The sequence below is a fragment of the Hyperoodon ampullatus genome (genome assembly GCF_949752795.1).
Source record: "Hyperoodon ampullatus genome assembly, chromosome: 9".
In the NCBI taxonomy this organism is placed as follows: Eukaryota; Metazoa; Chordata; class Mammalia; order Artiodactyla; family Ziphiidae; genus Hyperoodon; species Hyperoodon ampullatus.
In genome coordinates this window covers 105,980,906-106,052,654 of record NC_136922.1, presented here as the reverse complement: position 1 = coordinate 106,052,654, position 71,749 = coordinate 105,980,906, and the positions used below count along the sequence as shown (strand labels likewise).

The 71,749-nt window shown below is 47.8% G+C and overlaps 1 pseudogene across 1 annotated transcript; it reads left to right on the top strand.

Moving 5' to 3' along the window:
* Positions 1 to 36,298: 36,298 nt before the first annotated feature.
* On the top strand, positions 36,299 to 70,047 carry LOC307058452 (epithelial cell adhesion molecule-like; annotated as a pseudogene). Its single transcript has 4 exons — positions 36,299 to 37,460; positions 42,604 to 42,765; positions 68,582 to 68,767; positions 70,007 to 70,047. The product of its transcript is annotated as an epithelial cell adhesion molecule-like (transcript).
* Positions 70,048 to 71,749: the final 1,702 nt, after the last annotated feature.

Here is a 71,749-nt window from a genome sequence, read left to right as displayed (position 1 = left end):
AAGGGATAAGGGTCAGGAAGCCCCCGTGTAACCCCCACCCTACACCGCCCTACTTGGAGGTGGGACCATTCCCAGCTCAGGGAGGCAAGAGGCCCAGCAGGTGAGGCGCTGCGGTCAAAGCCTTTCTGCATGATAGGGCTCCCCAGGCCTGAGCTGGGGAAGGACCTGGGGATGGTGGCAGGCTTTGGGAAGAGAAGTGACTTCACCTTCTCCAGAGCCCATTTCCCTGCTGTTGGCAGAACCGGAACTCAACCAGGTCCCCAGACTCACAAGAGGAGATGAGCCTGTCTAACTGGCATGTTCTGGGCAACTTTGTCTGACACCACAGGGTGTCACAGGGAACTGTTACCGGATTCAGCCTGGAAAGACAACCTGGAAATAGTGGTTTTGGGAAAAAGTACAGACAAAAGAACCACCACCCAGCCAGCAGCAATCTGTGGGTCCTTGTATGAGCAAAGGGCCTCCACTTCCTCATCTATAAAATGGGTGGGTTGACCAATGACAGTCTCTCTGTGTCGTTTCTGTCCTTCCTGACGTCTCCTCCAGGGAGGGATGTCGTCCTGGAGCCATGGGCAGGCTGTTTTGTCGCCTGAGCATGAGGGGAGCCCTGAGTTAGAATCTGCTGTCAACACTGAAGGGAGCTGAAGGGACGTGAAGGGCTGTCAGTCTGGCTGCCACCCTACCCCAGTCTCATCGGGTGGCCGGCAACAAAGATCAAAGGGCATTCATGTATTTAATTTTTTCTAGACCACAGTTTCCTCTGCTCTAGCTCAATCAACTAAGTGAAAATGGACTAAGAATATCAGATGTCGTGTCCTCCTTCTTGCAAACCGCTTTCCTGCATGAGAAAGAAGTAGGCTGTGTATTTGGAACCATGAAAGATGAGTCAGTGTCTGCCTCCTGACGCTGTAAACACTCTCAGATTAAAGTGGTCCAGGTCGCAGACAGTGGGAAATGCCGTGCTGATTTCACCAAGAGGCAGGGCCGGTGCCAGATCAAAATGGTCTGCATTGGCTCCCACACCCAACCCATCAGCACCATTAGGACAGGAGACTAGCATCGCAGCATCACTGCGCCAGCGGGGGGCTGGGGCTTCAGCTCCACCCAGAGCTGGAGCTGGAGCCCAACGTGAGTCCACGACCTCTCAGGGCCACAGTGTCTCACTTGTAAATGGCGGTAAACATAACAATAATGATGCCGACGGCTACTATTATAGTGTTATTGTGAGAGTCTGTGCAATAGTGTGTGGGAAGCACTTAGCACACCACCTGGGGGTTACATCCCTTTTGTCATTTCTTGGTTTGTGTTTTTAAATCTTCTCCCTTTTTCTTTGATTAGGAATTAACCAGCTTTTTAATTTACTCGTAAATCCAGCTACTACACTGTTTTATAACTCATTTTTTTCTGTTATCCTTATTGATCCTTCTTCTGCTTTGCTTCAGTTTTTTTTTTTTTTTTTTTTTTTTTTTTTTTTTTTGGCCACACCACTCGGCATGCGGGATCTTAGTTCCCCAACCAGGGATCGAACCTGTGCCCCCTGCAGTGGACGTGTGGAGTCTTAACCACTGGACCACCAGGGAAGTCCCTGCTTCAGTTTATTTTATCTCTCTTTTTCCAACTTTTTGAGTGAGATGATGCATATATATAATTTCTTTTTTACCGATGTAAATATTTAAGTCTATGAATATGCTTTAGTTATAGTCCATAAATTTCATCTAGTATTTTCCCTGTTGTTTCCCAGAAATTCTATAATTTCTCTTTGTATTTCCTTCTGATTCAAAAGTTGATTAATAGGGAATTATAAAATTTCTAGGTGAAGGCCTTTTTTGGTTTTGTGATTTTTGTCAACCTCTAGTTGTATTTCACTATAATTAGAAACATTTTCTGCATTGTTTCTCCTCTTTGAAATTAATTGAAATTTTGGCCTATAAATTTGCCAGTTTTTGTGAATAATGGTAAAAGTTGGGAAACTATGATAGACTCTTTTCCTCCTCTTAAATTCTTTAAAATATATGTGAATGTTGAAAGCAAGATTATAACATCTTCTGGGTTTATTAACTCTGGAGATGTGACACATCTGACAACTGAAACATAGCAGGGGAGGAGAAAGGGAACAATATGGTTGTGAGGCTTCGGCAGTTAACTTGAGATGGTGAAATAGTACCTGTAAGTAGATGTGAGATGTTAGGTAAGCATGCTGTAATCCCTAGAGCAACTGCTAATAGCAAAAAGATATAACCAGAAAGACAATAGATCATCTAAAATGGAATACTAAAAAAAAGTCAAGTAACTCAAAGGAGGCAGGAAAAGTGGATCACAGCCAAAGTGAACAAACAAAGTCTCCTATAAATTCTGTGTTTCTGCCTATTTTCCTTGTATCTTCTGTAATTGCTGCTTCTTGAAAGTCTTACAATAATATTTAGGGTATTAATATTCACAACCGCTACATCTTTTTTGTAAATCATAATGCTAAAGGTCTCAAAGTGCCTTTGCTTTACCTCACTGCATGTGTTTTGGCTGCAAAACTACCTTGTTCCACATTAAGGCTGAGACCTCAGCCTTTTTGTGGGTGGGTATGCCTTTGCCTATACTTCGATTTTTTTCTGTTTAAATACCTGGGTGAATTTTGGGTGAATCTCTTGACTAGAACCACGGAGCTGGATTTGCTTCTCGATCGTGCAGCCAGCCTCCACAAAGGCCCCGGAGCCCCCTTCTCGTGGTCTTCATCCCCTGTGGGATTTCCTTGTGCAGCAGCCAGTGTATGGAATGTGGGGAGGCCGATGGAAGTGACAAAGTCTGATTTTCTTTCCCTTATCTTTTGTCTGGACGCCTAGAGGAGTTTCCCTTTGTATTTGGGCACATATTCCACTGGGGACAGCTCCCTCTACCCGCAGCCCGTGGCGTCCAGCCCCTCCTGGGGCTCCGGCCAAAGCGAGAAGAAGGCGGATTTGGAAAAAACACCTGGTTTCCAAACCCAGCTCTGCTATTACTAGAAGTCACGTGGCCCCTCTGAACGCCACGTGTAGAAATGGGTTTAATTGTACCTCTGGCCCCCCCTTATCCACTGGCTTTAGGCTTAGATCAGACAAGAAAGTGCAGGTGACCTGCGGTGTACAGCACGTGCCAGAGTCCCGTGTTGCTGTGTGCACACAGCTGCGTCTGCACTCCCCCCTGGACTTGCCGCTGCACTGGCCGTTCTGCGGGTGAGGGGTCAGGAGAGCTGCCCCGGGGGCTTGGCTGGGGCGACGGGGGTACTCTGCTTGCAAACACAGGACTTCGCACTTGTCCCTGCACATGTCCACCTTAGGGGCCTTCCTCTATTTTAGGTATCTCTCCAGGCTTTGTTCAGTTTGACAGTTTCATTAACTTCGCCACCGCATCTTCGTCCAGGTGACTGATAAAGTTCTGGGCCCAGGACAGAGTTCCGAGCAGCAGGGCCTTCAATCTGGGTTGACAGCCATCACTTACCTGAGCTGATTATTCCTACTTGGGTTGCAGTGATTCAACCAACACAAGCGTCTGATTAAATCTGGTACCTTCTGCGTCGACCTGCCAGCCGGTCTTGCCGGTTCACTCCCGTAAGTGAGACGCTCACTGAGTGTGTAGCCCGGAGCTTAATTAAGGCCTGATTGTAGTGTCTGCTCCCAGGGGTGTATGTGGTTCACTGTGTTAACAGCAGGTAAGCACCTGCACCCGGCGTTCTTGGCCTTGGCACTGAAGACCGGGGCTGGATGGTCACGGGAGGACCCAGTGGCTCCCTGGCCTCCACCCACCAGGCGCGAGCAGCGCCCTCCCTCCTCCAGTCGGGACAATCCAGAGTGTCCCCAGGGACACAAAACTGCCTGGCTTGGGGACCGCCGGCCTGCCCAGTGCTGGCTCGGGGCAGGTGCCGTGGGTCGGCCCCTGTCGCGGTGATCTCATGCGGCCCAGTACTCCTCCCCCTGGTCTTCTGAGTAGTACCGTGATGCTCCTGCTTCCACGCTGTCCACCGGGCTTCGTGGCTCACCAGACATCTTGCTGCATTCAAGCTGCAGCCTCCATGGTGCTGCCCGGTCTGCTGAGCCGCTGGCCCCATGGCAGGGAAGCAGGGGCACCCCGGCTTGCTTCACCCTCACCCGCGACAGTGCGGGACGGACGTGGGAGCAAAGACAGACAGCTTGGCTCTGGAACTCCACCTCTGGGTCATATTTGCTTCTCCAGGGAAGATGGAGTGGCCCTCCAGACCGTTTCCGGCTGAGAAAACCGGGCAGAGCAGCTGGCCTCTCTGAAGGTCGGCTTGCACACCTTTAAGAACCTTGGAGGGGTCCACACCACCTTCCTCACAGGTGCTGGGGCCAAATCGGGTCAGCTGGTCACTTGTGAAATCGTAAAGCTGCTGTGTGGACGAGGACGCTCCACTCTGTGGCCTGGGAGTTAATTCTAAAAAGGGAGCCCAGACTTTCTGATCACGGACAGCCTTGCTCTGCAGGGACTTAGGTTTCCTGGGGCATCTGAGGCGGACGAGGTTCAATCAGGCCCAAACTGGGTTCAGTACGACCAAGCTCCTTGTGAGCCAGGGACACTGTGATTAACGAGCTCCGTGCTCATTCCTCTGTGGAGCGGCAAAGCCCGCCCGCCCCGGGAGCTCTGGGGTGGGGGTCCCGGGGCAGATGGGAGGGAGCGAGGCTGGGGGAAGGGGGGTGGGGAGCATTGCCTCTTGCCTCCTTCACCCCACAGCTCAGAGCTCACCGCCCTGACGTCTGTCAGTCTGTATCCTTGTTCAGTTGTCGAAGATTTTCTGTGGACGCGGTATCACTGCAGCATCTTTTTTTATTTCCTTCTCCGGAAATTAATAACATTTGTATATTAAAAGAAAAAACCTGAAAGAACATAATTGTACGTATTTGCTAATCTTCCCTCTGGACTTAGACCTTGTTCAGTGCATCTGTGTCCTTCAAGGGTCCTGGGCTCTTAAAACTTGGCCCGTGGCTTCAGAGTTGAGGTCGGTCTGCCGGCTGGAAGGCCGTAGGAGGGCACGGCATGATGGCTGGTGGGCCTGCCTGCAGTCACAGAGCAGCCACACGGAACCCTCTGGGAGAATCTTTACCCCCTTCTGTGGAGAGTGAGATCTATCTCCCACCCCCTGTGTCCGGGCTGGCCCTGTAAACCTGCTCTGGGGTGGGAGGGATGCTGTGTAACTTCTTCCTTCAGTGACACGGGATCCCCTCTTGGAGACCAGCACCTGGATGAAGTCTGGCCACCCTGAGACCACCATGCTGGGAGGGAGTACAAGCTAGCCCCAGGGAGAGAGGGAGTGTCCAACCAGCCCCCCATGGTTCCAGCTCACGCAGCTGAGATCCCAGACACTGAGTGAGCATATTAGTGTCCTGTGGCTGCCATAACATACAGCCACAGACAAGGCTCCAGTGTGAAGTCGAAAAGATGTGCTGCCCCATTTGCCTTGTTGCTGAGCTGAGATCCACAGTCATCCGGGGCTGTACCTGAATTTGACTTGCACTTACACTCTGTGACATTACATGTTAATTTATGGATTTTTTTAATCAGTAGAGATGCAAATGATTTCTGTTTGGTGGAAAAGACGACCCAAAGGCTGCAGTTCTATTTCCCTGCAGGACAGTGGTCACCTTTGCCTCTGACTTAGAAGAAACTTCAGGCCCACCGCATGGCATAAAACCCTGTTCTCCGCTGCTCATTGAACCAGCTTTACCATTTTGCTGGCTCCCAGGCTGAGTTCAACAAATCTTTGGCAAGTGTTCATCCCATATTTGTATGAAAGTCTTATTTTTAACTTTTTAAGATTATACTTGGCCATGTGGACTGGCTCAGGTTGTTAACTGAATCCAGAGAGAAAACTGATCCCTGAGGTGAGCTTGAGCTTAATGTCTGAGAATATTATGGCCACATTATCATGGGAAGGGATAACCAGCCGACAGGGACGTGTAGATGAGGAGGCAGGAAAACGGAAAAAACTTTTCATCCAGAAGGATAAACACTACCAGGAGAGACAGGTAACATTTACAGGTCCACGGAGAGCGGCCGAGAGGGGAACCTAAGCTCGTCCCCAGATGGGAGAAGCATAAACGTCTCGTGGGCGAGAAGAAGCTGCTAAAGAGGGAAGAAAAAGCAAGTCTTTCTCAAGCAGCACCAGGAGTTGGAGGACATCTGATGGATGCTGTTGCTGGATGCAGTTGTGACAGAACTGGTTATGGGGGATGCAGCCCCTGACTTTAGGGAGTGTGTGATCTAGCTGGGCCCGTGGACGCAGCACCCCAAACTTAAACCATACAAAACATGTTTCAGGAACCAGGTGAACTGTTTTGAGCCAGTGGTGCAGGCAGCTGGAGCTCAGAATTCAGAGAAGGAGGTGACAGTGGGGGCTCGGGGTCTCAGGAGGCCTTCCTTCAGGAGGAGAAATGGAGCTGGTCTCTACGGAGCAGAATTCAGAAAGGTAGAGCAGGGTGGGGACCAGAGGACATCCCCCAGGGGGCCCTAACCCAGGGCTGACATTCCAAACCCTCAAGGATGCCTAGGCAGGGGAAGCACCAGCCAACCAGAAAGAACTCATCTACAGCCTGAGGCATCCAGCGTTAGCTCTTCATTTCCTGGATGTCGGGGTGGTTTGATGGTGAATTTTATGTGTCAACTTGTCTGGGCCACAGTACGCAGATAATTGGTTAAACGCCAGTCCAGATGTTGCTGTGAAGGTCTATTTTAGATGAGATTAACATTTAAATCAATACATTCTGAGTAAAGCAGATTGCTCTCCATAGTGTGGGTGGGCCTCACCCAATCAGCTGAAGGTCTTAAAAGGAAAAAGGGTGGGGTTCCCTGAAGAAAGGGGAGTTCTGCCTCAGGCTCGAGCTGCAGCATCAGCTCTTCCCTGGACTTCCGCCTGCCAGGCTGCCCTGCAGATTTCAGACTTGCAACCTGACAATCATGTGGGCTAACTCCTTCAGCTAAATCTCTCTGTCTCAGTCTCTCTCTCACCCTCTCTCTATATAGCCAGCTAGCTAGATATAGATATAGATAGATCTATCTCTGTATCTATCTCTGTATCAATATCTGTATCTATCTTTGTATCTATCTGTATCAATATCTGTATCTCTGTGTCTGTCTCTGTATCTATATCTGTATCAATATCTGTATCTATCTCTGTGTCTATATCTGTATCTATCTCTGTATCAATATCTGTATCTACCTCTGTGTCTATATCTGTATCTATCTCTGTATCAATATCTGTATCTATATCTGTATCAATATCTGTATCTATCTCTGTATCTATCTCAGTATCTCTATATCTACCTCTGTATCTATATTAGTATCTATCTCTGTATATCTGTATCAATATCTGTATCTCTATCAATATCTGTATCTATATCTGTATCAATATCTCTATCTATCTCTGTATCTATATCTGTATCTACCTCTGTATCAATATCTGTATCTCATCTGATCTCCCAGACAGGGCTCTCTCCCACAGCAGCAGGACCAGGTGCCTTCTGAGGCTGTGAGCCTGCACCCAGTGTCATGTGTCACCCCGAGTTTTAAGTCCCCACCTGCAGATCAGGCGTTTGCTGCTGCCCACAGCCCACTCCCTTCCCTCCCTGTCCCTCTGGGTCTACGCACTAGCACGGGTTCTTCATTCCTGTCGTGGCTCCCACACAGGCCAGTGCATGCGCTGCTCAGTCAATGCTGGTCGAATTGATGGAAGACCCAGCCCATAACCAGAGGCCCCAGATGAATCCTTGGTTAAGCGGAGCCTTGTAAACCTGGTAAGTCTGACCCTGACCCTGTGCCGCAAGCCTGGCATGTGGCTCCTCTGGACCTCGGTTTTCTCCTCCAGCACCAAGAGAAGGCCCTTCGCGGTCCTGACTTCACGTGCTCCCAGCTGTGGCCCATGTCAGCAGGAAGGCGGGAGGTGACCCCGGGGTCCCGGGCAGCCCCAGGTCTGAGCTCCCACAGAAATGCACTGTGGGTACACGTGTAATTTAAATGTGCTTGTAGCTACAGGAAAGGGGTCACAAGAAACGAGGGAAATTGCCAGTGTCTTCTGTAATCCATTGTAACCAAATATCCTTTCAATGTGCAGTCAGTATAAAAATGCATTAATACTAGTTCACTTTTTTTTTGATGTTAAGTCTTCAAAATTGGTGTGTGTTTTACAGATAAAGCACATCTCAATTCAGGTACTAAATTTTCACCCGTTAAAGGGAAATGTAGTCCTACCAGTCCTACCAGTCCTAGTGAGTTTAAAGCAAAAATAACTCATGCCGCCTCCGTCTTTCAAGCGGACTTGATTAAAAGGAAGAATTGGGTTCGGCCTCACTGGCCTCGGTCCAGGCCGGCCCCTGAGAACCACCTTCTCGCGTGCGGGGTGCCACCCAGCGGCCACGCCTGGGAGTGCAGGGTCCTGCCCAGGATTCAAAACCTTCCTGAAACCAGGCTCTGAATGCGCTGCTTGAATTTCTGTGCACACTTCTGGGGGAGGGAAGGGATGTGTGGAGGAGGAGAGAGGGAAAAGTAGTGATGCGTGTGTGTTCATTCCAGTTCCCAGATCACCGTGGTGACTGCATGAGCTGGCAGATCTGTGTCCTTAAACCACCTGCTGTGGTGACTGTGATGTGCTGAGCTCCAAGCTGAACGGCAGGACTGCAGAGCTGGTGGCCGTCTCGGTCAGCTCAGGCAACCAGGACAAAGTACCACGGACCAGGGGATTCACAGCTCTGGAGCTGGAAGTCCAAGATCAAGGTGCCGTCAGGGTGGATCCAGGTGAGACCTCTCCAGCTGGCTCGCAGAGGATGCCTTCTCACTGTCTGCCCACACGGCCTCTTCTCTGCGTGCATTCAGAGAGGGTGCCCTGGTGTTTCTTCTTACAAGGGTCCACCACCCCTACGACCCCATTTAACCTGAATTACCACCCTAAAGGCTTCATCTCCAAATACAGTCACACTGGGGGTTAGGGCTTAAACAGAAGAATTTTGGAGAACACAGTTCCATCCATAACAGAGGCAGTTGCCCCATTTTATAGCAACTGAGGTTAAGACTTGCTCAAGGTCACGCAGAGCCAGGCATCGGCCGGGCTATCTGGCCCCTGAGCTCCCATTCTCCCGTGAGCGTTCTCAGCCTCTTTGCTTCTAGCCCCTGTCGACAAAAAATAAATAAAAATAAAAAGGATCAATGGTCAATCTAAGAAAAAAAGGAAAATTTTTATTTGAGCCAACCTGAGGATTATAACCCAGGAGACAAGTTTCTTAGAGAGCTCTGAGGACGGCCCTGAAGAGGCGGCGCGGGGCAGGTCAGTATGTGTGTAATTCTGGGGAAGGGTACATGCAATCAAGCACTCATCCTGGTAGAAGGTCACTGCTATTCGTAGGAAACAGATATTTTAGTTAATGCTTTAGTGCTTTTCTAAATATGGGAAGATGAAAGAAACTGGGTTCATAACATTCTCTCCGGAACATATCTAACCATCTGAGAGTTTTGTCAGTCTCCAGAGCACAAAGGGCCTCATCCTGATCTTTGCCCTGAACTCCTTTCAGGGTGTATTGTAGGTCAGCGACTGCAGTGGCTAAGGGCCTGATACTTGTAGAACTGGATGGTGGGCAACATTCTGTATTTTACAGCCCCTTCCCTTTTGGTCTTAATTTCAGCTAAGGTTTGGGAGGCATTTTATGACCAATTTGTCCCACGGCACTAGGAACGCTCCTTCCCAGGTCAGGCGAGGATGTCATTGATGGGCCCCTCAACGTGCTGTTCCTAGGCCCTGTTAACAGTAACCACAGGCTTCTGGACCAGCAGTCCTGCTAATCTGTTACGGTCCAGGAAATGATTCCCTCGTGTTGTTTCTTCCCATATCTAGAGTTACACTGTTACAGTCATTGACCTTATAGAATTAGATATTTGATCAATCGTTTCAAGTTGCCTAAACATCATTAATTTTATCTGAGGCTCAGTCACACATTTGGTAATGCAAGAAATGTAAAATAGAATACAAGTAATGTAGCTAGTAACTAATAAGGTCATAAGTGTTTAAGCTCAGAACTTCCATTAAGTGTGGCCCAGTATCTCCCCACATCATCTGACCAGTCTGTTCTCTTTCAGGGAAGTGGTGTACTGATATTGCACATAAAGTTCACTGAAGATGTCTGCACATTCACGGCGAGTGGTGGGTCGTCGTGACCTGTTACAGGATTGAGAAAGGAAACTCCTACCTTCTTAGGAGTTACACGGCTGGTGCCAGAAGAAGAAAAATGGATCTTTATGGCTGAGCAGGTATTTCTGGTTGATGCATAAGGCAGATGCACAGTGCACAGTAGAGGGGAAGGAGGAGGCCCAAGCAGGCAGAGAAAACTTTTGCATTAAAATTTTCTCGTCTTAAAATAGGAATTTTGGGGCTTCCCTGGTGGCGCAGTGGTTGAGAGTCCACCTGCCGATGCAGGGGACACGGGTTCGTGCCCCGGTCCGGGAAGATCCCACATGCCACGGAGCGGCTGAGCCCGTGAGCCATGGCCGCTGAGCCTGCACGTCCGGAGCCTGTGCTCCGCAACAGGAGAGGCCACAACAGTGAGAGGCCCGCGTACCGCAAAAAAAAAAAAAAAAAAAAAAGAATTTTTACGTCATCACCCGCCCCGCCACCTCTGACACACAAGCTCTCAGGAGCCTCGCTCCACATCTGTTTCTCCAGATCAGTCCCCCTCTCTCCTTTCAAGCCTGGGTTTCTTCTCCTTCAGGTTAGGGAGCAAAAAGTCAAAGTTATCCTTGACTTTTACTAGTCCTGCCTTTTACAAACCTCGTTCACGACCACAGTGTGAGATAATACAGAAAAGTGACAGTAAGTTGCTTACGTGCCAGTTATAATTACTTGCCTTGAATAAAATAAATCCTAGAACAGTCCGGGCAGAACTCGTTCAAAATGCAAATTTTCAGATTCCCCCTCCAGAACTGCTGAGTCAGGACCCCGAGGGGGCCCAGTGATCAGGTTTGAACAAGCCCCGCCAGGGACACCGAGGCACATTCAAGTTTGCAAACTGGCTCCCTAGAGGTCAAGCCCATTCCTGCAGCTGCACTGCCCAGGAGTCTTTACCTTCGGTGGGGCCTCTCCCGCTGGCAGCTGCACACTTAGAAAGAGGTGAGGAGAGCCCTGCAGCCTCCTGTCTTGGGCTGCCGGCTGCGAAGCCAGGACAGCGCAGAGCTGATGGGGGGCCTCCTGGGCAGCCCTTGACTCCTTGGGAAAACATCCCAGCCAGGTCAGACCTGGAGACTTGCATGTCCAGAAACAGGGTTAGGTCCCCGCTGGGGAGGGGCTCTGTCCCTCGGACACGGCTCACATTAGCCAAGCATGGGAGAGCGATGTAGAAAACCAAACACCAGGGAATGTATTACATTAAAGTGAGAAACAGCAGAATGCTCAAAGTCCCTATAAAAACCGGCCCACCCTAAAGGCAGACCCAAAACATCATCAGAACTTTGTTGAAGGCAGCTGGACTCAGAACCCGGGAATTATGAGAACTGGAGGCCTAGGGGCACCGGGCGTCTGTGCTCAGGCTGGGCGCTGCCTCGCAGACACTCGCCTGAGAAGCGTGAGCTTCTCACTCACAGTCACACAGCAGGAGGCAGGTCTAGGTCGGGCCCCAGCTGCCTGACCCAGAGCTTGAGTTGTCAGCCACTGGGCCGTCTCTCCCCCGCTCTGAACCCTAAGCTCAGGTCAAGTGGAGCCCGGCTCTGGCACGCCTCCGTGTTGTCTCTGTGCTTCCTGTGTGTGCCTTTGCACGTGCTCCCCTTCTGTTTGTTTGTTTGTTTGTTTGTTTTTGCGGTACGCGGGCCTCTCACTGTTGTGGCCTCTCCAGTTGCGTAGCACAGGCTCTGGACGCGCAGGCTCAGCGGCCACGGCTCACGGGCCCAGCCGCTCCGTGGCATGTGGGATCCTCCCGGACCGGGGCACGAACCCGTGTCCCCTGCATCAGCAGGCGGACTCTCAACCACTGCGCCACCAGGGAAGCCCCCCTTCTGTTTCTATGAGCCTCCCTGTCCTGACGGCCTGGACTTCAGGCCTCAGACACCTGTCACCTCCTGATGCGCCTCTCCAGCCTCTGAGCTCCCTCCTCCCTCCTCCCTCCTCCCTCCCCCCTCCCGTGCGGCTCCTTACCGCGTCTCCCACATGCGCTGGGCTCCCCCCAAGCAGAGACAGGGCCTTCTTTACCTTCCAAGCCCAGGCCCCCTCCTCAGCACCCAGTGCAAAGGAGGGGGGAGGAAAACCACCCCAGACTTGCAGGAAAACAACGGCTTATGTTGTTTAATTGCTTGGTTTTGGGTACCACGCAGAGTGTTTTCTAATAAGCCTGCTTGAACAATATGGGACCTTGCTGTTCATCCATGAGCTCTCACCCCACACCCCTGGAGAGCGTAACTGTCATTCTGTATATTTGATTAAAAACTACAAGCCCTAGAAATGCTGAGCATTTGCAGCCCTGTGGGGTCAGGTTAACCTGCACACACTGGTTAGTTGTTGTAATTTCGTAGCCCTGTGGAGAAGGCAACCCCAGAGCATCCTTAGACCCTGTAGTAGGTTTCCCAGTCACAGCCTCCCGAGCCGTCTCTCCAGGCATCCCTTTCTTGGTTGATTGTGAATCTCTGTTCCTTAACACTGGGACCAGCTCTTTTGCCTTCCTGCTCATTCTCTTCTTGACAGTGTTAAACTCTTTTTTTTTTTTTTTGACTCATGCTGTCAAAGTCTATTTGAGAATTTTAAATTAATAGCAATTCCTCAATTCATATTTCTTAGATGTATGATTGAAATGTGAATGAATGGGCCGGTTTGGTTATCCTCCTCCTCCGGGGAAGCCTAAAATAGTGACAAGGGCTTCTGCATCTAGCACATCGCCAGGATGAGTCACCCTCCGGTGTCCAAGGGGACATCTCTGTGCGGCAGGAAACCACGGCAGCCAGTTTCCTTCCTGGACCACTCGGGAGAAGATGCAGCTGCTGGAAGGGAGGGGGGCTGTCGTGAGATGCCACGAGCCCAGGCTCCTCCAGGGGACATCTGCCTCCCTCAGTCCTGCCTGACGCCCTGTTGGGGGACGTTAGTCTATCGTCGTGGGAGGCGGGGCTTTGAGCACGTCAGGGCACAGGTGAGACCTCATCCCATTTTCAGATGGGCCCCTTTGCCAGACGTTGGACAGTCAGGCCTCCCCTTCACCAGGGAGGCTAGTCACGCATTAGGGCCCCACCTTCATGACCCCTGATTCGCTTCATGGCCCCCAACTCCCAGACTGATCTTCTCTGGGGCTCCTCTCCCTCGGAGGGAAGTGAAGATTCACTGCTCTCCCTTCCTGCCAGCTTACTCCCTCCTGCCTGGCTCCTAGAGCATCACTGACCGAATAAACACACACGTCTCCCAAGAGCTAGTGATAAATTTCAGGGACAGAGTGCCATAAACCCAGTTTAAAAAAAAAAAAAAAAAAAGCATTTTCCTGAAGGAAAGAAGCATTTTCCTAAAGGAAACAGTCTGCAGAGATGCAAATAGGCCCGCAGCACAAACTTGACGAATTATGCAGGCCTATTTGGCAATTCCTTCATAGGACCTTTATTTCTGGAGGAGAAAAAAAGGCCACTAATGTAATTTTCCCAAAGGAGAGGTCTAGACATAAAGATAAATTAAAGAATCCACGTCTGGATTGGAAAAAAAAAAGTACTTGTAGCTATAAAATGGCAATATTCGACCCAGCTCAGCTGTAGCTGTCAAGATGTTAGGAGCAATCTTGGCTAGACCAGCCTCAGCCAGCCCACGACCTATAATGACTTTAATGTACGTAATAAGTGTGTTTCCACCTCTGTTTCAGCTCTGTAAAGACACAGCCTTTTCCTTGACAGAGCAAATACAGAACATGCTAATTAACGTAGCGGTGACCGGGCCTCACCCAGGGAGGGCCCAGCCTACGAGGAAGGTGGGTTCTCACGGCGGCACATGAGGCAGTAATCATGAGAGCCGAGCTGCCAGCCTTACAGCTGCCCCAGAATTCATATGTTGAAACATCATGCCCCTTGTGATGGTGCTACGAGGCGGGTCCTTTGGGACGTGATGAGTCATGAGGGTGGAGCCCCCCTTAGTGGGTGAGCGTCCTTATAAAAGAGACCCCGGAGCATTCCCGGCCCCTTTCTGTCCTGTGAGGCTGGAGGGAAAAAACAGCCACCTAGGAAGCGAGCTCTCACCAGACACGGAATCTGCCAGCACCGTGACCTGGGACTTCCCAACCTCCAGAACTGTGAGAAAGAAATTTCTGTTGTTTATAAACCAAGTCTATGGTGTTTTGTTATAGCAGCCTGAAGAGACTCAGACCCCCTGGAAAACCTCTTGACTTGTCCAAGAAGTGGAGCGTCTCCTTAGATCCACCCAGGCTGTGTTTACTGCCCTGCTGTGACCACGTGGTATTTAAACAGGCCTTGTTGACGAACATGGATGTTGTTTTTTATTCTCAGAATTTAGCCAATGTTTCCCTTAGAAAGGGCACAAACAGAAGACTTTTAATCTGTTATCAAGCAATTCCTACCCAGAAGGTCAGTGTAATCTACAGAGAAGAGCCCCAGGTTAGCAGAGTATACATTCACTGATTTGTACAGATGGGGAAAATTCCCTATGACTCAGTTTTAATTGATCTGCTACAGGCAGATTTTATTTCACCCAAACCATCATTCTTCAGCTCTGAAGGCCCTGGTGTGACTTAGGGCCCAGCTTGTTTAACAACGGGAACACGCTGGTGCTTTAGAAGGTTCTTACTAGTTCTCCCAGGTGAGAGCTGGGCACCGGTCCCCCAGGGCCGAGGCCTCCGTTTTGCATCTCACAGCTCTGCCTTTCTGCACGTGCATTGCCTGGTCTGAGGGGCTGGCACCCTCACCCCAGGGCTAGGTCGGGGATGGCGATCATCTTCACTTGCTGACCCTCTTCCGTCCTTTGTCCATCTCAGATGTCATCACCGCATCACATCTGTTGTGCAGCTGGCCCCGGCCAGCACGACATACCCCTTCTGCAGCCCATTGACAGGAGAGCCTCCTGCATCCCAACCTGAGGGGTGATGGCACCAGGGCGAAAGTCTGGTTTTCCTTCCCAGGCTAGTGATCCTTGAAGTCCCCTTGCACTGACCACCTCATCCAGGGTGGCCTGGAGCTGCTGCAGCAAAGTGCCACCAACTGGGTGGCTTAAAACGCAAACACTTCTCCTGCAGTTCTGGATCTAGAAGTTCAAAAGCAAGGTGCTGGCAGGGCTGGCTCCCTCCAGAGGCTCTGGGAGGGAGTCTGTCCCAGGCCCCTTTCTTAGTTTCTGGGGGTCCCCGGCAGGCCTTGGCGTTCACTGGCCTGGAGATGCATCGCTCTAGTCTCTGCCTCCATTGCCCCACGGCTGTCTTCCCTGTGCATCTCTTCTCCTGTAAGGACACCTGTCATTAGGTTTACCCCCTCCCCCCAATCCAGGATGATCGCATCTTGAGAGCCTTAATTACATCTGCCGAGACCCTTTTTCCCATTAGGGTCACATTTGCAGATTCCGGGTGGACACATCTTTTGAGGACACCATTCAACCCACTGCACCCGCTCAGCACAAGCAGTGCTGCAGTGAACCCCTTGCCTGCGGTCCCCGTGGAGCAGCTGTTGCTGCAATGTCCTTAAACGCAGTGCTACAATGACAAGAACTTAGTTTTCCTTCTTACAGGCCTGTGGTTGGTGGTTGGCGAGGGGTCTGCTGTGTGTGGCAGGGCTGGGAGGCCCGGCTCCAGGGTGGGTTGGGCTCAGGTCTGCTCCATGTCTCTCTTCCCTCTCCTTGGACCAGTGTCCACCCAGGGCACGTGCTTCTGATGATGAACGGTTGGAGCTCAAGAGGCGAAGACAAAATACTCAGGCACATTTGAGGCCTCTGCTTTTGTCCTGTCCCTTAAATCCCACAGGCCGGGGCGAGTCACCTGCCCAGCCAGCGTGGATGGAGTGGGGCGTGTACTGCCCCCATAATGGCAGGAAGTGGTGAGGTGACAGGGTGTGGATACGTAATCCCACTGCAGTGGGGGGCAGGAATGGGACCAGCCACCCGGCTTTCCAGAGGGTACACTCAGGAGTGTCACTGCCGGGTCCCAGGGTATGTAGACCCAACCTGACCCAGTAATGCCAGGTGACCCCCAGCTACACATCCACCAGCGCTGCAGGGGGCCCTACATTACCTCGGGCCTGCGACACTCGGCGTTTCCAAATCTCTAGCTTGTGCCAGTCAAGTGAGTATAAAATGATATCATGATGTTTTAATTTGTGTCTCTCTGATTAGTCATGACGTGAGTGTTTCTTTATTTCCTTAATGCCTCTTTGGATTTCCTTTCTGTAAATTAGCCTAAGACCCTTTACCCGTTTTTCTGTTGTCATCTCTTTCCTGTTGGTGCAAGAATGCTTTTGAATTGTTTGTCAGTTTTGGACACTGTCTTTCTCCACCCCTGCTGTCTACCCTGACTGTGCCCATGGCGTCTGCTGAAGAGAAACCCCTACTTCTGATGTAATCAAGTGCATATTTTGTGTGCATGTGCCTCACGGGGTTTGTTTTTCTTGTTTTTTTTGTTTTTAATTTTTAATTTATTTTTAATTTTTCTTTTATTGTGCCTCACGGTTCTTCATTTAGAAGTTTTGTTTAAGAAGTCCTTCCCTACTTTCAAGGTCACAGAGACATTCTCCTGAATTTTCTGCCACGAATGTTATAGTTTTCTCTCTCACATTTAAGTTTTTCATTCACCTAAGTCCACCTTCATGCATAGGGTCTGGTAGGGATCGAGTTTTAATTTTTCTCCAGGAAAATCCATTTTAATTCATGAAGTTACTTATTTTTTAATTTCTCAATTTATTCCTAAGGAGAGGTTTTTTTTTTTCTTTTTCTTCTAGTAGATGTAGTTATCATTTTTCTCTGGGAAAAGACTGGTACCATTTTTTTCTGATTTCAGAAAATCAGACCTCTCATACCTGGTAGCTGCAATTTCTTGTGAAAATACAGAATGTCTACTGATGACCTAGCTGTGGCACCATAAATGAGTTTTAAAAATTGATTTCTAGCTTAGTGGTTGTAGAAATCATTAAACTTGACATTTTGTTTGAAGTTGGAGCCCTTATAAGAGCTAAAAGTAATTCCAATTTATCCTGTGTCCTGGAAGGGAGATTTCATGGCCTATATACTAAACATAATGAGAATCAGACATTCTCAACTCTAATTGCAAAAACCTAATTTCATCACAATAACGATTGGGGATGTAGCATTACTTCCTTTTCCTTTTGTGTCTTAGTTTTATTGCTTTCAGTAAAAACCCTGATTTCTAATTTTTTTTCTCTTTCTATTTTTTCTTTGGGACTCACCCAGTAACCTCGCCCCCTTTTCTCTCTCCTAATTGGTAGTTAATTGTGAAAAATGGAGAAATTTGAGTAAGCAAATATCTGAGTAAGTAAACTTTTCCCCTTTTATCTTATTGAATTTAATTGAAATGTAACACATATACTGAAAAATACACAAGTCATAGGTTTACAGCTCAATGACTTTCACAAAGTGAACACATTACATAACCACTTCTGGGATAAAGAGACAAAATTGCTTACTTCTCAGGAGCTGCCGTGGTTCCTTTCAGTGGTTACCTGCCCCCGCCAGGGGTGGCGCTGTTCTGACTTCCAGCAGCACAGATGAGCGTCGCCTGATTCTTGAACGTGATCTAAGTACTCAGAATGTGTCCGTAGTACCTTGGCTTCTGCTGCTCACTACGTTTGTGGGATTCATCCCGTCGTGTTCCATGTCAGTATTTCACCCGTTTGCACTGCTGTGTGGTAGACCATGGCACGGATGTATCACAATTCATTTATCCATTCTTATAGGTGTTCGTTTGTTTCTGTTTGGGGCTCTGGGGGATAGTTCTGCTGTGAAATTCTTTTTTGTGTGTTTTGGTGCATACCTGTGAACTTTCCTGTTGGGTATATACCTGGGAGTGAAACTGCTGGGAGAGAGGGTATGTATGTATGTTCCACCAAACAATTTTCCAACGTAATTGTACCAGTTCACACCCACTGGCAGTGCATGCGTGTTCTAAAGTCTTCACGTTTGTGCTAATGCTCATTCTGTCTTTTTCATTTTGTCATTTGGCTGGGTGGGAAATGATATCTCATTGTGGTTTTAATTTGCTTTTCTTTGATGACCAGCAAAATTGAGCACTTTTTCATATGTATTGGCCATTCACACTCTTTTGTGAAGTTCCTGTTTTTCTATTATTTATTGGTTTGTCTGTCATTTCCTATTTGATTTATAGGTTGTTAAAAATATGTTTTCAATATCAGTACTTTATGTATTACAAATATCTCCCTCATTCCGTGGCTTGCCTTTTTTTTCTCTTAATAATGTCTTTTTATAACTACAAGTTCCTAATTTTAATATAGTTCAATTTATCATCTTTTTTCTTTATGATTAGTACTTTGTGGGTCCTGTTTAAGAAACACCTGCCTATTCCAACAGCATGAAGGTATTATCCTCCTACATTTTCTTCTAAAAACCTAGAATTCGAGTGGGCCTTGTGATCCATCTTGACAACAGAATAGGTTGGGCATAGCTGTGTTGGTTGTGGGCTCAGCTGTAAGACAGTTAGCAGCATCTACTTTCATGTTGGGGAAGACCAGCTGCCGTGTAAAGAGTCTGACTGCTGAGACCACCAGGCTGCGAGGGAGCTCAAGCGAGCCACACGGAATCCCCATGGGGAGAAGGGATGCAAATAGCCAACAGCAAGAACTGAGGCCCAGAGAGATGACTCTAGTCAGCTGTTCCAGCCAGTTCCCTGATGTTTGGGCCACTCCAGCTGAGACCTAGTCATTGTAGGGCAAAGTGAGCTGCCCATTGTGCTCTGTCTGAATTCTTGACCCAAATGACCACTGGGAAAATTTGTGACAGTGATGGACCACTGAAACCGTTCCGTATTCTGGTCTGTGGATCTAGTTGCTATCCTTGTGTCACCACCACCGTGTCTTACCACCACCGTGTCTCACTGTCATTCTCTAACACGTCCTAGTAGCTGGTCATGCTGACATACAGGTCTGCTGACATACATCTGCTGGAGGTCCTCCAGCTTTCTTCTTCTTCAAGATTGCCGTGGCCATTTTTGGTCTTTTACATTTTGAAATATATTTTAGAATCAGTTTGTCAACTTTCAAAAAAAAAACACTGCTAGGGTTTTATTGACATTGCATGGAAATATGAATCAATTTTGGGAGATACAATGTTGAGTCTTCCAATCTATGAACATGGCATATATCTCTAGTCATTGGGTCTTATTTAATTTCAGTAATGTCTGATAGTTTTCATTGCAGATAGTTAGATTTATTCATAGGTATTTGAAGTTTTTGATGCTGGTGTGTGTGTGTGTGTGTTTTACATTCTCTACTTTTTACTAGTATATAAAAATACAATTGATTTTTATGTATTAGCCTTATATTTAGTGACCTTGCAAAATTCACTTATTGATTCTAATAGATTGTAAATTCTTTTGGATTTTCTGCATATAAAATTATGTTCTTTGTGAATAATAATATTCTATTTCTTGTGTTCCATTTTTATGCTTTTTATTAACTTTTCTTGCCTTATTGCACTGGCTAAAACCTCTAGTACAGTGTTAATAGGAGTGGTGATGGTGAGAGGTGAGCATCTTTACCTAATCTCTGATTTCTGAGGGAAAGCTCTTAATAAAGTATATACTCTTTCTTAAATATTTTGTAGCTATTCTTTATCAGATTAAGGAAATTCTCCTTTTTTCTAATTATAAGAGGGTTTTTTTAATCATGAAAAGATATTGAATCTGACATTTTGCCATGTTCGCTCAGCTATTGATTCGTGTAAGGTTATGCAAGAGAGATATGACTCAGTAATTATCATTGGAAGTGGGTGTTGGGGACAACAGGCCCATCAGGAAAGTCCGACAGGCTGGAACTAACATGACCTCCTATGATTCCACAAGTGTATTTCATTTATTCATCCGTTCGAAAAGTGTCACTGAAGGTCTGTCGGGTGCTAGTCACTGGGATACAACAGTGTGTGGTAAGGAATTGACACTTGCCAGAAAAGAGGTGGGGTCATTGCCCTTGGCTCCTGGGATGTAATCTCAGAGCCCTTGGAATGTCCTGCCTGATAGGAGTGCCTGTTTGCCTGGGACCTTGGTCATGCTGGACAGTCTGATGATGACATTTAGGGTGGGGGCTTTGGTCACGTAGTAGCGGTAGATCTCCGCAGAGATTGGAGGCTGAAATTAGCCATGTGGGCAATTAGTTAATTGTGCCTTTGTGATGGAGCCCCAGCACTGCTCAGTAGGAGCTCTGAACACTGGGTTTGGCTGAGCTTCCCTGGCTGACTGTGTTCTGTGAGCTCTGTTGCACATTGATGCTGTGAGGGTCACGCCGTCCTGACTTCATGGGGAGAGGACAGTGGAAGCTCTGAGTTTGGGCCTCTCCTGGACTTCTCCTTGTGCCTTTTCCTTGGCTGGTATTAATCTGTAGCCTTTCCCTGTAACACACTGTAACGGTGGGCATAACAGCGTTTATGAATTCTGTGAGTCCTTCGAGTGAATTATTAAAGCTGCAGGTGATTGTGGGAATTATTAAAGCTGCAGGTGATTGTGGGAACCTCGAAATTTACAACTGATGTCAAAAGTGAGGTGTCTTGGGCTTCCCCGGTGGCACAGTGGTTGAGAGTCCGCCTGCCGATGCAGGGGATGCGGGTTCATGCCCCGGTCCGGGAAGATCCCACATGCTGTGGAGTGGCTGGGCCCGTGAGCCATGGCCGCTGAGCCTGCGTGTCTGGAGCCTGTGCTCCGCAACGGGAGAGGCCACAGCAGTGAGAGGCCCGCGTACCGCAAAAAAAAAAAAAAAAAAAAAAGTGAGGCGTCTTCCGTAGACCGTTCCCTCTAACTGGTCAGTTGGCTAACTCTTCACAGACAGTGAATATGACAGCGCCTGCTCTCAAGAGCAGGCGGTCTAGCGGGGACACATCACTCAGGGTCACATTCCCCAAACTCTGTCCAGACGAGGGCCAGGAAACAAGATTCTAAGGTCAGATAAACTGCTACCTCCTCCGTCTTCCACTTGGAGAATCACACCAATGACTTCAAACCAAAGCCTCTGAGAAACAGAGAAGCTGGTTGATATATTTAATTTTAGCAAGCTTTCCCATGTGTCTCTTTATTTAACACCTTTCTTTCTTTATCTAACTTTTTCTGTCTAATCCCTGGTAATTTATTGGAGAACAATATGCTTGGAAAATGCTGTTCCAGGAAATGATAACAGGTAGCATGCATCGCACTTACCAATGTGCTGAGTGTCTCGCAGACATGACTTTTTTTGGGGCCTCACCACACGGCTTGCAGTATCTTAGTTCTCCAACCAGGGATTGAGCCCGTGCCCTCCGCAGGGAAAGGGCCGAGTCCTAACCACTGGACCACCAGGGAATTCACAGACATGACCTTATCTCATCTTTACTGCACCTCTGAAAGCAGATTTTATCCCTACTTTACAAATAAGGAAACCAAGATGCCGCAAGAATGAGTATGTCCTGCAGAACCAGTTTGAGAGGCTGTGCTGAGAAGCCAGCTCACACCTGTCTGCCCCTGGAGCCTTCCTCTCCCTACAGAAGGACAGCCAGCTCTCCAGGGATCCTTGGGGGTGGGGAGAGGGGTTTTAGTAGGTAGAGGATCCATAGCTTTCATTAGATTCTCAAAGAGGTCTGGGACCCAAAGAAGGTTAAGAAACAACAATTTATGCAGACATGCTAAATCGTCCTTCCCGGGAATTTTGTAGGGTGGAATGCTAAAGCCGTCAGGGTCTGATGTGCCCTTCTACATGCATGGAAACCTAAATGGACATTTTAGGAATGGGTGACAGTACCTTTCCCATTGGTAGGATTCTTCCTTTTCAGCGATACTTCAGTCCTAAAGAGGAGCCGTAAATGTTACTCCCGGCCACCTGCCCCCCAAGCATCAGGCAGAGCAAATGGTCAGACTGTGCATCGTCCAGGGCTGGGCAGTGTGGAGCCGGCCACGAGCACAGGAGGATGCAGAGGTCAGGGTTAGGGGTGGACGGACAGCAAGGGCGCGGGAGGGAGCTCGGCGAGCAGTGCAGGGGCATTTGCACCCGTGGATGCAGGGTGAGAGGCCTTACATGGGATTTTCCGTGGGTCTGCTTCACAACAGCTTTTGGTGATTCGGTCCTTTGTCACAAGTGGAGCCCCTGCAGTGTACGTGGCCGCTGTGCTACAGGCACCACATGTGTTTTTTTCTCATTTATCCTCTCAACCGCCTTCCGAAGAAAAACTGCTGTTGCTAATAGTTTACAGGTGAAGAACCAGACTTAGAGGGGATAAATAGCTTGCTCAAGGTCACCCAGACGGTGAGGGGACGTCCAGGATTGGAACCAGGCTGCCTCCAACCTGCTGATGAATGAGATGAAGGCCCTGGGGCCCCAGGAGGGTCCCGCTGTCTCTGGAATCCCTGGAGTCAGGTTCTATTTTTCATTTTTCCATCTGTTGGCTCCTGCAGCTTTGGCCATATGGTGACGTCAACTCCCGTGCAGGTTCATTTTCTTCTCAGGAAGGGGTGCTAAGATGCCGGTTGTGATAAACCGCAGAGGCAAAGTGGAGGGAGTGATGGAGGGATGGGGCACAGAAGCTCGGAGAAAGGGCCTGCAGGGGGCCTCCGTGGGCATGCGGTGTGCCAAGAGGAAGTGACGTCCCTGTCAGTTCGGGGACATCTAGGATGGGGTGGCGAACCAGGGCTGTGACGGAAGTAAGGACCCAGGCTCATGAATTTTGTCCAGCGCCCTTTCCACTATCCACTGATGCTATCTCCATCCCCAGGACACGGAGAACCCCAAGTACCCGTCTAGAAAGAGAGCGCCTTGCCTGCAAAGGGGCAGCACACTTGCCAGCCACGCTCTTAATAGGAAATCAGTCCAGCCTGGACCCTTCTAGCTGCCCAGCGCCGGCAGCCGCAGGGGCACCATCAGCCCGTGGGCATGTTTCATGCCTTTGAATCCATCTTCCAGGACTCTGGAGCTGGGAATCCAAAGGTTTGGGGTGTTCTTACTTGGAAAATTGCCGTCTTTATATGATTTGTCTGAACCTTATGAAATTGCCATTTTGTAGGTCAAATGGTCGAATATCAGAAATTTCATTGGGGTCAGATTAATAATAAGAATAGTAATGGTGGAAGGAGGTCTGTGAGGCACGAGGTGACTGGTGGAGAGTGAACGAGCAGGCGGATGGAAGGGCGGGCGGCCTCCATGGGCTGAGGGGCTGCTGGAGTGGGCGTGCCCAGGTGAGGAGGCGGGAAGGAGGAAGGCGGGGGTCGGAGCCGGGGAGCTGGGTGCCGGGGCCTCAGAGAGCCGGTGCCGGTCGTGAGGACCTGGGGCCTGGCCTGAGAGTGGGGATGGGGGGAGCAAGGACAGGAAGACGTGGGTCGGAGCGCGTGTGGTGCTTGCTCTCAGGGACGGGGCTTTGGCGGTTCCTAACTGCACAGGGTAGATGCTGTTACCACTCCCATGTCACTGAGGCCAAAAGCAGTTTATGGATGTTTAAGAAACTTGTGTGAGTGGACAAATCCGGATGCTGGATCAGGTCCATCGGCCTCAAAAATGCGTGCTTTCCCCGCTGTGTTCTACTGTGAAAAGAGCTTGAGGAGTTCATACAAGCACACGCTGACGTATTTTGAACTGCTGTCTACGAGTCATTTCTACCTTTCCACATTCTATGTTTCCTTCACACTCTGGCTCAAAGCTGACTCTTTCAACAAGACTCTCCCCAAGGACGCCCTGGGACTGACCCTTCCTTGACTTAAACTGTGAAGATCGAGGCAAGCACACGTTGCACACCTCCGCCTCCAGGAACTTCCTGTTGTCTGCTTCAGCTTCTCTGTAGGGTCCCTGAAGGTGCCCGCTTGTTCTCTCATCTTTCCCACCGTATTCAGGGCAGGGCTGAGCTCCGGCTAAGTGCAGTGTTAAACTAGGAGGTCATCGGAGCTGAGAACATGAGGCCAAGCTTGACCGAGAGGAACGAGCCAGATTAAGCTGAGGGGGGGTCCGCCCAGACCTCTGGGGTCTTGAGTAAAGACAGGAAGGATGTAGGAGCATCCCGGTGCTTGGGAAGTGATGCTCGCCGCAGGAGGTCTCCCTAGAAGAGCGGAGTGGACCTGTGTGCGGCAGGGCGCTGGTTCTCGCTGCATGAATGCGAGAAAGCTCCCCCATTCCTGCCAGGCAGAGGGTGGAGGTGGGGAAGGTACTGACCTGAAAAGAGACATTACCTCCGTCACTGACAGCTGCCACCAGGACGGCCGGCACGTCACCTCCTGATTCTCTGGTACGTGTTGACCCTTTCAGATGCCTTGGCGCTGAGAGACTTCAGCATTCTGTGCATATCTGGATCTTTGGGGGACAAGAGGTCTCTGCGGATCTCTTGATTTTTTTACTTAAAGCCGCAGGTGGGGGGCAGACAGGATGAGTTGAGGGAAAATGAAGCTTGGGAAGGTGGCAGCCTAAACTTGATTCCACCCCTGGAAGGGGGTCCTCGTATGGACCACTCCTTGGTTTCCATGGTTACGCTGCATCCTGAAGGACGCCCTTTCTCAGTAAAGAACTCCTGCTTGACAGCCTCATTTTGTGTGAAAATGTCCCAGGATGCCAGTTAGAAAGTCAATTGCTAGAATAGCATGGATTGGGTTCCCAATTCCCAAGTAGTTTCCAAGACTTGCCAGTCACCCCTCCCAGTGACCCTCTTCCCCCTTTACGTGTTGGGACATTGTCCGTACCGATCCCGCTCCACCCTCCCTCCTGTCTCCTCTCAGCGACCCCTCTACGTCCCTATGGCGAAGCTCAGCCCCTGCTTTACTTGGCCTCTCTGCAGAGGCAGCCACTCAAAGTTCTGTTTTGCAAATTTGTAATATATTTTACAGAATATGGATCTGGATCTCAAATTCTTTCTTTCCGTAACATAAAGCATCACATTGTTATACTTTGAGGATAAATGTTATGTTTATTCAACAGTTTGAAAAGATGTGTATGTATACACTAAATATCAGTGTAAATTGCCATTAGATTTTAAATATCAATGATACTTTATTTATTTATTTATTTATTTTTGGCTGCGTTGGGTCTTCGTTGCTGCACGCGGGCTTTCTCTAGTTGTGGAGAGCGGGAGCTACTCTTCGTTGTGGTGCGTGGGCTTCTCACTGCAGTGGCTTCTCTTGTTGCAGAGCACGGGCTCTAGGCGCGTGGGCTTCAGTAGCTGTGGCTCGAGGGCTCTAGAACGCAGGCTCAGTAGTTGTGGCACATGGGCTTAGTTGCTCTGCAGCATGTGGGATCTTCCTGGACCAGGGCTCGAACCTGTGTCCCCTGCATTGGCAGGCGGATTCTTAACCACTGAACCACCAGGGAAGCCCCCGATGATTTATTTAGTTATTTATCAATTACTCATTCCATTTTGTTTTATAAAGAGAACATATTTAGAATCTTTAACAGTACTTTGTTATTTTTCATTCTCAAAATATCCATACGTTTTTCACAGTTTTGAAACTAAAATGGTACCAGAACTTACATAGATGCTACAGTGCCACCCCTGTCCCCCAGCCACTGCCAGTCCACTTATTTTTCCTCCGGGTTTTCCTCATGAGACTTCTTGACGGGCACCTCCTCATCTGGTTTTGTTAATAAGGTTTTATTGGAACACAGGTAGCCCATTTGTTCACATTTGTCCTGTAGTCCACAGAATTCCAACCTGAGCCACCAGCCAGCTGGCTGACTTCTCACCTATACTAGTTTTGCTGGGTCTTTTAAAGCCTCTTTCTTTCATGTTTGTTTTATTTTGTTTATTTATTTTTTGAGACTTTATGTTTTTCTCAAGAGTGTATTTTTTATTTACTTTCTTTAAAAATTAATTTTTATTGGTGTATAGTTGATTTACAATGTTGTGTAAGTTTCTCCTGTGCAGCAAAATGAATCAGTTATATACATATACCCACTCTTCTTTAGATTCATTCACCCACATAGGTCATTACGGAGTATTGAGTAGAGTTCCTTGTGCTATACAGTAGGTCCTTATTAGCTATCAATTTTAAATGTAGTCGTGTGTATATGTCAGTCCCAATATATCCCTCCCCACTCTCTTCCCCTTGGTAACCGTAACTTTGTTTTCTACATCCATGACTCTCACGTTTCTGTTTTGTAAATAAATTTATTTGTACCATTTTTTTAAGATTCCACATATAAGCGATATATGATATTTGTCTTTCTCTGTCTGAATTAAGACTGTATTTTTAAACTTTTCTCTTTTTTCTTTTTTTTTTTTTTTTTTTTTTTTGCTGTACGCGGGCCTCTCACTGCTGTGGCCTCTCCCGTTGCGGAGCACAGGCTCCGGACGCCCAGGCTCAGCGGCCATGGCTCACGGGCCCAGCTGCTCCGCGGCATGTGGGATCCTCCCGGACCGGGGCACGAACCCGTGTCCCCTGCATCGGCAGGTAGACTCTCAACCACTGCACCACCGGGGAAGCCCTCTCTTCTTTTTTTTAATGACTGGTGTTACCTGACCGTTGCTCTGCATTCTGCTGTATGAGCATTTAGGGGGAAACTCATCTATCTTATTACGGCTGGCAGGGATCGCTAAAGTTCTGCCTCGTGTGAAGCGAGGTCGGCCCACTGTTTCGGCTGTTGGCCATTTGGAGCACCTTCTCTTACCTGGTCCTTTTATGTGACAGCCGGTGCTGATCTGTCCTCCTCTCCCTGGCTACTTATGACCTTTTCTGGGAGTGACTCACAATTTATTGTGTGTATTTCCTGCTTAAACAGATGGAAACAAGTAGATACTTATGCTTCATAAATTGACATATAATAGAAGAAACAAGACATTCATACAAACGAATGTGTTCCGCTCATTAGTATCAATACAGACTGAGTACCTACACCGCGAAGTAGCACCCGATTCTGTTACTCTGCACCACTTCACCATGGGGTGTGTCTCGAAGTCACTATAACTAACCGACATTTGTATCTGTTGTCTTATTTATTGTGTGTTTACCCTGGACCGGATGGTAGCTCATCCCTATATCCCGAGGGCCAGGGAAAGTAAGCAGCACAGCACTGGGTTCTGTAAGTATTTCTTAAATAAGTGAATGAATAGGAGAGTCTCTGTGGGGCCCTGGGGAAGTCTAGCTGTGTTTCGGGGTGCCTGTGTGTGGAGGGGTGGTGACCTGGAGGCGCATGAACTTGGGAGGCCCGTGGGGATGGCCCACATAGGTTCTCGTGTTACCCGTGTGTCTTGGGACCTTCAGGAGGCCTTTGCCCAGGCCAGGCCCCCGACGCAGAACAAGGGGAGGACAGTCATGACGAGGAAAGGCATATGGGGGGTGAGTGGGGCTTAAGGTTCAGGCTGGGGAGGTGGCTGCCCTACCCACGTGGAAATTCTCTACACCTGAAAATCAGGGAACTACGCATGGAGTCCCCACACAAAGGGCGTGTGGGTTACGGTCTGTAGCAGCTCTGGGAAGCCAGGCTGGCTCTTCCTGCCCTTTGGCCTCACTGCTTCTGGGCTGAAGCAAACCCGAGTCCTGATGGGCCCCCGGGCCCGGCTCCTCACTTTGCTGTCCCCTCTCGGCGTTGTCTGTTACACCTGGGGCTGCCTGGGACTCTGGGGCTGGTGCCCAGGAGCCAGACCTCTGCTGTCTCCTCTGTGACATGCCTCTAGGGGAGTTCAATGGGCACCTCTGGTTATAATCACCTGCCTTAATTATGGAGGGCCTCTACCTGTGCCGGCGGCTGCGGCTTGCATGATGTACTGGTGTTGAAAGCTCAGGAGATGAGAGGTCTTACGCGTGGGAGGGTGAGTCCAGACAGGGCTGGAAGCGTCCATCACCCACTTGTCGTCCACCCTACGCGGCCGCCTGCAAGCGGGTGTAATTATTGTGCATTAGATTATAACCTGCAGGGATTTGTGGGCAGTTCAGAGAGATGCACCCCAAGTGACACCCGGTCTAATCAATTCTTTTAGTTTATGTTATTTCAAATTGGGCTCTGGTTCCAAATCTTGATATGACCCACGGGCAGGAATTACAACTCCCCACCCCCTCACGGCCGCAGAGCCCGATGTCAACACATAATTGCCTGCCTTTTGCCCATTATTTCCAACAATCAGTTGAGGGCCTGTGGCTCTCCAGCCTGGACATTTTTTGATGATGTCAGGGGTGCCTGGGAGTTGATGACTTAATTTTCTCAGAAACTGCGACATCATCTGTCACTGCCCGAGACAATGAACATCACAGCGGCGGCGCAGTCACTTCTGATTTGGGGAAGGCGGGCAAGGACGGACGCGTCCGGGTCAGTCTGGATCAGTGTGAGGGGAGGGGAGAAAGGCAAGACAGCGCCTGGACTGCGAGCTGTTTGACATTCTGGAACGTGGCGAAAACCCCAGCGGTGGCCCCTCCAGGAGCAGCAAGAGCGCTGCTGGCCATTTTGTGCTTTAGGAGGAAAATGTTGACCGTTCAATACCTATTTCCCTCCCTGAAATGTGCAGCCTGGGAGGGCAGGGGCCACGAATGCTTAGGACCAGGGCTGATGAATCGTCCTAGGACAGCGCCGCAGCCTCTGAAGCAGGAGAGGAGAAATCCCAGTGGACGGCGAGGCCTCTGGCTGGGGCGGGTCCAGGAGAGCTGCGAGCCGGACTCCAGGTGGCCGTGACGGTGGCGCTGGTGTTCGGCACGTGTGGACCCACAGGCTTACACAATGTCACGGACACTTCTCATCTCTGGGCTCTCTTCCCGCCTAGTCATAGCTTCATTCTCGGGCAGACTCGCTCCGCAGGGCGGGGAAGCCGACCGCTGGCATTGCCAAGCCTAAACCCTTACACCTTGGAATCCGAAAAGGAGAGAGTCCCTCTCCCTCCAAGGAGCACGCTCAAACTGCAGGCGAGCCTCTGTTGGCCCTGCTGGGGTCACTTGCCACCTCGGAGCCAGTCACATGCTGGGGGGTGGGGACACCGACTGCCAGCCTGGGTCACGTGGGCGGAGGGCACCATGATCTTGTTCTCCCAGGACCGTCTTGTGTGGAGAAGAAATGACACCCGTGTCCCTCAGGTTGCTAGAGCAACAGCACAGAAGAGAACTTGGTGAATGCACTCTACAAAAACGAGGGCCTGGTTGAGGGAACCCAGAAAGGGTGAAATCCCCCAGGACGGGCAACAGCAGGAAGCAGTTCCACCTCCAGGCCTGATGGTGAAGGGGAAGGAGTGGTGTCTGAAGCCCAGCAGGACAGAGGCCAGGGGCCGGCTCTCTCCTCTCCCCAGGCCCCGTCAGTGCCACCCACTGGCTGCAGCCGATAGCGATGCAAGAGGCATGGACATATATACACTACCAAACGTAAGGTAGATAGCTAGTGGGAAGCAGCCGCGTAGCACAGGGAGATCAGCTCGGTGCTTTGTGACCGCCTGGAGGGGTGGGATAGGGAGGGTGGGAGGGAGGGAGACTCAACAGGGAAGAGATATGGGGATATATGTGTATGTATAACTGATTCACTTCGTTATACAGCAGAAACTAACACACCATTGTAAAGCAATTATACTCCAATAAAGATGTAAAAAAAAAATTAATTAAAAAAAAAAAGGGAAACGGAGCCCAGATTACCATCCACCTGCCTGCCGTACGGCTCAGACTCCCCAGTGTCTGTGTGATGTGAGAAGCGGGGGCGGGGCGGAGATGGACCTGGGGGCAGGTGGAGAGGAGTCCTCAGAGCACCCCAGGAGAGGCCGTGCTGGGGGGACAAACACCACCTGCTCGTGAGCTTCAGAGAGGACGTCTGCAGGGCTGCACTCATTTCATCGCATTGAGCTACACACTTTATTATTAGCCTTATTTGATTTAATTAATGGGACATGGATTGTGGGAATACACCCAGACCAGTATAAAAGACCAGGAAAGACGGCTAGAGCCCAGAGGTTTAGCACTGACTAACAGAACGTACTGCCAAGCTCTTCTGAACCAGATCCAGCAGAGTCTGGTGGGCTTCTGAGGATGAGGTTCCAGGGCCCAAAGCAGGGAAGGTCACTCAGAACCCAAGGACCGGGACTTCCCTGGTGGTCCAGGGGTTAAGACTTCACCTTCCAATGCAGGGGGTGTGGGTTCGATCCCTGGTAGGGGAGCTAAGATCCCACATGCCTCGGGGCCAAAAAACCAAAACATAAAACAGAAGCGACACTGTAATAAATTCAATAAAGACTTTAAAAATGGTCCACATCAAAAAAGAAAAATCTAAAAAAAACCCCAACAACAACAAAACTCAAAGACCACAAAGTGTCTTTATTCTATGTTTGGAAAGCAAAGTCTCTTGAGTGGTGTGATGGCTGGGACCTGTGGGTCACCTGTGAGTAGACATGGCACTGGTTCACTTGGTCTGCAGCTTCCCTGTGGCGCATCTGTGGGGACAGGGCATCCACCTGCCTCTGCTGAGGTGTGAGGTCCCTGCCTCAGCATTGTGGCGACAGATGCCTTGTGATATGTCACACAGAGAGGTCCACACTGGTGTCAGTAGCCCAGGAGGTCAGGTCATGGCTACAGTGGCTGAGCGGCTGCTCTGGGAGGGGTCTGGACAGCATAGCTCTAAGATTCTGTGATTCTGGGAACCCCGAGGGGTGGGAGTGAGGAACACGTTACATACGTGAACCCCATAAAAGAGCCCCAGGAAGGCAAGAGGTTTCCAAAATGAGCTGAAGATGGAACAGTCTCTGTCACAGATGAGGCAAAGAGCTGGTGCCGTGAGACTGCAGTTCATTGGTTCCAAGCCAGGCTTTCCACCAGAAATCAAGGAGGAAACTTGTCCGGATGTCCTGGTTGGAGGGACTAAAGTGAGGTAAGGTAAAAGGAAGGGGACGCTGGGTTATCTTAGATTGTGAATTCACACAAGAAAAATGATCCAAACGTCCAGTAATTCAGATTGTGTCAGTAAGTCATATTGTGTAAAATACAGGAAACTATAATTATAAAATAGTTTTATACTTGTTAGATTGTATAAAACATTATACTACTAAAAGTTGGTGAGATTACGGTGAAATTGGCGCTCTTATGAATTAGTATATATACTAATATAACTGGGAGGGGACAGTTTATTATATAATATAACATATCCAAGTAATTTGACATAGTAAGCCTTCTCCTGGAACTCTAGACCAAGGAAACAACAATTCAAAGTGATAATTACAATGATGGCAGAAATGTATTTGGTATATAATCATGCATTAAAAAGCAAAATACGAATTTTATTGTGTACTATGTCTACACCTAAGTGAAATGAAATGTATGCAGTAAGTCTAACCTATTAATTTGAGAAATTATCCTAAGATATTTCTTAATATGAAACAATCCTTCTCTTAGAATAAATCCCACTTTATCATGGTTGTTATTCTTTTAATGTAACCAGATTCCATTTCCTGATATTCTGTTCAGTACTTCTGTATCCTCATTACAGGTGAGATTAATCAATAGTGTTTCTTTAAAAAAAATCTCAGTCATGTTTGGCAGTAATATTAGGCTTCGAAAAATGAATTACGATATTACCCATCGCTATTATCTGGAACAATCTGAAAGGCGAGAGTTGTCTATTCTTCAAAGGTTCGACATAATTTATCCATGAAATTATTGGGGTCTGGTGCTTTCTTGGAGGAGTCCATACAGTGGGTAATGCATCAGGAGATCCAGGGTCTCCATTCTGTCACTTGCTGGCAGGGTGGATCAGTATGGCAGTTTCATCCCTTAATATCTATTTTTGTGTGAGACCCAAGATATTTCATGGAAAATAGTGCTTAAGGCTGGTTACTAAAATGTAAACCCTTTAAAATAACAGTTTCAGCCTTATTTCTAAGCTCTTCGGTGAACTTAAATGCAGGAGTCTGGGGAGCACCATAGCTCTGTAGCCCAGGGCAGTCCCAGCAGACAGAATGGGGGAAATCCTGCAAAGTCCAGGGCGTCAGGTGTTCCTGCAGTGTCTCAGCCCACAGCAGCCACTCTTGGCTGTCTTCTTCTTTTCTTTCTTTTTTTCTCCATCTTTTGACAACAGTTGTAGGTGTTCAGTCTTCCACACCCAGCTGTCCGTGCGGCCAGCACGGCATTGCCGCTGCCTCTCATTACTAGAGAGTTTAAGGTGACGTGTGCTCCTCAGTGGACACTGCGTGCTCCTTTCCTCTGCCTGGCCGTGTGTGCCCTTTCCTCCTGCAATAATTGAATCATAACAGAACTAACCAAATACAAGAGCTGAATGGCAACAACATAAGAGCTTTCGGCAAGGCCGAGGAGGGGGCGGGAGGTTCTCGGTCCCCGCACTGAAGCCTTCCCTCAGCTCCCGGCGCCCAGCCCCCGGCTGCTTGCAGGGGCACCTAGGGCCTTATTGCCTTAGCTGAGACAGGACTTCATACAAGAATGAACACTACATGGGCAAAGCCTTTTTCCTGTTTCCAGTTATCTTTCAGTTTATACCGTCATTTCCTGGGACATCAGACCCCGAGAGAGGGCATGCTTCTGAGGTGGCCTCTTACCCAGCCATTGTGCAGTTGGGGTTCTTTTAATTAACATTGGTTGAGCCTTTTATGTCAGGTGCTGTGCTAGGCACTGAGCATGAAGATGAATGAAACACTGCTATGCCTCCAGGTGGGGACCCAGGCGAATAAAGAGCAATGATAACATTAGGGCACAGCTCTGTACAAGGTGTGAGCCTGTGCACGTGTGTAACAGCACATGCACGTGTGTGAACGTGTGAGCGTGCGCGTGGGCAGGCATGTGGGAGCCAGAAACCCACCTGGAGGGGATTACGCCTGGGCTGAGCTCTCAAGGAGAACTAAGACTTACAAACACAGTAATGGGTATTGCAGGAACAAGCAGGAGGGCTGTGAAGAGAACGGAGACGGCGCTTTGGGAGGAGCCACCAGGAGCTCTGTACATCTGGAGCTTCACCCTGGAAACCGAGGGCAGACCACTTACCCCGGGAAACTGTAACTTGCTTAAAAGTTACTGAGCTGTAACCTGCTTCCACCCATCAAGCTCGCTTTAATTGTTTTTACAAAAACGTGCATGTCCTCCAAGCCTTAAAGCAGCCTAAACAGGTAGATGCTGGCCCCAGCCGTCTTCCAGGACCCTGGACTCAGCTGAGTCCTGGTTAAGCCTCTTTGAGACCCCGCCCCCGACCCGCCCACTGGGCCTGCGCGGCCCCGCCCCTGACGTCAGTGCTGGAACTTCCCCTGGGGCGGCGTGGCGCCGCCATTTCTAACAGCGGCCTGCGAGGCGTACGCAGCACCCGGGCACGCGCGGAGGGCAACGATTCTGTCAGCTTCCTCGTTTCCAGTCACCCTTCGGCACCTCCCCAGCCTCCTGCCGCCCTGCTTCCCTCCCGTAGACACCCCGGCCCCTCGCCTTCCCCGGGCAGGTTTGAGGTCTGTTCTCGGGGAACCTCGGCCTCAGCGCGGGGCTCACTGCGCGTGGGGCGGACGGGCCGGTCACGTCAAAAGGCCGCACGCGGCGTGGGGACGGTCCGGCGAGGGGCAGGTCCGCCACGCGTGGACGGAGCCGCGAGTACAGAGAGACGGGGCGGGAGGCTGTGTGGTGAGTCAGCGCTGGGCCCCGGGGACGCGCCGGGGTTGGGAAAGGAGGCGTGGGAGCGGGGGCGTGTGGTGGGGACGCTCACGTGCTCGTGTGCGGTGGGCGGCCAGACCGGGGTGTCGCAGGCCGTGGGCAGGTCCGAGCCCTGCGGGACCCGGGCTGGACGCGGACACGGTGTCTCTGCCAAGAGAGTGCCCACCACCCCCTGCACGTCGTGTGGTGTGAGAAGGAAAAGGCGCAGGAGGAGGGTTGCGTGCAGGGAAGGAGGAGGACGGAGAGTGGGAAGGAGAGGCCAGGGTGGGAGGGGAATCCGGATCGGGAGTGACAGCTGCCAGCGCTGCCCCCCCGCCCCCCGGGAGCCCGGGAGGGATTCTAGGCCCTCCCTCCGCCTCTCCCCATGATCAACCCGTTCCTCCACCTGCTCAGCCTTCCCTAGGGCTTAGCCGGGTCTCTGTCCTCTGCAGCATCCCCGCACTTGCTCGAGGTCGGCCGGATCCCTCCCTCTGCCAGCTTCCTACGGCCCATCTGATGGCGGAGCTCCTGAAGAAAGAAATGCCGGTAGGCCGGGATGGGACTTTTTTTTTGCTTTTGCTTACCGTTTCCATTGGAACGAGCACCAGGTGTTCCTTTGGGGTAATGTCTAGTTCTCTCCTTGGGTGAGAACAGGCAGAGCTACTGTCAAAATCCTTTTAGCCAGCAGCCACGGGTGGGCATGTAGCCCAAGTAGGCCAGCAGGATGCTTATCCTGCAGTTTGCAGCTCGAGCCCAGTGAAAACAGAGTGACCAAAACACAGTTGGAGCTGACGTGTGCTTGGTGGCATCAGGGCCTGGGACAAGCTTCGGTCCACCCCAGAGCCCCGGGGCTTTCCCCCTCCTCACCTGGTTCTACAGAGTTGCCCTCAGTTCTGCAGCCACTCCAGGTCCCTCCCATAAGCGTCTTCCTGCCTGATGTGCCTGGTCCCACTGTTTTATTTTATTTTTTTTCTGGCTGTACCGTGTGGCTTGCGGGATCTTAGTTCCCTGACCAGTGATTGAACCCGGGCCACAGCAGTGAAAGTGCAGAGTCCTAACCACTGGACCACCAGGGAACTCCCGTGGTCCCACTGTTCTTTGCCTAAAGCGACAACAGGACACCGGGCTGAGTCCTGACCAGCTCTGGAATGCCTCCCCACCCCTTCCATCTTTCTTTCTCTTTGCCCCTTTCACCTTCTCTCTTGCATTTCTAACTGTCAGCTTGTTCTGAAATGAAGAGAATCCTCTGACAGTGGCCCCAAGAGTTTGTTCTGGTCATGTGGGAACCCCCCCATCGGGGGCTTTTCTCACTCCCCCAGCAGAAGGAACTCCACTAGAGCAGACACTGGGCCCTGCTCCAGGCCTGGGCATTGCAACCTCCATGGACCCAGAGCCCAGGCTTTGGGGGTCCCTCAAGCCTCTAAGCCAGGCACCCCCTGCGCCCACTGCCTGGCATCTTGATGTGCTTCTCCCTGACAGGGCCGCATTCTCATGGTTGCCCTACACAAAGGTCACCAGCAGAGCAGCGCCCCTCCACTGCCACTGGCACCCAACCTGGGACCCAGCAGAGCCCCACCCAGCACACCTTTGTTGGGGAGCACAGGGAAGGTGGGAACCGTTGCTGATAGTGTTTGGTTTTCACTCTCCCAATACAGATTAATTTCTTACACTATTCTGTAGGACATATTGGAGTTCACTCTGAAGTCCGAGGCTTCACAGCCCTCGTTTTCAGTGCTGTCCTAGCATAATTCTTACTCTCCTTTGTCTTAAGAGCATACTGGTTTGGACAGTAAATTATAGTCACTCCACTCAGAAGATGCACGACACAGATGAGACAATGCCACCAGTAGGACAGTCAGTCCCTGCTGGGATTTCCTCATGGTTCCCAGTACAGACGTGCCATGCTAAAGCTCATCTGTGTGCATGAGTCCGGTGCTGACTTAACAGTTCCCTCTTTAAACATTTAGCAGTAACGGCAGTTCACTTGAGAAGACATGTGAGAATGTCAGTTCTAAAAAAAGGTGCTGCCTGCCACCTGGGCGTGTGCGTTCCCAGAAGTGAAATCATCTGCAGCATTTAAGTAGTGGCAGAGGGCAGTGATTAGGCACTCATGAGCTTGTATGAGGAGGGAGGCAGCTCTCTCACTTCTCCCCACACCTGCGAGCAGTGCAGGATAAGGGGCGGCTGGTGCACATGCTTCAAAGAGAACCAGGGAAACGCTGAAGACCGTCCTCCACCAAGGGCAGAGGAAACAATCACAGAGTGAAGATGCAGCCCCCTGAATGGGGGAAAATGTTTGCAGATCGTATATCTGTTAGGGGTTAATTTCCAAAATGTGTAAGGAACTCCTGCAACTCAACGGCAAAAAAACTAATAACCTGATTTTAAAAAGGGGAAAGGACTTGAGTAGACATTTCTGTAAAGAAGACATGAAAAAGGCCAACTGGTATATGAAAAAGTGCTGAAGGTCGCTAGGCATCAGAGAAATGCAAATCAAAACCACAATGAGATAGCACCTCACACCTGTCTGGATGCCTATTATCAAAAAAAGCAAAAGACAACAAGTGTTGGCAAGGATGTGAAGACATTGAAACCCTTAGACACTGTTGGTGGGAATGGAAAATGGTGCCACTGCTATGGAAAACAGTATGGAGATTCCTCAAGAAATTAAAAGCGAGGTCGGGCAGAGCTGCTGCGTGCTGGAAGAGCGCAGTCCGGCAGCCAGCTCACACCCACACCAACTGCCTGGCCCCAGGGCACCTTGCCGCCATCCTCCTGATGCGGACCTGCGTGGCCCAGGCCTTGCGCTGTGGGGCCGGCCATGGCCTCCCGGGGCCCTACTCTGTCCGCACGTCCTCGCGAGAGCCCCCAGCCCGCCTCGCGCCCCTCTCGCCCTTGTCCTCGCGTGCGCGGCAAGGCGCCCTCGGCCCCGGGTCCTTGCGTTTGGGATGCTGCTTGCCGCGGTGGCCATGGCCCAGGAAAGGTGTGCATGTGTGAAAACTACAAACTGACCATGGGGTCGGTGCCAGTGTACATCCGTTGCTGCACAACATTCTGTCATTTGCACAAAACTGGCTACCAAATGTTTGGTGATGAAGGCAGAAATGACTCTCTCAAAGCCTGGGAGAGGAGGCAAACCAGAGGACGCTATCCAGAATAATGACGGGCTCTATGATCCCGAGCATGACAAGGGGTTTTTTAAAGCCAAGCAGTGCAATGGCACATCCACGTGCTGGTGTGTGGACACTGCTGGGTGAGAAGAACTGATAAGGACAGTGAAATATCCTTCTCTGAGCCAGTGAGGACCTACTGGATTGTTGGTGAACTAAAACACAAACGAGAAACCTTATGAGGATCAAAGTTTGTACACTGCACTCAAGGAGGTAATCATAAGTCGTTATCAACTGGATCCAAAATATATCACAGATATTCTGTATGAGAATGATGTTATCACTGTTGATCTGGTACAAAATTTTCAGAAAATTCAGAATGACGTGGACATAGATGACATGGCTTATTATTTTGAAAAAGATGTTAAAGGTGAATCCTTGTTCCAGTCCAAAAGGATGGGCCTGAAAGTAAATGGGGAACTACTGGATCTGGATCCTGGTTGAACTTCAATTTACTATGTTGATGAAAAACCACCTGAATTGTCAGTGCAGGGTCTACAAGCTGGAATTATCTCTGTCATTGTGGTTGTGGCAATAGCAGTTACTGCTGGAATCATGCTGGTTGTTTCCAGAAAGAAAAGAACAAAGTATGAGAAAGCTGAGATAAAGGACATGGGTGAGATGCATTGGGAACTCAAGTGTATAGCACTATAATTTGAAGAGTAACTACAAAAAGGGAAATTAACAAGCAGACTCAGATTACAAACATATGAGCATGGGGCAAAGAGAAGATCTTTGAAGACCACTACTGTGCTAGTTAAACATCATATATTTGTAATAGTTAAACCTGTAATCAAAATATAAGCTGTTTGAAATTGACTTTACCAATCTTAAAATTTGACCACAAGTGTCATATATATGCAGATCTGATATAAAACCCAAACCCAAAATTTGGACTGTATAGTTTGAATTATTTACCCCTAACATTGAAGGGTATGCATTAAATATGCTTCCACAGTAGTCTGAATGACTATTGTCTCATCCATTTGTGATTAAATAGCTGCCTTTCTCTTTACTTTGAGTTTTATACATAAAAACTTTTTTATGAACTATGAAATAAACATTTAAAAAATGAGTTTCCTAAAAAAAAAAGAAATTAAAAATGAAACTGCCACAAGATCTAGCAATTCCACTTCTGGATATTTATCCAAAAGAATCAAAACCAGGATATCAAAGAGATATTTGTACATTCATGTTCATGGAGGCACTATTCCCAGTAGCCAAAAGGTGGAAGAACCCAGATGTCACAGGGAGTTTTCCCCGTCAGAACCAGTCAATGAATTAATACTCTGCTAACCCAGGGCTCTTCTCCCCTAGGGCTTTTCTCCATAGATTATACTGACTTTCTAGATAGGAGTTGCTTGATAACAGATTAGAGGTCTTCTGTTCATGCCCTTTCTAAGGGAAGCATTGGCTAAGTTCTGAGGATAAAAACCAACATTCATGTTCATCAACAGGGGCTGTTTAAATACCATGTGGTCACAGCAAGACAGTAAAAACTGCAGCCTGGGGACTTCCAAAGTGTTATTGATGATCTTTGGCTTCCTGTTGGAAGTATTGTACTTCATACCTTGAAAATATAATCTGGTCTTTCTCATCAATTGAGGGTTAAAGAAATGGCAAATTACGATTCGCTGGGTCCGTGGACATTCCCCATTCACTTGGCTGCCCTGCATCTACACCCTTTTCACACAGTTGGGGCTTATCTCCTGATCAAGCATCACCTGCCTCCACCACAGAGATTGCCGAGGCCATGTCTCTCTTCTTCACTTCACCCAGGAAGACCCTGTGCCACGGCAGGCACGTGTGACTGGCCACCACCAGCCTGTCAGTGGCAGAACCAGGATGAGAATCTAGTTTTCAGGCCCCCTTCATCTCCTGTATTGTGTTATTTTGAGATGATCACTGGTGCAGTTAATCAGAAGAAGTCCTGAATTTAAAAAAATCTATTATGGGTATCTTTGAGAAGATTTAGGGTAAGACTAAAAAATCAGTAAAGCACAGTTCTGGATTCATTTTTTAAGAAGTCTTCAAGGATATTTCGTTAACATGACAAAATATGTCTGTCGCAACCCTAAAACTAATATAGAATTGGTTATTACTTGTAGGTTATATAACTGGAAAATCCAAGACAAGAACCCAAGCCCAAAACCAAACAATAAGAGAATTCAGTAGGACATCAGGGTACCAAGTTATAATGCAACAATCAATAGCTTTCACGTTTCAAACACGATAAATAACTAATTGGAAGAAATCCTATTTGACAACACAAAACTTTAAAAAATGAGAAATAAGCTTAAGGAATTGACAAAATGTATACAAGGGATGTTTTAAAAATACTCTTAAGGGATACAAAAGACACTTCAACAAACGGAAAGTTGTACTGTGTCTTGGGTAGGAAGACCCAACGTCTGTGTGCATATGGCCCAAGTCTCCCTGGCAGGACTAAGGTACTTATTTCCTGAGCTTCTGGGAGTGTTGCCTGATGCTTCTGTCCTCAGAAATTGCCCTTGGCCTAAGGGAGCTGCCTCACCCAAGAGTAGCCCTCTCCCTGAGGACAACTCCTTGTCTGCGAGTGGCTAATACAAGGTACAAGGGCTGTGCCCCACTTGCCTCAGTTGAGCATGTCTATAAAGGGCCATCCCAGCTTCAGAGCTCCCTGTGGGTTGGCTGAGGTCTCTGCCTCAATTCAGCTCCCTTTGTCCAGTTCTGTTCCTTTCATCTGAGAGAAGTCCATCACCCTCTCAAAGATGTTGATCCCAAGAGTGCACCCTAAAATTTTTTCTGCATGCAAATCTTCATCTCAGAATGTTTCCTGGGAAACCTGGCTTACAGCAACATCATAAGATGTCATTTCTCCATAACTTAATTTATAAAAAAGTAATTCCAATAACTATAATTTTTGAGACTAGATTAATGAAGGATGGTAGGCAAGAATTGTCCTATAACAGACATTAAAAACTTAAAGCTTTTATGATTGAATTAGACCGTGGAATATATCAGTAGAACATAAGGGAAAATCCAGAAGTGTATCCACATTCTTACAGGAACTTAGTATAGAAAAAGTGGCATCTCAAATTAGTGGGAAAAATAGATTGTTCAATAAATGGTGCGTTATACATTAGTTTTCTCTTGCTGCAGAACAGCTCATCCCCAAAGTTTGTGTCCTAACACCACAATACACATGTGTCATCTTGCAGTTTCTGTGGGTCAGGAATTCGCCAGTGACTTAGCTGAGTAGTTCTGGCTTAGCGTCTCCTCTGAGGCTCAGTCCAGCTCTTGGCTGGGGCTTCAGCTGAAGGCTGGGGCTGGAGGATCTGCTTCCATGGTGCTCACTCACATGTCTGCATGTTGATTGCTAGCTGTTGGCCCGAGGTCTCAGTTTCTCCCCATGTGACTTCTCCACGGGACTGCTTGAATGTCCTCACTACATAGCAACTGGTGTCCCCAGAACAGTGACCCAAGAGAGAGCTAGGCAGAAGCTGCAGCCTCCTTCATGACCTGGTTTCAGAAGCCACACGCCATCACTTCTGCCACATTCTTTTAATTACTGATAGAAGTGAGTCACTAAATCTGACCTGCACTCAAGGCAAGAGGAATTAGCCTCCACCCTTTGAAGGGAGGAGGGTCAAAGAATTTGAAGCAACCACAGTGGGGAAAATGGGTCAACAGCTGTAAAACAGTTGACTCCAAGATAAATTCTAAATGGATTACAAATCTAGAGGCAAAAATAAAACCCTTGAGCAGTAGAAGAATCAGTGGGAGAGTTGTTTTCTGGTTTGAAGCTGAAAGGCCTAAGAACATAAAACCCAGAAGCCATAAAATTAAAGATGAATAAATCTGACTCCTTATGGTGCTTTTGCCATGCAGAAATTTGGTTTATATATAGTCAAAAGATAAAGTGGGAAAAAACACTTGCTAATAACATCCCAAAGGGTTAATTTTCATGGTATATGAAGAGTGTCCACAAATTGATATAAAGACCCATGACAACAGAAAAGTGAGAAAAGGGTGAGGAACTAAAGAAGGCACATAAAATAGGAAAATATGCTCAACTTTACTTATGACAACAAATGCAAGTAGAACTATTTTGCGATTCCATTTTTTAACCTCTAAAGTTAGCACAGATTTGAAAGTTTGATAACTGCTCCATTGGCTAAAGTAGGGAAGGGGGGCCCCACCTGCAGTCTGAAAACTGATGCAACTATGGAGGTCAAGCTAGTAATACTTATTAAAATTCTAAGTCATACTCCTTGACCAAAGAATTCTACTTCTAGGAGTCATAGTTTATTTATTGTATAAACATCCATCAGTAGAATGAATAACGTATAGTATTGAGTACCCCCGCACTGCAAACACGCACACGGAGTTCCTTCTATGCTGGTGAGAAAATCACACCACAGTATATTAGGAAAAGGGGAAGAAAAGGTGCGCATCAGTATAAATTGACCATTTTTCGTAGTGGGGTGTGTGAAGGATATTTATGACTGCTAAGAGTGTGAACCCTTAGGGCTTCCCTGGTGGTGCAGTGGTTGAGAATCTGCCTGCTAATTCAGGGGACACGGGTTCGAGCCCTGGTCTGGGAAGATCCCACATGCCGTGGAGCAACTAGGCCCGTGAGCCACAATTACTGAGCCTGCACGTCTGGAGCCTGTGCTCCGCAACGAGAGAGGCCACGACAGTGAGAGGTCCGCACACCGTGATGAAGAGTGGCCTCCGCTTGCCACAACTAGAGAAAGCCCTTGCACAGAAACAAAGACCCAACACAGCCAAAAATAAAAAAAAAGAAGGCTCAACATTTAAAACAGGAAGTGTGAACCCTTAGATATGTATTCATTTACAAAGTCAGCTTGATTTTAGTAAGAATGAGAAGTGTCCCTGTCCACTTCAACATGTGTAAATCACCAGTCATGTCCTATGTCACCTTTATTTCTGGACAAGTAGATTGTTATAAGAATTATTTCTATTTAAGAGACATTACCCCTCCCTTTTGAGGCCTACACAGCTCACTCCAGACTGAAGGTTCGATTAAGAGATGTGTTCATATCTGTATCTCTAGTGCTCAGACATTGCTGCAATGCCAGATGCAGCAGTGGGCTCCATAGAAACCAGTTAGATGGCATCTGCAGGGAGCAGGTGCTCCTGAACAAAAGAAAGGGCAGAGAATGAAGGCACAGTGACCCAGACAAACAGGTGGCTCCTGAATTGTGCTTGGGGAGTTTGCATCAGCCGTCGCACCGCGCCCCTGACAAAGCCCCAGCCGGTGCTGCTGCCCACCCAGGCCTGGCTCCTGGAAGCTTGGGACGTGTGTGCAGACCGCACAGATGCTGGGCCGGGAGCCATGCTTCTCTCCCTCGTTTTCCTGGCAAGGCTGTGACGGAGCCCAAGTCAGTACAAAGAGAGACCCAAGACTCAATAGAAAATGGCAACGGATGAGGGAAATTTGCGGATTTAGCAAATAAAAATGGCCCTAATGCCAAGGCTGGTCTTATGGTGTACCTTGAGCTACCTTTCCAGTTGTCAGTGTACTGCCTCGGCTGTGAATACACCTTCAGTACTTGCTCTGTGATAAAAGTGGGCTTCCTTCAAGTGTTTCCCCGTTAACGTGAGCACAGTGTTAACTCTCAGCAGAGGGTGCTAGAGGCACATTGCAGGAGGAAGATGCCTTTCAGCTGTTCCTGGGTGGTCTGGTCAGCTGGGCTGTGAGGACCTCTGGTAGGGCTGGCCCCTGTCCATGGCCTCACCCACGGTCCTTCTGTGACCTGGCAGCCTCCGCCGGACAGTACCTCTCTACATGGAACCAGAGCTTCTGAGTGCCATCCCCGTGCCAGCCAACACCCGTGCACACCTACACATGGTCACTGCTTCCCGCCCTCCCCCTGCACCCTGGAGGGTGGCCTACTCCTTGCTCAGCAGCAGATCCGACTGGAGGCATGGGCCCTCAGGTAACAGGACAGCTCCCAAGGCTGGCTGGGCGGGGCACGGGGAGTTGCACCCCAGGCACAGGGTCCAGGGCTCACCAAAGAATCCTGCAGCCCTGGAGAGATGCAGGACACAGTGATTGATTCCCAGGGCACACCCCAGTGGTAGCCAGTCCAAGACGTGAGCCTCTCAGTGGCAAGAGATACAGACGAATGGCAGAGCAGCCTCATGCTTTGGGACCACAGTTGATCCTAGAACAGCACACGGGTTAGGAGCACCAGCCTTCCAGCTGTCAAAAATCCACATATAACTACAGTCAGCCTCAAATATCAACAGGTCCTTAGTATCTGCGATTCCGCATTTACCAATTCAACCAACCTCAGATGATGTAGTGCTGTAGTATTTACTATTGAAAAAAATCCACGTATAAGTGGACCCCGTGCGGTTCAAACCCATGTTGTTCAAGGGCCAACTGTACATAAAGGGCCTGGACTTTAAGCAAGAAAAATTAATAAACAATAAAAATAGTAAAACAAGCATCCATATTCCACACAGAGATTTTAGTTACCTGTAAGGTCGGATCTTAACAAACGGTGTCGCGAAACAGAGGAAAGCTTCAAGTGAGCTTTGTTAGGGGGCGCTCCTGGGTGAGGTTCACTGGTCCGAGAGAAAGGGGCCAGAGAAGTCGCACCCGGGCAAGGGTTGGGCAAGATTTTATAGGGGAAGAAGGGAAAGGGGTGTGGTGAATCTGGGAGGGCGCAGGGAATTCCTTATCTGGTGGTCTCTTCGGGTATCGTGGCACTATCTGGTGCCGGTTATATCAGTCTTGGGACCGCTAGTCCCGTCCCTCGAAAGGCGGGAAGGCTGGGCCGGGTGAAGGGTCCCCAGGTCAGCTCCTGGAACTGGGTGGTCCGGAAAGTCTCCAGGTCAGTTTCTGGAACTGGGTGGTCTGGAGAGTTTCGGTCTGATGCAACCTGTGACTCTGATTGCGTTCCCCTGCCTCGGGCCAATTGGCCTTACATCCCGACATCTTTGGTGTAATGGGGCGGCGTTCTGATCTCTGGCTACTTCATGCTGAATGGGGGCGTCGAAAGGGGAGTCGGGCGACCAGAGGTCCGAGGCTTAGGGGAGACCAGTGGGGGGTTCTGTAGGAAGCAAGGTGTAAGGACCGAGGAGCATTTGGTTTGTGGCCACCCGAGAGACTTCCTCCATGCGCCTGCGAAGGAACCTAAAAAAACGGGGAAAACATGAGCAAGATACAGATGAGAATTAAGGGGCCTAAGATTGGTGTTAGCCAGGTATAGAGGGTGGCTCGCCACCAATCGGGAATTGGGGAGGCGGACTGTTGGCGTTTGCGTTGGAGTTCTCCTCTTAAGCGGTGGAGGGCGTTTACAGAAGCATTCCTCCTGTAGGAAGAGGCAGGTACCTCCTTTGTCAGCCGTCAGGAGATCCAGGGCTCGTCGATTCTGGAGAGCGACTCGGGCTATGGAGGTGATTTGGCGCTGGAGAGAGGAGATGGAGGCGGCGGAGCCTTCAATGGCTAGCTGGAGTTTATGTTCTAAGTCGCGGGATGTTGAAACACTATGTGTTAGAGCTCCCCCCCGCCCCCCGAGGCCTGCAGCGACCAGGGAGGAGGCGAGAGAGATGCCTGCGACCAGAGGAAGAAAGATAGCTCTTTTCTGTCGGGTAAAGGGCGGCGTGATTAGCAAGGAAAATTCGGCTTGGCTATACAGTGTGAGTTGTGGGACGAGAGTGATGGGGATACATGGGAAGGGGGAGGAAGAATTGATCACTTTTGTGAGGGAAGCATTGCACCACAAAGACATGCCTGGTGGTGCTTCAATTGATGTGTTTACCGTGAGGGATGGGTTGCAGAGAAACCCAGTATCAGCTAGATTTGGGCGGCTGCCGTAACAGATGGTGAGATTTTTTGAATCAAGGAATATGGGGACTTTTAGCAGGGAAAAAGGTAGGTTTTGGGAGGTGTAGGAAGTAGAATTGAAGGGCTGGTCGAGTGGGACAGCAGCCAAGGGTGGCTGGCCAAGCGAGGCACATAGAAAGCAGTCAGAGATGTTACCTATTTCTGTGTGGTTGAGTATCTGTAGTGTTTGTTTGGTCAGTTCGGCTGCAGCTGCTAGGGCCCGAAGGCATGGTTGCCATCCCTGAATGGTTGGGTCTAGCTGTTTGGAGAGGTAAGCCACGGGGCGGTAGGAAGGCCCTACAGGCTGGCAAGGAGTCCAGTGGCTATTCCAGCCCGTTCATCCACAAAAATGTGAAAAGGTCGGTTTGGGTTGGGCAGAGAAAGGGGAGGAAAAGATATCAGAGCGTTACGGAGGGTGAGAAAGGCCTGTCGAACGGCGGAAGGAGAGGTGAGGGGTCCTTGAGGGGTTTCTTTAGCGGCTAGATATAAGGGTTTAGCGAGGAGAGCAAAGTTAGGGATCCAGTGTCGGAAAAATCCTATCAGGCCCAAAAAGGAGAGAATTTGTTCCGCTGTTTCCAGAGGCTGGAGTTCACGGATAATCCGGGTGCAATCGGCTGTTAGACCTTTGGTGGTGGGGGTAAGGTGGAGCCCCAGGTATGTTACAGAAGATACAGATAACTGAGCCTTGTCTGGGGAGACCCGATAACCGCGAGAGCCAAGGTAATTGAGGAGAGCTGCAGTATGTTGTCTTGAGAGGCTGAGAGATGGGCTACAAAGGAGGAGGTCATGTACATATTGAAGGAGTGTGCTGGGGGTACGGGAGCAGGAAGTGAGGTCCTGTGCCAGCGCCTGACCGAAGAGGTGAGGACTGTTGCGGAAGTCCTGGGGAAGAACTGTCCAGGTGAGCTGACTGTGGAAGTATGAGTATCCGGATCCGTCCAGGTAAAGGCGAAGAGGAAATAGGAGTCGGGATGTAGGGGGATAGTGAAAAAGGCATCTTTGAGATCTAGAACCGTAAAGTGGGTTGTGGATGGGGGGATATGGGAGAGCAAGGTGTATGGGTTTGGTACTACTGGGTGGAGAGGAATTATGGCCTCATTGATTAGTCGGAGGTCCTGGACCAGGCGATAATCCTCAGAGGCCTTGTGGACAGGCAGGATGGGGGTGTTGCAGGGAGGGTCAGTGGGGATAAGGAGTCCCTGGCTTAGGAGTCTGGTGATAATAGGTCGTAGGCCCCTAAGGTGAGTCTCAGAAATGGGAAATTGGGGCCTTGATGGAAATTTGGAGGGGTCCTTTAGGCGGATGAGGATGGGGGAATGGTGTGTTGCTATTATGGGCTTAGAAGTATCCCAGACTTGGGGATTGATTGGGTTCGGTGTGATTGGAAGACGGGGATAGGAGGGGGAGGGTTCTAGAGACAGGCCGAGAAGAGGAAGCAGGAGTTGGGAGGAGGGGACCTTAGGGTCAAGTCTAACCAGCTGGAGGGAGGCCCCTAAGTGGAAAAGGACATCTCGGCCTAGCAAGGGAACTGGGCAGGATGGTATGGCTAAGAAGGAATGAGTAAAAGGGAGTCCTTCGATATGACATGGGAGTGGACCGGTCTGGAGTGGGAAGGGTGGTTTGCCATCAGTACCCGTGACCGAGATCTGGGAAGGAGAAACTGGCCCGGAATAAGTAGGCAGGACCGAATAGGTAGCCCCCGTGTTCACCAGAAATGAGATGGACTTACCCGCTACCTGTAGCGTTACCCTGGGCTCGGCGATGGTGATGGGGACCTTCGAGTCCGGGTGCCGTCAGTCGTCAGCCAATCCCAGCAGTTCAAGTGGTAATGCCGTTGGGTCGGCCTGCCCCCCGCGTGGAGACGCTGAGGGAGGGCCAGTCGTAGGGCAGTCGCTCTTCCAGTGGCCCGTTAGCCCGCAGCTGGGACAGGGCTTAGAAGGAAGTCGGGGATTGGGACATTGGTGAGCCCAGTGGCCTTCTTTTCCGCATTTGAAGCAGGCCCCCGGCGGGGTTGCCTTTTGCAGACCCCGTGGATGCTGTGATCCATGGGAGATGGCCGGTCTTAGGGCGGCTACAAGAGCTTGGGTTTGGAGGGCCACCTTCTGGTGCATCCGAGCCTGTCGGCTGGATTCTGCTAAATCCTCACGGCCATTGTAGACTTTAAAGGCCATCTTTACCAGATCTCGAATAGGGGTTTGAGGGCTGTCTTCTGCCCATTTTAATTTCTTTCGGATGTCTGGGGCTGATTGGGTGATAAAATGGGTGGCTAGGACCGCTGCCCTTGCCGGGGTGTCGGGATCCAGCCGGGTGTAGAGAGTTAAGGCCTCTGTAAGGCGATTGAGAAAGATAGCTGGATTTTCGTTAGGTTCTTGGGTTATCTCTTTTAGTTTTTCAAAATTGACTACCTTATGAGCGGCAGCCTGCATGCCAGCCAGGAGGCATTGGATCATGAGGTCGCGTTTACGACGGCCATCTTGGCCATCCTGATAAGTCCAGCCTGGATCGGTGCCAGGTACGGCAGTCGCTCCGACAGGCATGGAGTTGTCGGTAAGGTGAACCTGATCTGCATGGTTTCGGGCAGCAGTTTGAATTCTTTCTCTCTCGTCAGGGGTCAGAGTAGAAGATAGGATCACAAAGATATCGTGCCAGGTTAGATCGTAAGCTTGAGAGAGGTAGCGAAATTCTTTGATGTAGCGGGAAGAGACGGCAGAAAAGGAGCCTAATCGCTTTTCTATTTGAGGGACATCTTGGAGGGAAAAGGGAACATGAACTCTAACTAATCCTTCCGCTCCTTCTACCTCCCTCAGAGGGCAGAGGAGATTTGGATCTTGGGAGTCGTGAGAGCGTGTATGTGCACTAATTGGCGAAGCAAGGGGCGTGGGAGGAGAAAGCGCTGAGGGAGGCGGGGGAGCAGTTGGATGGGCTGGAGCGGGTTCGGGAGGAGGAGGGAGCGCTTCAGGGTAGGGTGGAGGCTGGAGAGGAGCTCTGGAGGGGGGAGAGGCGAGAGATTCGGGTGGGTCGGCTAGTGGAGAGGGGTCATCGTCAAAGGAAATTAGGGGCTTGGATGTAGGAGATGTCTGTCTGGCAAGAAGGATCTGGGAAGTGGAGCAATCGACGCAGAGGGAGGGGCGGGAGCATAAATACCAGAAGGCTTGACCATAGGGGACCTCGGACCATTTGCCCGTCCTGCGGCAGTAATCATCTAGATCACGGAGGATGTTAAAATCGAGTCCCTTCAGGAGGCCATTTGGATTGATTGTCTAGAGGATATTGTGGCCAGGCCACAGTGGAATAGAAAATAAGCCGTTGGCGACGGAGATCTTGGGAGAAACCGAGGGCTGTAAAATTGGCTAGGGGACACTCCAGGGGCGTCTTAGAATCTGGTTTCGATTGTGAAGTTCCCATGACCCCCAGTCTGTCCCTGAGTGAATGGAGAGGGAGAGAGGCGTCCCTGGTCTCAGTCTCCAATTCACGGCGGGTCGGAGAGCGGTCAGGCGATTGGGACATCTCCACAGTTGCCCGAGGCCCGGAGAGCAGCCGCGATTAGGGACAGGGAGTCCGGCGGGTAGGGACTCTGGAGTTCAGAGGGAACAAGGTAGGGGGACATACCCCGTTTTCTGCCGGATTGGGTGGATGAGTAGAGGTTCCCTGGTTGTCTCCTGGGGGAGGGGAGGAGCGGCCCGCGCGGTAACCTGCGGGGCTTTGTACCCCTCCCGGGTTTCGGCACCAAATGTAAGGTCGGATCTTAACAAATGGCATCGCGAAACAGAGGAAAGCTTCAAGTGAGCTTTATTAGGGGGCGCTCCCGGGCGAGCTTCACTGGTCCGAGAGAAAGGGGCCAGAGAAGTCGCCCCCGGGCGAGGGCTGGGCAAGATTTTATAGGGGAAGAAGGGAAAGGGGTGTGGTGAATCTGGGAGGGCGCAGGGAATTCCTTAGCTGGTGGTCTCTTCGGGTGTCGTGGCACTATCTGGTGCCGGTTACATCAGTCTTGGGACCGCTAGTCCCGTCCCTCGAAAGGCGGGAAGGCTGGGCCGGGTGAAAGGTCCCCAGTTCAGTTTCTGGAACTGGGTGGTCCGGAGAGTTTCGGTCTGATGCAACCTGTGAATCTGATTGCGTTCCCCTGCCTCAGGCCAGTTGGCCTTACGTTACCCAGATTCAATAAATGTTAGTATTATACCATAGTTGTTTCAGATATTTTAAATATGTATGTTCTATTAATGTAGGGTATAGTTTGTGTATTGATAATTCATATGAACTGTACAAGGAGAGTGACTTCCTGCAACTTGTCTCCCTCAGCATCATGCTTAAGGTTGTGTCACATTGTCCAACATAGAACAAGTTCATGCATTTGAATTGCTATGACAGGTTCGCTTCAATGACTCTCCCACAATTTATTTATCCATTCCCCTACTGGCAGTCAGATTTTTTCCAGTTTTTCACTATTCCCGAGTGAAGTAACATCCTCGTATGCAGGGAACGTTCTTACATGCTTTCTCACAGACAAATGAAAGAGTTTCTTTATGGCTTGCATGCAAGTGCCACAGTTGGAGTTCTCTGGGCACAGACTCTGGGATGGAGGTGAGCGTGCAGGGCATTCACTGGGATGTGCCCTCAGGATCAGTCCTTGTAGGGGAGGGAGGGAAGCAGGGTTGGGCAGAGGGACAGGGGGACTTAAAGGCAGTCCCCACAAAGGTTCAGCAAAAACGGCTATGCCCTAAAGTTGGTAGTATTTTTACAAAGAGACCACACTTCTGAAGTTAGAGGATTCTCACTCAGTAAAGTCTGTTGAATTGAGCCTATCTGAGCCACTTGAGCAGACTCCGAGGCATATGCTTCTTCCTCCCTTGCCCTCACCCCGATGGAGGATGCCACCTTCTCCTAAGAGAATGGGGGCGAGTCTGTTTCAGTTTCTCCAGCACCAAGTAGATTCCCCTCTAGAATTTTAATTGCTCCCTCAGGGTTGAGCAGCAGTTCCCAGAAATGTCATTGAGTCCTGAATGGCCACAGGAATAATTGATATTGTCAGTTTCCCTTCCAGCGGTGAGAGAAGCCCTTTATTCTTTAGGGGAAAGCAAAAATAGACTGGTTTCACAGGGTAAGTGAGCCCAAAGAGAAGGCAGACCGAAGACTGGATAATTACAAATGCAGCCTGCAGTCCCTCACTAAATGGGGCACTGGATTAAGAACTTGGAACGTGAATCTAGAACTCTCCAGTTACTACAGTCGTGTAAACACCAAGGCAGACTGCATTGGGCAGTGCTCGCGTTCAGTTGAGCACAAGGTCATGGATAATTAGAGGACAAGGTGGTCAGTGATGGAATCTCAGAGCTGCAAAACAAGTAGAGCTCTTCAGACTGAGTCTCTGTCTGCACATGGGAATAAGGTGATGGCTCCGTTAACAGAGACCACAGTCAGAGATAACCCGAGGTGCCAGGTGCTGCCCATCTGGCCCCCACCCCAGGCTCCTTCTGCAGGCCGAGCTCCCTCTGCATAGAGATGCGCTCCTGCTCTTTCAGCCCGATCCTCACATTCAAGCTGCTCACGCTCCTCCAAACCTCGTTAACACGTGGACTGATGGATCCTTCGGATCCAAAGCTCCTTCCCAGGCTTCCTCCTGTGCTTCCAGCCACAAAGCAGGAAGAGCACAACCCAGGTCTAATGCGTTGTCAGAATCACATTTCCTTTCTGCAGAATGGAACCGGCGCCTGCCATACCTACTCACAATTCTGAAATGAGAGTGTGGAAGGGAACTGTAATGTATTTTGAAACTATAAAACATAATGTTTATATCATGTAATCTTTTTATAAATCAATTCATTGCAAATTCAGACTGGGGACTTGGAACCTGTGTAGCAAGGGGAACTCACTTGTAGGTAATTGGAGGAAACCCATCTGAATGATGAAACTCACATACTGTGACCAAAGAGCATAGCAAGTGATGCCAGATGGTGGTCCAGGTCAGAAGCCATGGCCTACGGGTCTAACGAAGAAGTTGTTCAGCGAATGACAGCCTCAGGACCAGCAGGAGCCTGAGCCAAACCCATGCTCATTGACTCAAAGGGAAAAACGTGTTTAGACTGAAAGCAGACAGAGCCCCTAAGTCTTCCAGGCTTGTTTCCAGAGGCCTAAATTCCATGGGCATGGAGTATGAACAGGTTGCCAGAAGCTTAGCCCAGAACTTCTGCGTCCCCAGACTAGAAAAATTCTTCCATGATGGGGGCAGAGGTGGGGGGAAGACTACAAGTTGTAGAGGTAGAAGTGAGAGGAATGTACCCGTCAGATTCCTGGCTAAACCCCATGAGTGGGGACAGGCAGTCGGCATCGCTGGGTAGTGCAGCTAGTGCATAGTGCCGCTAGTCAGGAGTGGAATTGCTGAGTGATGCTTTTATCTCTCTGCATATAAGAATCTCCTTGGAGGAGCTTTATAAAAACCAGTGTCCAAGCTGTGGGGACAATGGGATGTCCACATGCAAAAATAATCTCAGCCATACCTCACATAATACACAAAACTTAACTAAAAATGGATCAAAAACCTAAATACTAATATAAGAGCTAAAAGTATGAAAGTCAGAATAAAACACGGGGTAAATCTTTATGAACTTGGTTTTGTTAATGGATTCTTAGGTATGACACCAAAAGCACAAATGATGAAAGCAAAAATAGATAAATTGGACCTAAATAAAATTAAAAACTTTTGTGTAGAAAAGGGCATTATCAAGAAAGTGAAGGACTTCCCTGGTGGCGCAGTGGTTAAGAATCTGCCTGCCAATGCAGGGGACACAGGTTCGAGCCCTGGTCTGGGAAGATCCCACATACCACGGAGCAACTAAGCCCATGCACCACAACTGAGCCTGTGCTCTAGAGCCCACGTGCCACAACTACTGAAGCCCGTGTGCCACAACTACCGAAGCCCATGCGCCTAGAGCCTGTGCTCCACAACAAGAGAAGCCACCGCAATGAGAAGCCCGCACACCACAATGAAGAGTAGCCTCTGCCCACCACCACTAGCGAAAGTCTGCGCACAGCAACAAAGACACAATGCAGCCATAAATAAATAAATAAATAAATAAATTTATAAAATGAAAAGACAACCTACAGATTGGGAGAAAATATTTGCAAATCATATATCTGAAAAGGATCTAATAGGCAGAATATATAAAGAACTGTTGCAACTCACAACAAAAAGACAAGCCAGTTTAAAAATTGGCAAAGGACTTAAAGAGACATTTCTCCAAAGAAGATGTACAAATGGCCAGTAAGCACGTGAAAGGATGCTCCACATCCCAAGGCACTAGAGAAATGGAAATCAACACTGCAGTGAGATACGAGATACCACTTCTCACATACTAGGTTGGCTAGAATAAAACAACAACAAGAAGAAACAACAAAACAGAAAATAAGTCCTGGTAAGGATGTGGAGAAATAGGAATGCTTACACATTGCTGGTGAGAATGTAAAATAGTTCATCCTTGTGGAAACAGTTTAGCTGTTCCTCAAAAAGTTAAACATAAGATTACCATATGACTCAGCAATTCCACTCTGTGTATATACCTCAAAGAACTGAAAATGGGGGCTTGGACAAATACTTGTAACTGGATGTTCAGAGCAACGCTATTCACAATAGCTGAAAGATGGAAACAACCCAAATGCCCATCAACAGACAAATGGGTAAACAAATTATGATATACACATACACTGGAATATTATTCACCCATATAAAGGAATGAAGTACTGATACATAATACAACAGGGATGAACCTCAAAAACATCATGCTAAAAGTGAAAGAAGCTAGGCAAAAAAGTCACATATTGTATAATTCCATTTATAAGAAATGTGCAGAATCGGTAAATCCTTAGAAGCAGAAAGTAGATTGGTTGCCGGAGGGTGGGGAAATGGGGATTAACCACTTAATGGGTACAAGGTTTTATTTTGGGGAGATGAAAATGTTTTGGAGCTAGATGAGGGGGATGCTTGCACTGGGTGTTGCTGAGTGGTTCTGTTACGTGAATTTCACCTCAGTAAAAATAAATTCACACCCAAGACCAGGTGAACTCAGAGGAACAGGGTCAGGCATGAGTATTTTTTTTAAAGATCTCCAGGCCATGTGACCTTGTAGCTGTGGCTGAAACCTGCAGATTTAGGTGGAAAGGAATGTGGCTGTCCGTGTCCAAGCGTGTCAGAGGAGGGGGAAGGGCTGCGTCACACCCAGGATAGGCTGTCTCACTGATCACCATGTGGATCCTGGCTGAGACCAGATTGGCAGGGTCATTCCCCTTCTTACGGTGCTGGGTAAGATTCTAGAATCACACTGTAGTCTGGCAGTTGAAGGGAGCCACCCACCCGGAGGAAAGATGATTTGAACTGTAATTAAAGTGATATTTTGAGCACATCTGACTTTATTATGGGCTGACCTTAAATGCTATATGTCCTTGTACATTTTAATTCTACATATGCTTACTCATGCCATAAAGTTCCTGCAGGATGTTGCTGAGGGGAATAGGTGTCTGGCTACCATTTATTCAGTAACACATGTTTATTGAGCTGCTGCTAAGTGCTGGGCACTGTTCCAAGCACTGGAGTTTTAACAGTGAACTAGCACGTGATAACCTTGTTTACACTGTAGCGGGAACACCACTCTGACCCTTGTCTATATTCTGATTGCCTGCAGCCCATGTGACCATGGTGTCTGTGTCTAGTTTAAGGAGTCTCTGTTCCTATTTTTGGTTTCCCTCTGGTAGGTGAGATAACCCCAAGGTTATGGTTTAACTGCACCATCAGCCTTTAACCATCTTGTGACACTTTTGTATGATAAGTCAGCCCTCTAGAGTAAGGCTGGCAAACTTTTTCTAAAGGGCCAGATAGTAAATATTAAAGGCTTCATGGACCAAGAGGCAAAACTGAGAGTACTAGGTAGGTCCCTACAGAAGCCTGTGAAATGTGAACATTTACAAATGTAAAAGCCATGGTTGGCTCATGGCCCTTGTGACAAGCAACAGGCTCTGGGGGGTCCCTTGGCAGAAAGTGTGTCTGGCGGATGGAATAACAGTTTACAGTCCTTCTCTCACCTTCGGTCTTAGAATGAGGTGGGCTCTCGTGGCTGCCTTGCTGCCACAGGGAAGCAGTTCCTGGACCTTGTGCTCTGGCTCCCCTTGGGCATGAGGTCTCTCCATCAGGGGTCTCGTATGCAGGGCCTTCATTATCTTCACCTGCATTACTGACCTTTCATTGGTGGCTGCCCAAGGCTGTCTCCAGAACACAGTGAGATCTGCTCTCCTAGGCAAAGAAAGGAAGGGGATGGGAGGGAGGGAGGGAGGGAGGAAAAGTATGAAGCATAACTGGGGTTGTACCATATGACTTAGTGAGCTGATCAAAATTAATACTTTGTCATTTGGTTGTCATTAATTAATATGTTTTCTTCATCAGTGGGGCAGCTCAGTAGCTGCCTTTAAGCATTGTTGTCCTATAACAGAACTTTCATTTTGGGGTAACTTTTAATAATATTCATTTGCATGTTTTCCCCTTGGACATTAAAAATAAGTGAAAACTTTGCCCAACGAGTAGACAAAGATCATTGACTGTACATTAATTAAAGTTCAGAGTTTTGTCTGTGACTTCAAATGCATCAACTGAAGGCAGATTAAAAGGTTTAAAATGAATGTTTCAAACTCAATTGAATTTTTGAGTCTAAAACTCCAATACCACTCACTGGTTAGCGAAAAGCGTGGCCTTTGTATACTCTTACCATAATTTCATATGTAATTAATCAGCTTCAAAATAACCTGGATAGAAGCGAAGGATTAAAACACCACGATCTACTCTTTATATTCATCAGTTCAGAGCTGCTCCATAGGGCAGTCCAGTCTCATGAAAGGAAGTCCTGTCAACACTTTTTTGTATTCTTATGTCATGAATATTCCAGTGTTTTTAAAAGTCTTTGCTATCAGCTAGGGCTGAGTAGTTCCCTGCCTTTTCCCCCCATTTTTATCTACTAAGGTTCTCTGTAAAATGCGTCATTCCTACCGTGGGCTGATGTGCTGGCCTTCCGCTCGTCTGTGCTGCGGACCTGTCCCCCTCACACCTTTCACCCTGGAATGCCTTCCCCTGCCTCACCCTGGGAGCCTGGCGTAAATCTCATTTCACTCTCTTTTTCTCTTCAGCACACAGGAATTCCTACCTCCTCAATTGCCGTCACTTACCTCCAGGTTGAGATTTTGCGGTTTTGGGGGCGGGAGGCACTGATTTATAAGCTCTCATGTATTCCACAACCAGTAACATCTACTTAGACACCTGTTAGGTTTAACTGGAATTCATTGCTGTGCCTTTTCCAGATCCTTCAGTGCTCATGTCCTCATTCCAATATTTGAAGATGAACTAAGTGCTGGATGTTAGCAAGATGGGGGGAGCCGAGGCGGCCTCTCTTCAACATAACTCGCCGCCTGCTGAGGTGAGTGTTACGAGAGAGACCTGCCCGCGTTCGGAGGCGTGGAGAAGGGTCCCAGGGAGGAGTTCATGTGGACTGCCGTGGTCCATGGCTGCGGGTGACTCCTCAGTGGTCTTGGGGGGTGCAGACCTCCATCCAGGGCCTCACATCCAGCCTAGTGTGTTCTCATCGCTGTAGAGCCCAGGTGTGTTTCCTCGCCTGTGTGTCACAGGACGAACTGGTCCACTGAGAAGCTCTGCGAGGGAAGGGCAGAGTTACCTCTCAGTACGTTTAGGCTGGCGTTTCTCAGCCTCAGCACCGTTTACCTTTGGGACCCAATAATTCCTTGTTGGGGGTGGTCCTGCACATTGTAGAATGCCACCGGCGTCCTGGACTCTGCCCACTAGGTGTCAGTAGAGCACCCCTTCCCCCCACAAGCCCCCATTTTTAATGAAAAAGCTGTCTCCAGACATTCCAAATGTTCCCTAGGGGAGAATTCCCTTACAGAATCTCAGAAGTTCACAGTGTAGGCTTCCATAGGTTTCTTTTTTTTTTTTTCCCAGAAACTTAAAAGTGTCATTTTACTCAATATTTCCTAAACTTATTTGGCTATAGATGCGGAACACTTCTGTTCGCATAGCAGCTATTAACATTCCTTGGAATTAGGGTTTTATGAAACACCTTGAAAAAGGGCTGGTTTCTTCCATCTGTAAGGGTTATGATGGAAGGTCATATGCTGAGGAACAGTATTGCTAAGTGTTACTTGGAGAGCATCCGTCAGGACTTTCCTGAAGCAGATGCAGCAAGGAGTACGTCTCATCTACCCCAAGCTTGCTTCCCTTCAGACTGTCCTTTGGAATCCCCTTCTCCTTCTGCAGGTGGGCACACTGACATCGGGGCAATTTGCATTCTCTTCCCGGGGAGGAAAAGTGTGGGAGGAGGTAGTCTTATCAGTGTCCTACTGGGACCCCAGTGCCCCATGCAGCAGCCAGATGCTGTCCTCCAACTGCAAACCCCTCTGGGGACACTTTCTTCTCCTTTATCTTCTTCGAAGGCTTCAACTGTTGTCTTAGAGACCATATTTCACTATATAAGAATGTTGTGGGGAGATTTCCCCTTCCCACCCCAAACCCTAAGAACAGCCTTGAATCTGCTAAGGGGAGCATGGCTGAAATTGTTTGTTAGCATCATCTTATCCAGGTGAAAGCCTGCACATGTACTCACACACTGATGTGTCTCAGCTGGACTTTCATGTGAAGTGTCAGGAGATTCTTTTCTCCTGCAGATCTTGGCTCAGGCAAGAAGAGATTTGGGGTTGACAAGTTGTTTTACTCCATAAAAAAGTACTTTTTCTGCCCTACATAGAGCATTAGGGAAACCAGATGTATCCCCTTGAATATTTATGGTTGCACAGCTTCTTCCATGAATAATTCATCACACATAGTACTGCCTACCCATCAACAAGGCTGCACAGGCGAGGATAAGGAACAGAAAAAGCTCCCTCCTCCCCCTTTCCCTGGAAGTCCCAGTACCCGAAGCAGACAGATGGGGAGCCACATGCCTTGCTTGGATCACCCTGTGAAAGAAAATAAAACACACTTCGTTGGAATTTTCTACAACAAGCCTTTATTACTTCAGTAAATCACGGGGAGCAATCGTCAGGAAAAAAGCATTGCTTTTCCAGCCAGACTTCTAAGAGGAACATTTGGCTTCTTTTCTTATTATGGGGCCAAATATCGTTGCTAAATCAGTCTATTTCAAATACATAAGGAAGCTTTCTGCCTCATAGAAGTGAGCTGTCTCCAGCTTATATAGCTCTTAAAATTACAGACACCTTTGTTTCTGATTTTAATCACGCAAGAGTGTTAGAAGATATTTTAAAAGTTAAGATAAAAAGTCACCTATAACCCTAACACATAAAGATAAGTACCCTTTATGTCTTGCTCTGTAACTTTCTAGGATATACAACCCTACTAAATATGTACTTAAAAACAAAAGTATTTTTTAATACATCTTTATTGGAGTATAATTGCTTCACAATGCTGTGTTAGTTTCTGTTGTACAACAAAGTGAATCAGCCGTATGCATACATACATCCCCATATTCCCTCCCTCTTGAGCCTCCCTCCCACCCTCCCTATCCCGCCCCTCTAGGTCATCGCAAAGCACGAGCTGATCTCCCTGTGCTATGCGGCTGCTTCCCACTAGCTATCTGTTTCACATTTGGTAGTGTATATATGTCCATGCCACTCTCTCACTTTGTCCCAGCTTACCCTTCCCCCTCCCTGTGTACTCAAGTCCATTCTCTACGTCTGCATCTCTATTCCTGTCCTGCCCCTAGGTTCTTCAGAACCTTTTTTTTTTTTAGATTCCATATATATGTGTTAGCATACGGTATTTGTTTTTCTCTTTCTGGCTTACTTCACTCTGTATGACAGTGTCTAGGTCCATCCATCTCTCTACAAATAACTCAAATTTCTTTTTATGGCTGAGTAATATTCCATTGTATATATGTGGCACATCTTCTTTATCCATTCATCTGTCGATGGATACTTAGGTTGCTTCCATGTCCTGGCTATTGTAAATAGTGCTGCAATGAACATTGTGGTACATGACTCTTTTTGAATTATGGTTTTCTCAGGGTATATGCCCAGTAGTGGGATTGCTGGATCACATGGTAGTTCTATTTTTAGTTTTTTAAGGAACCTCCATACTGTTCTCCATAGTGGCTGTATCAATTTACATTCCCACCAACAGTGCAGGAGGGTTCCCTTTTCACCACACCCTTTCCAGCATTTATTGTTTCTAGATTTTTTGATAATGGCCATTCTGACCGGCGTGAGGGGAAACCTCATTGTAGTCTTGATTTGCATTTCTCTAATAATTAGTCATGTTGAGCATCTCATGTGCCTCTTGGTCATCTGTATGTCTTCCTTGGTGAAGTGTCTATTTAGGTCTTCCGCCGATTTTTTAACTGGATTGTTTGTTTTTTTGATATTGAGCTCCATGAGCTGTTTGTATATTTTGGAGATTAATCCTTTGTCTGTTGTTTCATTTGCAAATATTTTCTCCCATTCTGAGGGTTGTCTTTTTGTCTTGTTTATGGTTTTCTTTGCTGTGTTCTTTGCTGTGCAAAAGGTTTTAAGTTTCATTAAGTCCCATTTGTTTATTTTTGGTTTTATTTCCATTACTCTTGGAGGTGGGTCATAAAAGATCTTGCTGTGGTTTATGTCAAAGGGTGTTTTTCCTTTGTTTTCCTCTAAGAGTTTTATAGTGTCTGATCTTACATTTACGTCTTTAATCCATTTGGGGTTGATTTTTGTGTATGGTGTTAGGTAGTGTTCTAACTTCATTCTTTTACGTGTAGCTGTCCAGTTTTCCCAGCACCACTTACTGAAGAGGCTGTCTTTTCTCATTTGTATGTTCTTGCCTGCTTTGTCGTAAATTAGGTGCCCATATGTGCGTGGGTTTATCTCTGGGCATTCTATCCTATACCATTGGTCTATATTTCTGTTTTGGTGCCAGTACCATACTGTCTTGATTACTGTAGCTTTGTGGTATAGTTTGAAGTCAGGGACCCTGATTCCTCCAACTCCATTTTTCTTTCTCAAGATTGCTTTGGCTATTTGGGGTCTTTTGTGTTTCCATACGAATTGTAAAATTTTTTGTTCTAGTTCTGTGAAGAATGCCATTGGTAGTTTGATGGGGATTGCAATGAGTCTGTAGATTGCTTTGGGTAATATAGTCATTTTCACAATATTGATTCTTCCAGTCAAAGAACGTGGTATATCTCTCCATCTGTTTATGTCATCTTTGATTTCTTTCAGCAGTGTTTTGTAGTTTTCTGAGTACAAGTCTTTCGCCTCCTTAGGCAGGTTTATTCCTAGGTATTTTATTCTTTTTGTTGCAATGGTAAACGGGAGTGTTTCCTTAATTTGTCTTTCTGATTTTTCATTGTTGGTGTACAGGAATGCCAGAGATTTCTGTGCATTAATTTTGTATCCTGCAACCTTACCAAATTCATTGATTAGCTCTAGTAGTTTTCTGGTGGCATCTTTAGGATTTTCTGTGTATAGTATCATGTCATTGGCAAATAGTGACAGTGTTACTTCTTCTTTTCCAATTTCTATTCCTTTTATTTCTTTTTCTTCTCTGATTGTGGTGGCTAGGACTTCCAAAACTATGTTGAATAAGAGTGGAGAACCTAAAACAATTAGAGAAAGAACAACAAAAAACCCCCAAAGTTAGCAGAAGGAAAGAAATCATAAAGATCAGATCAGAAATAAATGAAAAAGAAATGAAGGAAACGATAGCAAAGATCAATAAAACTAAAAGCTGGTTCTTTGAGAAGATAAACAAAATTGATAAACCATTAGCCAGACTCAGCAAGAAAAAAAGGGAGAAGACTCAAATCAATAGAATTAGAAATGAAAAAGGAGAAGTAACAAATGACACTGCAGAAATACAAAAGATCATGAGAGATTACTACAAGCAACTCTATGCCAATAAAATGGACAACCTGAAAGAAATGGACAAATTCTTAGGAATGCACAACCTGCCAAGACTGGATCAGGAAGAAATAGAAAATATGAACAGACCAATCACAAGCACTGAAATTGAAACTGTGATTAAAAATCTTCCAACAAACAAAAGCCCAGGACCAGATGGCTTCACAGGCGAATTCTATCAAGCATTTAGAGAAGAGCTAACACCTATCCTTCTCAAACTCTTCCAAAATATAGCAGACGGAGGAGCACTCCCAAACTCATTCTACGAGGCCACCATCACCTTGATACCAAAACCAGGCAAGGATGTCACAAAGAAAGAAAACTACAGGCCAATATCACTGATGAACATAGATGCAAAAATCCTCAACAAAATACTAGCAAACAGAATCCAACAGCACATTAAAAGGATCATACACCATGATCAAGTGGGGTTTATTCCAGGAATGCAAGGATTCTTCAATATACGCAAATCAATCAATGTGATACACCATATTAACAAATTGAAGGAGAAAAACCATATGATCATCTCAATAGATGCAGAGAAAGCTTTCGACAAAATTCAACACCCATTTATGATAAAAACCCTCCAGAAAGTAGGCATAGAGGGAACTTTCCTCAACATAATAAAGGCCATATATGACAGACCCACAGCCAACATTGTCCTCAATGGTGAAAAACTGAAACCATTTCCACTAAGATCAGGAACAAGACAAGGTTGCCCACTCTCACCACTCTTACTCAACTTAGTTTTGGAAGTTTTAGCCACAGCAATCAGAGAAGAAAAGGAAATAAACGGAATCCAAATAGGAAAAGAAGAAGTAAAGCTGTCATTGTTTGCAGATGACATGATACTATACATAGAGAATCCTAAAGATGCTACCAGAAAACTACTAGAGCTAATCAATGAATTTGGTAAAGTAGCAGGATACAAAATTAATGCACAGAAATCTCTGGCATTCCTATATACTAATGATGAAAAATCTGAAAGTGAAATCAAGAAAACACTCCCATTTACCATTGCAACAAAAAGAATAAAATATCTAGGAATAAACCTACCTAAGGAGACAAAAGACCTGTAATTAGAAAATTATAAGACACTGATGAAAGAAATTAAAGATGATACAAATAGATGGAGGGATATACCATGCTCCTGGATTGGAAGAATCAATATTGTGAAAATGACTCTACTACCCAAAGCAATCTACAGATTCAATGCAATCCCTATCAAACTACCACTGGCATTTTTCACAGAACTAGAACAAAAAATTTCAAAATTTGTTTGGAAAAACAAAAGACCCTGAATAGCCAAAGCAATCTTGAGAACGAAAAATGGAGCTGGAGGAATCAGGCTCCCTGACTTCAGACTATACTACAAAGCTACAGTAATCAAGACAGTGTGGTACTGGCACAAAAACAGAAAGATAGATCAATGGAACAGGATAGAAAGCCCAGAGATAAACGCACGCACATATGGTCACCTTATCTTTGATAAAGGAGGCAGGAATGTACAGTGGAGAAAGGACAGCCTCTTCAATAAGTGGTGCTGGGAAAACTGGACAGGGACATGTAAAAGTATGAGATTAGATCATTCCCTAACACCATACACAAAAATAAGCTCAAAATGGATTAAAGACCTAAATGTAAGGCCAGAAACTATCAAACTCTTAGAGGAAAACATAGGCAGAACACTCTATGACATAAATCACAGCAAGATCCTTTTGGACCCACCTCCTAGAGAAATGGAACTAAAAACAAAGATAAACAAATGGGACCTAATGAAACTTCAAAGCTTTTGCACAGCAAAGGAAACCATAAACAAGACCAAAAGACAACCTTCAGAATGGGAGAAAATATTTGCAAATGAAGCAACTGACAAAGGATTAATCTCCAAAATTTATAAGCAGTTCATGCAGCTCAATAGCAAAAAAACAAACAACCCAATCCAAAAATGGGCAGAAGACTTAAATAGGCATTTCTCCAAAGAAGATATACAGACTGCCAACAAACACATGAAAGAATGCTCAACATCATTAATCATTAGAGAAATGCAAATCAAAACTACAATGAGATATCATCTCACACCAGTCAGAATGGCCATCATCAAGAAATCTAGAAACAATAAATGCTGGAGAGGGTGTGGAGAAAAGGGAACACTCTTGCACTGCTGGTGGGAATGTGAATTGGTACAGCCACTATGGAGAACAGTATGGAGGTTCCTTAAAAAACTAAAAATAGAACTACCATATGACCCAGCAATCCCACTACTGGGCATATACCCTGAGAAAACCATAATTCAAAAAGAGACATGTACCAAAATGTTCATTGCAGCTCTATTCACAATAGCCCGGAGCTGGAAACAACCTAAGTGTCCATCATTGGATGAATGGATAAAGAAGATGTGGCACATATATACAATGGAATATTACTAGCCATAAAAAGAAACAAAACTGAGCTATTTGTAATGAGGTGGATAGACCTAGAGTCTGTCATACAGAGTGAAGTAACTCAGAAAGAGAAAGACAAATATCGTATGCTAACACATATATATGGAATTTAAGGGGAAAAAATGTCATGAAGAACCTAGGGGTAAAACAGGAATAAAGACACAGACCTACTTGAGAACGGACTTGAGGATATGGGGAGGGGGAAGGGTAAGCTGTGACAAAGCGAAAGAGAGGCATGGACATAGATACACTACCAAACGTAAGGTAGATAGCTAGTGGGAAGCAGCCGCATAGCACAGGGAGATCAGCTCGGTGCTTTGTGACCGCCTGGAGGGGTGGGATAGGGAGGGTGGGAGGGAGGGAGACGCAAGAGGGAAGGGATGGGGGAACAGATGTATATGTATGACTGATTCACTTTGTTATAAAGCAGAAACTAATAAAAAAAAATCCCCCCCCCAAAAAAAAAGAAGAGTGGAGAGAGTGCACATCCTTGTCTTGTTTCTGATCTTAGTGGAAATGCTTTCAGTTTTTCAACATTGAGTATGATGCTTGTTGTGGGTTTGTCATATGCCTTTATTTTGAGGTAGGTTCCCTCTGTGCCCATTTTCCTGGAGAGTTTTTATCATAAATGGGTGTTGAATTTTGTCAGAAGCTTTTTCTGCATCTATTGAGATGATCATATGGTTTTTGTTCCTTAATTTGTTAATGTGTTGTGTCACACTGATTGATTTCTGTATATTGAAGAATCCTCGCATCCCTGGGATAAACCCCACTTGATCATGGTGCATGATCCTTTTAATGTTCTGTTGGATTCTGTTTGCTAGTATTTTGTTGAGGATTTTTGCATCTATGTTGATCAGTGATATTGGTCTATAATTTTCTTTGTGATTATCTTTTTCTGGTTTTGGTGTCAGGGTGATGGTGGCTTCGTAGAATGAATTTGGGATTGTTTCTCCCTCTGCAGTTTTTTGGAAGAGTTTGAGAAGGATTGGTGTTAGCTCTTCTCTAAATGTTTGACAGAATTAGCCTGTGAAGCCTCCACGTCCTGGACTTGTTTGTTGGAAGATTTTAAATTATGGTTTCAATTTCATTACTTGTGATAGATCTGTTTATATTTTCTAATTCTTCCTGGTTCAGTCTTGGAAAATGTACCTTTTCAAGAATTTGTCCATTTCTTCATGGTTGTCCATTTTATTGGCATATAGTTGTTTGTAGTAGTCTCTTATAATCCTTTATATTTCTGCGGTGTCAGTTGTGATTTCTCCTTTTTCATTTCTAATTTTATTTGCATCCTCTCCCTTTTTTTCTTGATGAGTCTGGCTAAAGGTTTATCAATTTTGTTTATCTTCTCAAAGAACTAGCTTTTAGCTTTATTGATAGTTGCTATCGTTTTCTTCATTTCTATTTCATTTATTTCTGCTCTGATCTTTATGATTTCTTTCCTTCTACTGACTTTGGGTTTTCTTTGTTCTTCTTTCTCTAGTTGTTTTAAGTGTAGAGTTAGATTGTGTATTTGAGATTTTTCTTGTTTCTTGAGGTGAGATTGAATTGCTATAAACTTCCCTCTTAGAACTGCTTTTACTGTGTCCCATAGGTTTTGGGTCATCATGCTTTCATTGTCATTTGTTTCTATGTATTTTTTTTTATTTCTTCTTTGATTTCTTCAGTGATCTCTTGGTTATTTAGTAGCGCTCTGTTTAGCCTCCATGTATTTGTGTTTTTTTTTTTTTTTTGCAGTATGCGGGCCTCTCACTGTTGTGGCCTCTCCCGTTGCTGAGCACAGGCTCTGGACGCGCAGGCTCAGCGGCCATGGCTCACGGGCCCAGCCGCTCCACGGCATGTGGGATCCTCCCGGACCGGGGCACGACCCCATGTCCCCTGCATCGGCAGGCAGACTCTCAACCACTGTGCCACCAGGGAAGCCCCGTATTTGTGTTTTTACAGGTTTTTTTTTCCTGTAATTGATTTCCAGTCTCAAGCGTTGTGGTCAGAAAAAATGCTTGATATGATTTAAATTTTCTTAAATTTTCCGAGGCTTGATTTGTGACCCAAGATGTGATCTATCCTGGAGAATGTTTGGTGTGCACTTGAGAAGAAAGTGTATTCTGCCACTTTTGGGTGGAATGTTGTATAAATATCAGTTAAATCTATCTGGTCTGTTGTGTCATTTAAAGCTTGTGTTTCCTTATTTATTTTCTGTTTGGATGATCTGTCCATTGGTGTAAGTGGAGTGTTAAAGTCCCCTACTGTTATTGTGTTACTGTCGATTTCCCCTTTCGTGGTTTTTAGCATTTGCCTTATGTACTGAGGTGCTTGTATGTTGGGTACATAAACATTTATAATTGTTATATCTTCTGCTTGGATTGATCCCTTGATCATTATGTAGTGTCCTTCCTTATCTCTTATAACAGTGTTTATTTTAAAGTCTATTTTGTCTGATACGAGTATTGCTACTCCAGCTTTTCTTTGATTTCCATTTGTATGGAATCTTTTTCCATCCCTTCACTTTTGGTCTGTATGTGTCCCTAGGTCTGAAGTGGGTCTCTTGTAGACAGCATATATATGGCTCTTGTTTTTGTATCCATTCAGCCAGTCTGTGTCTTTTGGTTGGGGCATTTAATCCATTTACATTCAAGGTTATTATCGATATGTATGTTCCTATTGCCATTTTATTAATTGTTTTGGGTTTGTTTTTGTGGGTCTTTTTCTTCTCTCGTGTTTCCCACCTAGAGAAGTTCCTTTAGCATTTGTTGTAAAGCTGGTTTCATGGTGCTGAATTCTCTTAGCTTTTGCTTTTGTGAAAAGCTTTTGACTTCTCCATCGAATCTGAATGAGGTCCTTGCCGGTACAGTAATCTTAGTTGTAGGTTTTTCTCTTTCATCATTTTAAGTATATCCTGCCACTCCCTTCTGGCCTGAAGCGTTTCCACTGAAAAAATCAGCTGATAACTTTATGGGGATTTCTTTGTAAGTTATTTTTTGTTTTTCCCTTGCTGATTTTAATATTTTTTCGTTGAATTTAATTTTTGTTAGTTTGATTAATATGTGTCTTGGTGTGTTTTTCCTAGGGTTTACCCTGTATGGGACTCTCTGTGCTTCCTGGACTTGGGTGACTATTTCCTTTTCCATGTTAGGGAAGTTTTCGACTATAATCTTTTCAAATATTTTCTCAGACCCTTTCTTTTTCTCTTCTTCTTCTGGGACCCCTATAATTCCAATGTTGGTGTGTTTAGTGTTGCCCCAGAGGTCTCTGAGATTGTCTTCAGTTCTTTTCAGTCTTTTTCCTTTATTCTGCTCCTTGGCAGTTATTTCCACCGTTTTGTCTTCGAGCTCACTTATTCATTCTTCTGCCTCAGTTATTCTGTTATTGATTCCTTCTAGATATTTTTCATTTCCGTTATTGTGTTGTTCATCTGTTTGTTTGTTCTTTAGTTCTTCTAGGTCTTTGTTAAACATTTCTTGTATTTTCTCAATCCGTGCCTCTATTCTATTTCCGAGATTCTGGATCATCTTTACTATCATTACTCTGAATTCTTTTTCGGGTAGATTGCCTATTTCCTCTTCATTTATTTGGTCTTGTAGATTTTTACCTTGCTCCTTCATCTGTGACATATTTTTTTGCCATCTCATTTTTTTTTTTCATGAGTGGGGTTGTGTTCTGGTCTTACTGGATGTTTGGCGCTGAGATGAGGAACTCCGTGTTGCCTCACTCCGATGAATATTCCCTGGGGTCTGAGGTCCTCTGTTAGTCCAGTGGTTCAGACTCGGAGCTCCCACCACAGGAGCTTTGTTCCACCCCCTGGCTCGTGAACCAAGTTCCCTCAAGCCACGCAGGGTGGCAAAGAAAAAAAAGAGAACAATAACAAAGTAAAAAATAAAATTAGACCAGGAAACTAACAGGTATGTTAGAAAGAATATAAAAATAAAAGTGTAGATGAATCAACATCCGCAAGGTACAGTACCACAATAGTAAAAAAGAGGAGAGAAAAGATAAATAAATAAATAAGGGCGGGAAAGGCCTAAGCAAGGGTGAAGTTTGGGTGTTGGGTGGGGCCTATGCTCAGGACCCACAGGGCTGGAAAAGGCCCTGGGGCCTGTGGGGGGCGGGACTTAGTCTCAAGGAGCAGAAGGGCCCAGGCGTGCCCCCCACCCCTGGCCTCAGAGTGTGGGGACCGCTCCTGGGAGCCCAGCAGGCTTCCTGGGCTCGAGTGGGTGGGGCAAACGCCCTCCGCTCCTCTCCCGCTCCTCCAGTCCTGGAGGGCCCCTCCTGCCCGCCTCTCCTGATCTCCCTGGCCTCAGGGGCGCCAATCTTGTCTGGCCCCCACTTGTCCCCGCCGTCAGTCCCCCCACGTCCTACCGGTTCACCTTGGGGTTCTTTCTGTCTCCTCGGGTGTCAGAGTCCCCCACCAGCGCCGGCAGGCACCCTAGTTTTGGGGAGACACTAACTCCGTGTCCTCCCACAGCACCATCTTGACTCCTCCGAGCTTACGGGTTTTATTACAACAGTTATCTTATTGTCTGATTTTCTTACAAGCTGCCTCAAAATGTTCCAAGGACCAAGAAGGGAAATAATTTTTTTGTTGTTGTTGCTAACTTAACACTTAAAGTAAAGCACAGAAGCATAGCTAGGATAGGAAGTAGTGAATGAAATATGTTTATTATTTTTTAAAGTAGTCAGTCTTCACCAGGGAGAAATTACTAGTTCAGGCTAGTTCTTCTCTTCCCAAGGTGTTTATATTAGAAACCTACTTTCTTTTGTATCTAGAGAGAGAAAATTCATAATTTTTAGGACATCATCACCTCAGAAAAGTCCCCGTTGGGGTTGTGGCCACACGGAGCAGAGGAAAAATGCAGTATTCGTGAGGCAGTAACTAAGCCAGCATGCTTTATGGCTCCTGTTATCCAGTGATGGGAGAGAGGAAAACCGTCTGAGCCACAGTGTCTAGTTTCTTCTATTAAGAGTCTTGCAGAGAAGGTATGCACTTGATGGAAGGTTCCTATTGCTAAACCAGTTTGAAAGCCAGTCACTTGAGCTATTGATCTCTGCCTAGAGGAGTCACACCAGAATCATCCCTAAAATAAAAGCCAGCTGCCCTGGATGGGAGCCCACCTCACTGGGTTATCCTTCCACATCTCGCTAGACCTGGGCTTTAAGAGAAAGCTGGGGTTGGGCCCTGTGGGTCAAAGACAACTTCTCCTACAGTATATTCTTCACTTCGGGCTCCCTTCAAATCACAGGGTAAAATTGTAGGGGGTCTTCTTTTAAATGGCTTTTCTTTTTCTATGTGTGTAAAAGGTAGAGTCTGGCTCCCACTCCCAGTCTGAGCCTTTTGGGAAGGTTCTCCCTGAGCATCAAGGCTCCATTTATCTTCTAAAGCCAGACTCCAGATTCTCTTGAATAATCCCCCAAGAGTGAAGTCTCAACATTCCTTGCCTCTCCTCCCCTGACGGAAAACCTGAGGCCCAGCATCCCAGGAGCGGTCCGTGCAGGGTGGCCCTGATCAGTGGGGAGTGTGATTTGCACAGTCACTACTGGCAAGGTGGCATATTTTGGGTGATGTGGGTATTGCCCACCACCCACAGTTGCTGGGAAATGCTACAGCCAACTTCTCAAAAGGAACTGCCCTGCTGATTTCTAAATAAGTTCAGTCTGGGTTGTCTGTGCAGTAAGCCACGTGTTAAGTCCCACATTCTACTGCTTGCTGTGGAACTCGGTGCTGACTGAGGGGTCAGAATGGCCATCAGTAACAGGTGAAAATGCTTATAAGTGCTCTGTGAGGGAGCAAGGCCCACTGGGAGAGGGCCCGTGTAATTCTGGCTTCTACTGCCAATGCAGTGACCTTTCCATGGGCTTAATCTCTGGCTCAATTCAAGTTTCCTAATGGCCTACCATGAACTTCCAAAGAATTCATGGGAAAGGAAGGTGGCTGCTAAAGGAAAATGAATCTCTGTTCCAGAATCTGCTGTGAGTCAGGAGCAGGAAAGTGACAGGTAAACATGCTTTTCTTGCTACAAATAGCAACACTAAAACTCTGACTTAAATATGAAGGGAAATGTATGATCTCTCAACACAAATTTGAGGGGCAGCTGGGCTTCAGGCATGAAAGTTACAGTTTCATTCCTTCCATCTGTGGAGAGAATAAACCGGCCCCCTCTTTGTGAAAGGAAAGCTGCTCAGGTTCTTTAGAAGTAATGGTTACTGAGGGTTTGAAGACTAGCTCGGCCTCATTGAGACTTACCCATTAGTAATCATTACTCAAGATTCACAAGGCTCCCCACCGCAGCTGAGGGCATGTCATAAAGATGACAGTCTCCTTAGGTTAATTTAAGCATGCGGGCAGTTTTTAATGCAATCCTCATTAAAAATGCCAACAGCATTTCATCTGGAGCCAGACAAGTTGATAGTAAGGTCCAGCTGGAAAATAGTATTTAACAATAATGGGAAAACCATGACCATGAAAAACAATAAGAACAATACCTTGATACCTACCGGGAATCCTAACAATCCCTGAAGGCTGTGTGGGCAAAGAGCCTGGCACCGGTGCAGGAGGAGAGGAGTGGCCCAGCGGAGGAGAAACTAGCGCCCAGGAAGAGACAGCGTTCGGCTTCACGGCTGGAGCCGACGGCTCAGGGCTGCAGGTGTTGAAGCCGCTCTGCTGCACAGAGGGCTTCGGCGTGTTCTGCTTCTTGGTTGTGTTGAAGCTCACGCAGTCTAGGGCCCTCGTCCTGGCTGGTAAACTTTGCAGCCTTGCACGTTCTCTGTAAATCACACGAGTCATCTTCACGTTCACCGCATGTTCAGTGACCTGAAGAACCCGCTGGCCCACTTCTCTCTCATATTCACCTGCTCGCCTTATTTAATACCACAACTTAATGGACAGAAGAGTTGCGCTGTTACTTGTGTTCCTCCAGTGTGGCTTTGGGCTAACCGACGGCACTTTTCTCCAGCTGCACTTGTGAAGCGTCCTGCGCGTGGCAGGAGGTATTTCCCTAGGTGCTTCCTTTCTTTGACCTGATTAGAACATTAGCTTGGTCCTAAAATACAGAAAGAAATTTCAGCTCATAAGATAAACGGCGCATTGTCAAAAAGATTCTAAAAGACTATGTTTAAACTGCTCCTGTCAAAAGGCTGCCTTGAGAAGGGATCGTATTAATTAATGGCGTGGTTTCTTGCTGACCCTGGACCAGCGGGATGGTTATAAACGTTGTCTGTTTGTCTTACCTGTCCTGGGGCCCCCGTAGTCCAGCCATAGGAATAACTAAATGTCCTGGGGAAAACCCTACCACCTCGAGGAGCAGGAACGAGGGGGAAAGCCAAGTGAGGGACGGCCCCTCCTACTCACCTCTGACCCCTCGTGCTGCAGCCCACCTTCTCCAATCTGGGGCCAGGACCTCCCTCCCATCTTAAGGTGCCTGGTCAAGACAGAGGCACCCTTGGTGGGAGACAGGCAGCCTGCCTGAGGCCAAACAGGAGGCCTTGGTGAGCCAGACCCCCTTCTCCTTCAGCTCACGGTGAAACTCCGACTTGTGGGACTCCGAGCTGCCCTCCTTGCAAGTGAGGATACACCCCCTGCAGGAGTGTGCCCGGGCTGCCTCAGCAAAGCGCCACAGACCTGGCAGTTTGAACAAAAGAGCTTCATTCTCTCGCGCTTCTGGAGGCTAGAAGTCAAGGTCAAGGTGTGGGCAGGGCCAGTTCCTCCTGAGGCCTCTCTCCTTGGCACACGGACCCCATCCTCCCCGTGTCCTCACAGGGTGTCCCTCTGTGAGTGTCTGTGTCCTGATCTCCTCTTATAAGGACACCAGTCTTATAGGATCAGGGCCCACCCATGACCTCATTTACCTTCATCACCTCTTTAAAGGCCCATCTCCAAGTACAGTTAGATTCTGAGGAACTGGGTGTTAGCACTTCAACATACGAATTCTGGGGGCACATAACTCAGCCCTGACAACCCCCAAGCTCCGTTCCCAGCAGAGTCGACTGGAGAGAAGGTGGAGACGGGCAGATTGAAGTGACCGTGTTAGTTGCCACCACTCTCAAGGCCTCCCATGGATGTCGGGGACTCGGCACTCTTCACTCCTAAAAACAGAAGCATCCAGAATACAGCTAGAGGCAACATCTCTGCCCAGAATACATGCAGGAAGTGTGAGCCGCTCTGCATCCAAAGGGCATGACAAAACAGAGTGCTCCCGTGCTGTTGGGACAGACCCTGCAGCAGCCAGACACGGGCCACCCGGGAAGGACACAGTCCTCGTCAGGGCCGTGGCCCATTGGGACTGAAGGGCTCCCGAGACTGCAGGCCCAGCCTGCAAGCCGCGCATGGCCCTGTCCCCTGTGTCACTCAGAGGCTGGCTGGGACAGAGGGGACTCAATAGGAAGAATTGTGCATCAGGTAGCAGAGAGCTGAAGGAGCCAAAGGCTCGTGTCGGTATCACAGAGGCAGTGACTAGGGGGTCAGCTCATCCCAGGGCTGTGGGGAAACGGGACAAGCTGAGAGGAGAGCCCAGGCGAGCCACAGCTGAAGCCTGCGAGGAGGACCGCACGATGGGGGCGCGTGACAGAGAGACCCGTGGAACAGGGTGCTGCCCCCCGGAGCTTGGGGGGGCCTCTGCAGAGCTGGGATTAAGACCTCTGATGGCAGCTGCGGCTGGCCGGTGCTGGCATCTTCGAGGGAATCCCACGAGGCTAGGAAAAACAGCAGTGTGGAACCCACCGCTGCTGCTGGCTTCACCCCGTTGCTGCTGGGGTGAAGAAGCACCTGTGGCGATGCCGGCAGGGGCAAGACGTCCTCCTTCCCCTCCAGTCTTGCAGCTGCTCTCCGGTGCTCCCCAGGGCAGAGCGTGACGCACAGGGCAGAGCTGGTAAAGCGGAAACGTCGTCCGCAGAGTCTGAGCTCCGGCCGCACAGAGCAGAGCTGCTCCTGCCGCCAGCAGCGTGTTTGCAGAGTGAACAACAACTTAGAGGAGCTTATGATGAGGCGTCAGGGAGAGTCTCCAGCCTGTCATTTCACAGAAGACGGGAGGGGCGGCAGCACCCTTCACCGGAAGTCATGTGGTTTAGGCATTTGCGGTACAGAAGTTAACCTCAAGTTTCCTTCCGCATCAGCACAAGGGGGCCGGGTCACTTTATCGACGTGATCTACAGGGGCTGAAATAAAGGGTGCAGGAGAAGTTCGTCTTAGATACCTGTTCGAGGACTTGCTAGAAGTCCGTCCACTTCTCTGAGCACTTCATCCAGTAGAAGTGGTTATGACGTCATGGCACCGGAGTAGGGGCTGAGGTTTTCACGTTACCTACCGTTTATGATTCACACTGTTTACCTGATAAGACACCAGCAGGCAAAAGTACATGAAAGTGTTTCACAAATACTGGAATTGCACCCTGGACACCCAGGCTTAGTCACGATTGCACCTTGTAATATTTCCTACCCAGACATAAACAATTTTTGGTATTGAAATAGAAGCAAAATAACTCAGTAATTGCCACTTCTTCCTTCTTGTAGACAGTGTTTCTTGCTCTGGGTCGCACATTCATAGTGTGTTTTATACAACATATGTTTTAAGTAACACCTGGGAGGTGCTAAATATATCTTGAACAGCAATAGTAAAGGGACTTACTCATCTTATGGAAATACTAATAACCTCAGTGGGAGATTGAAATTGATATTAATAACATATGTCTCCAACGAAGTGTGCAGAATCCTGCAGAAGTCAAGGAG